General features: G+C 37.4%; 1 protein-coding gene and 1 long non-coding RNA gene across 2 annotated transcripts; both read left to right on the top strand.

Annotated features, from left to right (window-relative positions):
• The first annotated feature begins 37,132 nt into the window (after window positions 1-37,132).
• Window positions 37,133-48,502, top strand: LOC148765214 (uncharacterized). Its single transcript, XM_088812709.1, has 3 exons — window positions 37,133-38,566; window positions 38,673-39,693; window positions 48,498-48,502. The coding sequence occupies exons 1-3, from the start codon at window positions 37,133-37,135 to the stop codon at window positions 48,500-48,502; spliced, it is 2,460 nt and encodes an 819-aa protein (XP_088668835.1).
• Window positions 48,503-57,496: 8,994 nt separating this feature from the next.
• LOC148765213 (uncharacterized) lies at window positions 57,497-67,718 on the top strand. Its single transcript, XR_016029690.1, has 3 exons — window positions 57,497-58,246; window positions 60,786-64,971; window positions 67,511-67,718. It is a non-coding gene; the product is annotated as an uncharacterized LOC148765213 (long non-coding RNA).
• The last annotated feature ends 4,371 nt before the right edge of the window (window positions 67,719-72,089 follow it).

The raw sequence follows: 72,089 nt of genomic DNA, 5'->3' as shown, positions 1-72,089 counted from the left end.
CTTTTTGCGAATTCACTTTTGCGTGAGTACTTTTGTGCATGCTTTTGTACTTTTACTTATGTGCCTAACTCTTCTAGCGAGTGTTTTTGTGCACGTTTCTTGATGCGCATTCATGTCCTCGAACGGCAGTACGTATTTTCATGATCGCTTTTGGAATCCAATTTTGAGCATGTTCGAGTCCGAATTTGGAATTTTGCCATTAGACAGGAATTGTAGCCAGCTGAAATAGCTTTCCAATGCCGCCGAAACCAGTTGATTTGGAGTACGTATGAGAAAGTTATGCTCGACTTCGTGGACACTACCAAAGATGTTCGGGGATTCTCTCTTCTAATTTGATTTTATTTTCCTAATTGCAACTCTTTTCTTACTCTTTGATCATTTTTGCTTCATGTACACCTAATTTTCGACTTGTACCTATAAGATACCAAATCCACCAATTAATATAGAAATATAAATTAATCCGAAAAAAAATCCACCTAAACGTAAACGTAGAGTTTTATTTGTACACTCCACTGTATCTTTTTTATCTAGTGTTTTTGTTGTTGTTTGTTGATGCGTATTAAAGTCCGAGTATTGTAGTTTGTGTTTTTAAGAACGTTGTTGCGAATGCACTTTTGCGCATGTTTTTTTACATGTACGTTTGTGCATGTCCATTAGAGCGAGTGTGCTTATGCATGTTTGTTGATTTGTATTAATGTCCTAGGATTGTAGTTTGTGTTTACATGATCCTTTTTGCGAATCCACTTTTGCGTGAGTACTTTTGTGCATGCTTTTGTACTTTTACTTATGTGCTTAACTCTTCTAGCGAGTGTTTTTGTGCACGTTTCTTGATGCGCATTCATGTCCTCGAACGGTAGTACGTATTTTCATGATGGCTTTTGGAATCCAATTTTGAGCATGTTCGAGTCCGAATTTGGAATTTTGCCATTAGACAGGAATCGTAGCCAGCTGAAATAGCTTTCCAATGCCGCCGGAACCAGTTGATTTGGAGTACGTATGAGAAAGTTATGCTCGACTTCGTGGACACAGGCAAAGATGTTCGGGGATTCTCTCTTCTAATTTGATTTTATTTTCCTAATTGCAACTCTTTTCTTACTCTTTGATCATTTTATCTTCCTGGACACCTAATTTTCGACTTGTACCTATAAGATACCAAATCCACCAATTAATATAGAAATATAAATTACTCCGAAAAAAAATCCACCTAAACGTAAACGTAGAGTTTTATTTCTACACTCCACTGTATCTTTTTTATCTAGTGTTTTTGCTGTTGTTTGTTGATGTGTATTAAAGTCCGAGTCTTGTAGTTCGTGTTTTTAAGAACGCTGTTGCGAATGCACTTTTGCGCATGTTTTTTTACATGTACGTTTGTGCATGTCCATTTGAGCGAGTGTGCTTATGCATGTTTGTTGATTTGTATTAATGTCCTAGGATTGTAGTTTGTGTTTTCATGATCCTTTTTGCGAATCCACTTTTGCGTGAGTACTTTTGTGCATGCTTTTGTACTTTTACTTATGTGCGTAACTCTTCTAGCGAGTGTTTTTTTGCACGTTTCTTGATGCGCATTCATGTCCTCCAACGGCAGTACGTATTTTCATGATCGCTTTTTGAATCCAATTTTGAGCATGTTCGAGTTGAATTTGGAATTTTGCCATTAGACAGGAATTGTAGCTAGCTGAAATAGCTTTCCAATGCCGCCGGAACCAGGTGATTTGGAGTACGTATGAGAAAGTTATGCTCGACTTCATGGACACTACCAAAGATGTTTGGGGATTCTCTCTTCTAATTGATTTTATTTTCCTAATTGCAGCTCTTTTCTTACTCTTTGATCATTTTTGCTTCCTGGACACCTAATTTTCGACTTGTACCTATAAGATACCAAATCCACCAATTAATAAAGAAATATAAATTACTCCAAAAAAAATCCACCTAAACGTAAACGTAGAGTTTGAATTCTACACTCCACAGTATTTTTTTTATCTAGTGTTTTTGTTGTTGTTTGTTGATGCGTATTAAAGTCCGAGTATTGTAGTTCGTGTTTTTAAGAACGTTGTTGCGAATGAACTTTTGCGCATGTTTTATTACATGTACGTTTGTGCATGTCCATTTGAGCGAGTGTGCTTATGCATGTTTGTTGATTTGTATTAATGTCCTAGGATTGTAGTTTGTGTTTACATGATCCTTTTTGCGAATCCACTTTTACGTGAGTACTTTTGTGCATGCTTTTGTACTTTTACTTATGTGCTTAACTCTTCTAGCGTGTGTTTTTGTGCACATTTCTTGATGCGCATTCATGTCGTCGAACGGTAGTACGTATTTTCATGATGGCTTTTGGAATCCAATTTTGAGCCTGTTCGAGTCCGAATTTGGAACTTTGGCATTAGACAGGAATTGTAGCCAGCTGAAATAGCTTTCCAATGCCGCCGGAACCAGTTGATTTGGAGTACGTATGAGAAAGTTATGCTCGACTTCGTGGACACTAGCAAAGATGTTCGGGGATTCTCTCTTCTAATTTGATTTTATTTTCCTAATTGCAACTCTTTTCTTACTCTTTGATCATTTTATCTTCCTGGACACCTAATTTTCGACTTGTACCTATAAGATACCAAATCCACCAATTAATATAGAAATATAAATTACTCCGAAAAAAAATCCACCTAAACGTAAACGTAGAGTTTTATTTCTACACTCCACTGTATCTTTTTTATCTAGTGTTTTTGCTGTTGTTTGTTGATGCGTATTAAAGGCCGAGAATTGTAGTTCGTGTTTTTAAGAACGCTGTTGGGAATGCACTTTTGCGCATGTTTTTTTACATGTACGTTTGTGCATGTCATTTTGAGCGAGTGTGCTTATGCATGTTTGTTTATTTGTATTAATGTCCTAGGATTGTAGTTTGTGTTTTCATGATCCTATTTGCGAATCCACTTTTGCGTGAGTACTTTTGTGCATGCTTTTGTACTTTTACTTATGTGCATAACTCTTCTTGCGAGTGTTTTTTTTCACGTTTCTTAATGCGCATTCATGTCCTCCAACGGCAGTACGTATTTTCATGATCGCTTTTGGAATCCAATTTTGAGCATGTTCGAGTTGAATTTGGAATTTTGCCATTAGACAGGAATTGTAGCTAGCTGAAATAGCTTTCCAATGCCGCCGGAACCAGTTGATTTGGAGTACGTATGAGAAAGTTATGCTCGACTTCGTGGACACTACCAAAGATGTTCGGGGATTCTCTCTTCAAATTTGATTTTATTTTCCTAATTGCAACTCTTTTCTTACTCTTTGATCATTTTTGCTTCCTGGACACCTAATTTTCGACTTGTACCTATAAGATACCAAATCCACCAATTAATAAAGAAATATAAATTACTCCAAAAAAAATCCACCTAAACGTAAACGTAGAGTTTTAATTCTACACTCCACAGTATCTTTTTTATCTAGTGTTTTTGTTGTTGTTTGTTGATGCGTATTAAAGTCCGAGTATTGTAGTTCGTGTTTTTAAGAACGTTGTTGGGAATGAACTTTTGCGCATGTTTTATTACATGTACGTTTGTGCATGTCCATTTGAGCGAGTGTGCTTATGCATGTTTGTTGATTTGTATTAATGTCCTAGGATTGTAGTTTGTGTTTACATGATCCTTTTTGCGAATCCACTTTTACGTGAGTACTTTTGTGCATGCTTTTGTACTTTTACTTATGTGCTTAACTCTTCTAGCGAGTGTTTTTGTGCACGTTTCTTGATGCGCATTCATGTCGTCGAACGGTAGTACGTATTTTCTTGATGGCTTTTAGAATCCAATTTTGAGCATGTTCGAGTCCGAATTTGGAATTTTGGCATTAGACAGGAATTGTAGCCAGCTGAAATAGCTTTCCAATGCCGCCGGAACCAGTTGATTTGGAGTACGTATGAGAAAGTTATGCTCGACTTCGTGGACACTACCAAAGATGTTCGGGGATTCTCTCTTCTAATTTGATTTTATTTTCCTAATTGCAACTCTTTTCTTACTCTTTGATCATTTTATCTTCCTGGACACCTAATTTTCGACTTGTACCTTTAAGATACCAAATCCACCAATTAATATAGAAATATAAATTACTCCAAAAAAAAATCCACCTAAACGTAAACGTAGAGTTTTATTTCTACACTCCACTGTATCTTTTTTATATAGTGTTTTTGTTGTTGTTTGTTGATGCGTATTAAAGGCCGAGAATTGTAGTTCGTGTTTTTAAGAACGCTGTTGCGAATGCACTTTTGCGCATGTTTTTTTACATGTACGTTTGTGCATGTCATTTTGAGCGAGTGTGCTTATGCATGTTTGTTTATTTGTATTAATGTCCTAGGATTGTAGTTTGTGTTTTCATGATCCTATTTGCGAATCCACTTTTGCGTGAGTACTTTTGTGCATGCTTTTGTACTTTTACTTATGTGCGTAACTCTTCTAGCGAGTGTTTTTAATTTGCAAGTTTCTTGATGCGCATTCATGTCTTCGAAAGGCAGTACGTATTTTCATGATCGCTTTTGGAATCCAATTTTGAGCATGTTCGAGTCCGAATTTGAAATTTTGCCATTATACAGGAATTGTAGCCAGCTGAAATAGCTTTCCAATGCCGCCGGAACCAGTTAATTTGGAGTACGTATGAGAAAGTTATGCTCGACTTCGTGGACACTACCAAAGATGTTCGGGGATTCTCTCTTCTAATTTGATTTTATTTTCCTAATTGCAACTCTTTTCTTACTCTTTGATCATTTTATCTTCCTGGACACCTAATTTTCGACTTGTACCTTTAAGATACCAAATCCACCAATTAATATAGAAATATAAATTACTCCGAAAAAAAATCCACCTAAACGTAAACGTAGAGTTTTATTTCTACACTCCACTGTATCTTTTTTATATAGTGTTTTTGTTTTTGTTTGTTGATGCGTATTAAAGGCCGAGAATTGTAGTTCGTGTTTTTAAGAACGCTGTTGCGAATGCACTTTTGCGCATGTTTTTTTACATGTACGTTTGTGCATGTCATTTTGAGCGAGTGTGCTTATGCATGTTTGTTTATTTGTATTAATGTCCTAGGATTGTAGTTTGTGTTTTCATGATCCTATTTGCGAATCCACTTTTGCGTGAGTACTTTTGTGCATGCTTTTGTACTTTTACTTATGTGCGTAACTCTTCTAGCGAGTGTTTTTAATTTGCAAGTTTCTTGATGCGCATTCATGTCTTCGAAAGGCAGTACGTATTTTCATGATCGCTTTTGGAATCCAATTTTGAGCATGTTCGAGTCCGAATTTGAAATTTTGCCATTATACAGGAATTGTAGCCAGCTGAAATAGCTTTCCAATGCCGCCGGAACCAGTTAATTTGGAGTACGTATGAGAAAGTTATGCTCGACTTTGTGGACACTACCAAAGATGTTCGGGGATTCTCTCTTCTAATTTGATTTTATTTTCCTAATTGCAACTCTTTTCTTGCTCTTTGATCATTTTTGCTTCCTGGACACCTAATTTTCGACTTGTACCTATAAGATACCAAATCCACCAATTAATAAAGAAATATAAATTAATCCGAAAAAAAATCCACCCAAACGTAAACGTGGAGTTTTATTTCTACACTCCACTGTATCTTTTTTATCTAGTGTTTTTGTTGTTGTTTGTTGATGCGTATTAAAGTCCGAGTATTGTAGTTCGTGTTTTTAAGAACGTTGTTGCGAATGCACTTTTGCGCATGTTTTATTACATGTACGTTTGTGCATGTCCATTTGAGCGAGTGTGCTTATGCATGTTTGTTGATTTGTATTAATGTCCTAGGATTGTAGTTTGTGTTTTCATGATCCTTTTTGCGAATTCACTTTTGCGTGAGTACTTTTGTGTATGCTTTTGTACTTTTACTTATGTGCGTAACTCTTCTAGCGAGTGTTTTTGTGCACGTTTCTTGATGCGCATTCATGTCCTCGAACGGCAGTACGTATTTTCATGATCGCTTTTGGAATCCAATTTTAAGCATGTTCGAATCGAATTTGGAATTTGCCATTAGACAGGAATTGTAGCCAGCTGAAATAGCTTTCCAATGCCGCCAGAACCAGTTGATTTGGAGTATGTATGAGAAAGTTATGCTCGACTTCGTGGACACTACCAAAGATGTTCGAGGATTCTCTCTTCTAATTTGATTTTATTTTCCTAGTTGCAACTCTTTTCTTACTCTTTGATCATTTTTGCTTCTTGGACAGCTAATTTTCGACTTGTACCTATAAGATACCAAATCCACCAATTAATAAAGAAATATAAATTAATCCGAAAAAAAATCCACCTAAACGTAAACGTAGAGTTTTATTTCTACACTCCACTGTATCATATTTATCTAGTGTTTTTGTTGTTGTTTGTTGATGCGTATTAAAGTCCGAGTATTGTAGTTCGTGTTTTTAAGAACCTTGTTGCGAATGCACTTTTGCGCATGTTTTATTACATGTACGTTTGTGCATGTCCATTTGAGCGAGTGTGCTTATGCATGTTTGTTGATTTGTATTAATGTCCTAGGATTGTAGTTTGTGTTTTCATGATCCTTTTTGCGAATTCACTTTTGCGTGAGTACTTTTGTGCATGCTTTTGTACTTTTACTTATGTGCGTAACTCTTCTAGCGAGTGTTTTTGTGCACGTTTCTTGATGCGCATTCATGTCCTCGAACGGTAGTACGTATTTTCATGATCACTTTTGGAATCCAATTTTGAGCATGTTTGAGTCCGAATTTGGAATTTTGCCATTAGACAGGAATTGTAGCCAGCTGAAATAGCTTTCCAATGCCACCGGAACCAGTTCATTTGGAGTACGTATGAGAAAGTTATGCTTGACTTCGTGGACACTAGCAAAGATGTTCGGGGATTCTCTCTTCTAATTTGATTTTATTTTCCTAATTGCAACTCTTTTCTTACTCTTTGATTATTTTTGCTTCTTGGACACCTAATTTTCGACTTGTACCTATAAGATACCAAATCCACCAATTAATAAAGAAATATAAATTAATCCAAAAAAAAATCCACCTAAACGTAAACGTAGAGTTTTATTTCTACACTCCACTGAATCTTTTTTATCTAGTGTTTTTGCTGTTGTTTGTTGATGCGTATTAAAGTCCGAGTATTGTAGTTCGTGTTTTTAAGAACGTTGTTGCGAATGCACTTTAGCGCATGTTTTTTTACATGTACGTTTGTGCATGTCCATTTGAGCGAGTGTGCTTATGCATGTTTGTTGATTTGTATTAATGTCCTAGGATTGTAGTTTGTGTTTTCTGTTGGGGATCGTGCATGTATACGCAGCGGAATTAAAAAAAATTTATATCGAACTAGTTTTGATTACATGCATAAACTAATCACATAGTCAACGTACCTTAACGCTTCCGCCATACATATGGTAATTATCGATTTAATTGAAAAACACGTAAAACCGAAAATTACGAAACATGCTTGTTCATCATTCAATAAAATCGAAACACGTAATCACATATTACTCATAATCATAAATTATAATTCATACAAACATGCTCGAATTAATTTACGAAAGTTTCGATTTATTTACCTCTTGTAGCGTGAGATTTCGACGAATCGAAACCTAGAACCAATCACGTACAAGCTGCAAATTACCAATCCTCGGGGCTGCAATTCACGGCTGGAACAAGCTGATCCAGCAAGCGACGAACGGCGGTGAATGGCAGCAGCAGCGGCGGCGCGTGGCAGCAGCAGCGGCGGCGCGTGGGCGGCGTAGCGGCGCGTGCGGCGTTGCAGCGGCGGTGCGTGGATTCGTCAGGGCAGCAGCTCCTCTCCAATTAGGTTTCACCTCGTATTTTCGACCAACTCGAACTACAGCACTAGATGTAAACGAGTTAGATAACAACAAGAATAAAACGAAGGAAACAAGAGGAGAAAACCGGCGGTTTTCCGGCGGTGATCGGCGGTGGCGCGGCGGGGCAGCAACGGCCGAAGAGGGCTGAGCGGCTAGGGTTTTGGTGCTCAAAATCTGACCTCAAACTCTTGTTTGAGGTCTATTTATACCTAGGGTTTTCAACCCTAGTGGGTTTAAGTCATTGGGCTTGACCCACTGATGTATTAAGCCCATTCCCTCGTCGGCCTCGTTTCTAATAAACGATCGTCCACAAAATTATAACAAAATTATATTTGTGACGAGCTCAAAGTCCTCGTCGATACGAGTGCCTCTTCGAAATTTCCAATTTCCAAAATTGGAAACTTCCACTTCAGTGGACTTGCTAAGTCGGGAAACTTCCCAATTTAGAAAGTTCACTAAATTCCGCATGTCTCTATTTCTCTACGTTTATTCCGATTCGCAATCCGCAATTACGAATCTTGGATTCAATCATATCGACATCCAATCGTTCAAAGATTAACACATTAATCTATGCTTGTTGTTATCAATGATCTATATTACACGAGAAGTGTGACCCTCAATGGTTCAGGTGTATGCTAGCCGTGGGCTCACAACTCTTTGTGATTCGAACAACACATTGTTCTTATACAAACTCCTCCCAAGAGTCCCGATTAGAGTAAAACTCATTTTACCTAATCCCCGATCAAATCGGTGCCCAGCGAATCAAGATTGGCGTCTAGCAACTACGCATCATGATTCCCTAGATACAAGTGAAGTGCCTGCAAGAACCTTATGATATAGTTAGCGTACAGTACGATCCTTTCGCAGCACATGTCCCGATTGAACTAGAGGTATTGGTTCACCGAGACCTCTTATAAAGTTCAATGACCGTGCGAACGTTCTAGGTATTATAAATCCGTTCGTGTGCGACTTAGGGAAACACATTTCCCTAATCACCCCACTATCAACTCTGGCCAGAGATTCCTTGGATTATAAACCGTCAGAACACACAGGACATCCATGACTACTCAAGCGCTCGAATCCCCTACTACAATGCACAGACTTCACACTAGATTTCGGATTGCACGAACGTTGGCCCTTGGAGTGGTCCGCGGTGGGACTCAGAGCGAGACAGGTCACGATACAATCGGTCCTCTAGTGAAGTCACGGTGATGTTGGGGTCTTAAGGACTAATGGTGTACAACTATATCTTAGAAACCTATTACTCGATGAATGAGAACCACTTATAGATTTCTAGGGCGAGGGAGTTCAGTGAACTCATCTAGTATGAGCACCCACTCAAGTATGCCGATGTCACAACACCGAGGACTGATGAGACGCAGTACACATACACTAAGTGCTAGTCTCAAAAGGGAAAGGCCGGTATCCTCATTATTGGCGTAACCCATCGACTAGGAACAAGGTTTAACAGTTACATTTCATTGCTGAGTTATCTCACGATTCTACTAGACCAACTCACAGTAATAGAGTAACTCGTTAGGACTATATCTATGCTACTTGCATGGGATAACAGATATAGAATGCCAAATAAGATATTTTATTATTACGAACGAAAAACGATTGTTTTATTACAAGATAAAAGGAAAGACCGCAGCCACAAGTTGGCTTGTTGGTCACCTACTCCAACAATCTCCCACTTGACCTAAAGCCAACTACTCATAAATCTAAGTCCCATCGACTCTCGATGTTTCTCGTGGACTGATCCTGACAATGGCTTGGTGAAGGGATCTGCAATATTGTCCTCCGAGGTGACTCTGTCTAGCTTGACTTCACCTCTCTCTATGATCTCTCGGATCACATGGTATTTTCTCAACACGTGCTTCGACTTCTGATGAGCTCTTGGTTCCTTAGCTTGCGCTACGGCTCCGTTGTTATCGCAGTACAACCGTACTGGATCGCTAGCGTTCGGAAATACACCCAACTCTTGGATGAATTTCCTAATCCATGACCCTTCCTTTGAAGCATCTGATGCTGCAATATATTCAGCCTCGGTGGTGGAATCAGCCGTCGTGCTTTTTTTGGAACTCTTCCAACACACGGCACCCCCGTTGACTTTGAATATATACCCCGAGTTTCACTTCGAGTCATCCACGTCCGATTGAAAACTAGAATCCGTGAAGCCTTCTAATTTCAACTCGGTATCCCCATAGACCAAAAACAAATCTCGAGTTCTTCGCAAGTTCTTGAAAATGTCCTTCACAGCCTTCCAATGGGTTGGGCCGGGGTCAGACTGATATCTGCTTGTGACGCTCACAGCATATGCAATATCAGGTCGTGTACATAGCATGCCATACATTATGCTTCCTATAGCGGATGCATAAGGTGTCCTTTTCATCTCCTCGATTTCCATTTGCGTTTGAGGACGCATGGATTTCGAGAGACGAACCCCATGGGACATTGGCAAGAATCCCTTCTTGGATTCTTCCATGCTAAACCGTTTAAGAACGGTGTCTATGTACATGGATTGGGACAAGCCAAGCAATCTCCTCGATCTATCTCTATAGATCAGTATTCCCAATACGTAGGATGCTTCTCCCAAATCCTTCATCGAGAAACGCGTGGATAACCATACTTTAGTTGACTGCAACATCCCTACATCATTCCCAATGAGTAGTATGTCATCAACATAAAGTACAAGGAAAGTCACTGCACTCCCACTAACCTTCTTGTAGACACAAGGTTCCTCCGGGTTTTTCACAAATTCAAACTCTTTGATAGTTGTGTCGAACCTTTTGTTCCAACTTCGGGATGCTTGTTTCAATCCATAAATGGATCGCTGGAGTTTGCAAACCTTTTGCTCGTCTCCAGAAGATATGAAGCCTTCCGGCTGCGCCATGTAAATTTCTTCCTCAATGTCCCCATTAAGGAAAGCGGTCTTTACATCCATTTGCCATATCTCGTAGTCATACCACGCAGAGATGGCCAGCAAAATCCTAATGGACTTAAGCATAGCAACTGGAGAGAAGGTTTCCTCATAGTCAACTCCTTGCTTTTGAGTATAACCCTTCGCTACCAATCTAGCCTTGTAGGTCGATACCTTTCCATATACTCCAATTTTCTTCTTATAGATCCACTTGCAGCCTATGGGAACGATTCCCTCGGGTGGATCTACCAAGGTCCATACCTTGTTGGAGTACATATAGTCCATTTCGGATTTCATGGCATTTAGCCAATGTCCCTTGTCTGTATCCGATACAGCTTCGTTGAAAGTTCTAGGATCACATCCTTGGTCAACTTCATCAACGAGGAATAACCTATCAGGCGCTCTCCGAACTCTTTCGGATCTACGCAGCGACGGTTCAGGAGGTATATTAGTGGTTTGTTGAATTGGTTCATTATCTGATTGTTGTGCTTGAACTTCAGATTGTGGTTCTCGAACTTCTTCGAGATCAACTACATTGCCCTTTCTATCCGATAGAAATTCCTTCTCAAGGAACACGGCATTTCTCGAGACGAACACCTTTGCCTCGGAAACATAGTAGAATTCGTATCCCATGGAATCCTCGGGATACCCCACAAAATAGCATAGGTCGGATTTTCTATCCAACTTATCTCCCACTAGCCGCTTCACGTAAGCGGGACAACCCCATATCCTAATATGTTTAAACGTGGGTTTCTTGGAGTGCCAAAGTTCATAAGGAGTGGAGTTAACTGCTTTGGTATTAACCCTATTCAGCAAATACACGGCAGTTAGGAGTGCATGACCCCACAGGTATGCCGGTAACTCGGTGAACCCCATCATAGATCGAACCATGTCTAACAGTGTTCGATTCTGACGTTCGGAAACTCCATTAAGTTGAGGAGTTCCAGGAGGAGTCCATTGAGACAGAATCCCATTCTCTTTAAGATAGTCTATAAACTCAGTACTTAAGTATTCACCACCACGATCGGATCGTAGTTTCTTAATACGTCTACCGAGTTGGTTTTCTACTTGGTGTCTAAAATATTTGAACTTTTCAAAAGTTTCAGACTTATACTTCATTAAGTACACGAAACCATACCTAGAATAATCATCGGTAAAGGTAACGAAGTAGTTAAAACCACCCCTAGCACTAACGCTTAGTGGACCACACACGTCTGAATGGATCAAATCCAAAAGACCCTCGGCTCGTTCCATCCCTTTGAAGGGAGTCTTGGTCATTTTTCCTTTAAGGCAGGATACACAAGTTTGAAGTGATTTCACGTCCTCCATGGAGAACATTCCTTCACTTACAAACTTGTTCATCCTTCTCAAGGAAATGTGACCTAGTCGAGCGTGCCAAAGTTGTGCGGGGTTAAGACTTATATCTTTTCGTTTTGCTGATATAACGTTAATAGGTATTTCATTTGGATTCAGTTCATATAAGTTGTTTATAAGTTGTCCCTTACAAATCATATTTTGTTCCTTTTGTATAATGCAAATCGAATTTCCAAAAACAAAAGTAAAACCTTCATTATCCAAAACAGGAATAGAAATAAGGTTTCGAATAAGTGACGGAACAAATAAACAATTGTTCAAAACAATGGAAAAACTAGAATCCAAAACAGAAAGATAAATTGTCCCAATGGCTTCAGCAGCAACCCTTGCTCCGTTGCCCATTCTTAGGTAGGTCTCACCCACATTAAGCTTCCTACTTCTTGTCATGAGCTGCAAATCATTACAAAGATGTGAGCCACAACCAGTATCCAATACCCAAGCAGAAGATTTAACGGACAAATTAACTTCAACTAAATACGTACCCTTTTCAGAACGTTTCAGATCGAGGTAAGCCTTGCAGTTGCGTCGCCAATGGCCCTTCTTTCCACAATGATGGCAAGCGTCATCAATTTGCTTGGTGACCTTGTCATTCTTCACTCCGCTCGACTCGCCCTTCTCAAGTTTCTTGCTCGGGCCGAAACTCCTTTCTTTCCTTTTCTTCTGGAAAGAACCTTTCTTTGCAGAAGGAGCAACTAGGAGAACAGATTTCTCCTTCTTGATCTTGGACTCATAGCTGACCAACATGTTCAACAACTCATCCAGTGGTGGATCGAGCTTGTTCATGTTGAAGTTCACTATGAACGATTCATAGGAACTAGGAAGGGACAGTAGGATCAAATCCACCGAGAGCTCGGCCGGGAGGGTGACATCAAGGCTCACCAACTTCTCAAGGAGAGTGATCATCTTGAGACCGTGCTCGTGGACCGAAGCCCCTTCACGCAGCCTCATGGTGATCAACTCCTTGGTAGCTGAGTACCTCGATGCCCTAGTATTCTCACTGTACATGCTTTCAAGATGATGCTTGATATCATAAGCATGCACGTGAGACTCATACTTCCTCGCGAGCTCTGGCACCATGGATGCTAGCATGTAGCACCTCGCATGGAGGTCGTCCTTCTTCCATGCCTCAAAAGTGGCAGTCTCGTCAGCAGTAGCAGTCGCAGGGAGAGCAGCGGGGGGACGTTCATTGAGCACATAGAGACGCTCCTCGACTTGGAGCACAAGTTTCAGATTGCGAAGCCAATCCAAATAGTTTGGACCGGTGAGTTTGTTTTGGTCGAGGATAGAGGAAAGGGGATGTTTGGACATTGTTGCTGAGAAAATTTTAAGAAGACAATAATTAGAGTTTAGTTCGTAATAATCGTTACAATTAAAATTTTGGACTTTTATGTTTTAATTGTTCTCCCACTAATTTTATCGAATTCCACCACCCTCTAGCAGACAATCGAGAAAACTTATTTTTCTTTAATGGGCTTTAGGTCCAATAGCGCTATTGTAACCCGTAGTTAATCTATCCCGATTACATAAGCCTAAAGGTAGAGTACTATCAATCACATCACTATGTGACCCTAAAGATCGATTTACCTCACACTTGATAATGACCTAAGTTAATCTAGCGAATATCAAAATCTTCGTGTGTCAAGTCTAGCCTACCAATATGAGATGTCATAGATCCAACTATATCAATCTAATGCAATCCCTAGTTAATCTAGCCGACCACATTAATCCAATATAATTTTATCTATGACCGTATCTCCATCTAATGTCAATTAAATTACAGTTTATCCCACAACAGCACTCCCCGCTAACACGGCTTACTGCACTATTATGAGAGGCTACACATAATTTAATTGCTGGTAGAAGGAAAGAAAAATTCAACAATTTGGTTTTTCTTTATAACTTGATAATTATTCTTGATTAAGAATGAGGGATTTTATTTATTAAATCTTATTAGCTCATCGGAAGTTTTAGGTTATGATCGTTTGTGATTCCTACAACTATGTTCTCTAGGTATGTGGAAACGCATATTGATCCTAAGAGAGACATACGATCATCATCGTACTTAATCACAATTATTCATCTCATGAATTAATTAATTAATACGATTAATTGCAAATATAATTAACGGACTCCCTTCATTCATAAATCAATCAAATAAGAATGAAGTCCATTAATTATTTGCCATCTAATTTGTGTTCCATTAATTAAACTAATTTAACGATTAAATTAAATAATTAATCTAACACTATTTTTTGAATTCAAATTAAATTAATGGATCAATTATCTAATTGGGTTTAATTGATAAATAATTTCAAAAATTAAAAATCAATTAATTTTAATATTAATCTCAGAAAATCAAATAATTTTTTTTTTTTTTTTTGTTGTTGTGTGCTGACCGGACCGGTCAGACCGGTCCGACCGGACCGGTTCGGTCAGCTGAAAAACAGCAGAAAAAATCGAGTTCAAAAATTTTATATTTTCTGAAATATTCAAAATATTCAATTAATATTAAAACACCCAATTTGATAACACCAATAATTCAACAATTCAACAAATCGAAGCATGCTTTCGAAAGCGATAAACACGTTGACAAATAAACGATTAACCCGTGGCTCTGATACCACTGTTGGGGATCGTGCATGTATACGCAGCGGAATTTAAAAATTTTTATATCGAACTTGTTTCGATTACATGCATAAACTAATCACATAGTCAACGTACCTTAACGCTTCCGCCATACATATGGTAATTATCGATTTAATTGAAAAACACGTAAAACCGAAAATTACGAAACATGCTTGTTCATCATTCAATAAAATCGAAACACGTAATCACATATTACTCATAATCATAAATTATAATTCATACAAACATGCTCGAATTAATTTACGAAAGTTTCGATTTATTTACCTCTTGTAGCGTGAGATTTCGACGAATCGAAACCTAGAACCAATCACGTACAAGCTGCAAATTACCAATCCTCGGGGCTGCAATTCACGGCTGGAACAAGCTGATCCAGCAAGCGACGAACGGCGGTGAATGGCAGCAGCAGCGGCGGCGCGTGGCAGCAGCAGCGGCGGCGCGTGGCAGCAGCAGCGGCGGCGCGTGGGCGGCGTAGCGGCGCGTGCGGCGGTGCAGCGGCGGTGCGTGGATTCGTCGGGGCAGCAGCTCCTCTCCAATTAGGTTTCACCTCGTATTTTCGACCCACTCGAACTACAACACTAGATATAAACGAGTTAGATAACAACAAGAATAAAACAAAGGAAACAAGACGAGAAAACCGGCGGTGATCGGCGGTGGCGCGGCGGGGCAGCAACGGCCGAAGAGGGCTGAGCGGCTAGGGTTTTGGTGCTCAAAATCTGATCTCAAACTCTAGTCTGAGGTCTATTTATACCTAGGGTTTTCAACCCTAGTGGGTTTAAGTCATTGGGCTTGACCCACTGATGTATTAATCCCATTCCCTCGTCGGCCTCGTTTCTAATAAACGATCGTCCACAAAATTATAACAAAATTATATTTTTGACGAGCTCAAAGTCCTCGTCGATACGAGTGCCTCTTCGAAATTTCCAATTTCCAAAATTGGAAACTTCCACTTCAGTGGACTTGCTAAGTCGGGAAACTTCCCAATTTAGAAAGTTCACTAAATTCCGCATGTCTCTATTTCTCTACGTTTATTCCGATTCGCAATCCACAATTACGAATCTTGGATTCAATCATATCGACATCCAATCGTTCAAAGATTAACACATTAATCTATGCTTGTTGTTATCAAGGATCTATATTACACGAGAAGTGTGACCCTCAATGGTTCAGGTGTATGCTAGCCGTGGGCTCACAACTCTTTGTGATTCGAACAACACATTGTTCTTATACGAACTCCTCCCAAGAGTCCCGATTAGAGTAAAACTCATTTTACCTAATCCCTGATCAAATCGGTGCCCAACGAATCAAGATTGGCGTCTAGCAACTACGCATCATGATTCCCTAGATACAAGTGAAGTGCCTGCAAGAACCTTATGATATAGTTAGCGTACAGTACGATCCTTTCGCAGCACATGTCCCGATTGAACTAGAGGTATTGGTTCACCGAGACCTCTTATAAAGTTCAATGACCGTGCGAACGTTCTAGGTATTATAAATCCGTTCGTGTGCGACTTAGGGAAACACATTTCCCTAATCACCGCACTATCAACTCTGGCCAGAGATTCCTTGGATTATAAACCGTCAGAACACACAGGACATCCATGACTACTCAAGCGCTCGAATCCCCTACTACAATGCACAGACTTATCACAAAAGATTTCGGATTGCACGAACGTTGGCCCTTGGAGTGGTCCGCGGTGGGACTCAGAGACAGGTCACGATACAATCGGTCCTCTAGTGAAGTCACGGTGATGTCTGGGTCTTAAGGACTAAAGGTGTACAACTATATCTTAGAAACCTATTACTCGATGAATGATAACCACTTATAGATTTCTAGGGCAAGGGAGTTCAGTGAACTCATCTAGTATGAGCACCCACTCAAGTATGCCGATGTCACAACACCGAGGACTTATGAGACGCAGTACACATACACTAAGTGCTAGTCTCAAAAGGGAAAGGCCGGTATCCTCATTATTGGCGTAACCCATCGACTAGGAACAAGGTTTAACAGTTACATTACATTGCTGAGTTATCTCACGATTCTACTAGACCAACTCACAGTAATAGAGTAACTCGTTAGGACTATATCTATGCTACTTGCATGGGATAACAGATATAGAATGCCAAATAAGATATTTTATTATTACGAACGAAAAACGATTGTTTTATTACAAGATAAAAGGAAAGACCACAGCCACAAGTTGGCTTGTTGGTCACCTACTCCAACATTTTCATGATCCTTTTTGCGAATCCACATTTGCGTGAGTACTTTTGTGCATGCTTTTGTACTTTTACTTATGTGCGTAAATCTTCAAGCGAGTGTTTTTTTGCACGTTTCTTGATGCGCATTCATGTCCTCGAACGGCAGTACGTATTTTCATGATCGCTTTTGGAATCCAATTTTGAGCATGTTCGAGTTGAATTTGGAATTTTGCCATTAGACAGGAATTGTAGCCAGCTGAAATAGCTTTCCAATGCCGCCGGAACCAGTTGATTTGGAGTACGTATGAGAAAGTTATGCTCGACTTCGTGGACACTAGCAAAGATGTTCAGGAATTCTCTCTTCTAATTTGATTTTATTTGCCTAATTGCAACTCTTTTCTTACTCTTTGATCATTTTTGCTTCCTGGACACCTAATTTTCGACTTGTACCTATAAGATACCAAATCCACCAATTAATAAAGAAATATAAATTAATCCAAAAAAAAATCCACCTAAACGTAAACGTAGAGTTTTAATTCTACACTCCACAGTATCTTTTTTATCTAGTGTTTTTGCTGTTGTTTGTTGATGCGTATTAAAGTCCGAGTATTGTAGTTCGTGTTTTTAAGAACATTGTTGCGAATGAACTTTTGCGCATGTTTTATTACATGTACGTTTGTGCATGTCCATTTGAGCGAGTGTGCTTATGCATGTTTGTTGATTTGTATTAATGTCCTAGGATTGTAGTTTGTGTTTACATGATCCTTTTTGCGAATCCACTTTTAAGTGAGTACTTTTGTGCATGCTTTTGTACTTTTACTTATGTGCTTAACTCTTCTAGCGAGTGTTTTTGTGCACGTTTCTTGATGCGCATTCATGTCGTCGAACGGTAGTACGTATTTTCATAATGGCTTTTGGAATCCAATTTTGAGCATGTTCGAGTCCGAATTTGGAATTTTGCCATTAGACAGGAATTGTAGCCAGCTGAAATAGCTTTCCAATGCCGCCGGAACCTGTTGATTTGGGGTACGTATGAGAAAATTATGCTCGACTTCGTGGACACTAGCAAAGATGTTCGGGGATTCTCTCTTCTAATTTGATTTTATTTTCCTAATTGCAACTCTTTTCTTACTCTTTGATCATTTTATCTTCCTGGACACCTAATTTTCGACTTGTATCTATAAGATACCAAATCCACCAATTAATAAAGAAATATAAATTAATCCGAAAAAAAATCCACCTAAACGTAAACGTAGAGTTTTATTTCTACACTCCACTGTATCTTTTTTATCTAGTGTTTTTGTTGTTGTTTGTTGATGCGTATTATAGTCCGAGTTTTGTAGTTCGTGTTTTTAAGAACGCTGTTGCGAATGCACTTTTGCGCATGTTTTTTTACATGTACGTTTGTGCATGTCCATTTGAGCGAGTGTGCTTATGCATGTTTGTTGATTTGTATTAATGTCCTAGGATTGTAGTTTGTGTTTTCATGATCCTTTTTGCGAATCCACTTTTGCGTGAGTACTTTTGTGCATGCTTTTGTACTTTTACTTATGTGCGTAACTCTTCTAGCGAGTGTTTTTGTGCACGTTTCTTGATGCGCATTCATGTCCTCGAACGACAGTACGTATTTTCATGATCGCTTTTGGAATCCAATTTTGAGCATGTTCGAGTCCGAATTTGGAATTTTGCCATTAGACAGGAATTGTAGCCAGCTAAAATAGCTTTCCAAAGCCGCCGGAACCAGTTGATTTGGAGTACGTATGAGAAAGTTATGCTCGACTTCGTGGACACTAGCAAAGATGTTCGGGGATTCTCTCTTCTAATTTGATTTTATTTTCCTAATTGCAACTCTTTTCTTAATCTTTGATCATTTTTGCTTCCTGGACACCTAATTTTCGACTTGTACCTATAAGATACCAAATCCACCAATTAATAAAGAAATATAAATTAATCCGAAAAAAAATCCACCTAAACATAAACGTAGAGTTTTATTTCTACACTCCACTGTATCTTTTTTATCTAGTGTTTTTGCTGTTGTTTGTTGATGCGTATTAAAGTCCGAGTATTGTAGTTCGTGTTTTTAAGAACGTTGTTGCGAATGCACTTTTGCGCATGTTTTTTTACATGTACGTTTGTGCATGTCCATTTGAGCGAGTGTGCTTATGCATGTTTGTTGATTTGTATTAATGTCCTAGGATTGTAGTTTGTGTTTTCATGATCCTTTTTACGAATCCACTTTTGCGTGAGTACTTTTGTGCATGCTTTTGTGCTTTTACTTATGTGCGTAACTCTTCTAGCGAGGGTTTTTTTGCACGTTTCATGATGCGCATTCATGTCCTCGAACGGCAGTACGTATTTTCATGATCGCTTTTGGAATCCAATTTTGAGCATGTTCGAGTCGAATTTGGAATTTTGCCATTAGACAGGAATTGTAGCCAGCTGAAATAGCTTTCCAATGCCGCCGAAACCAGTTGATTTGGAGTACGTATGAGAAAGTTATGATCGACTTCGTGGACACTAGCAAAGATGTTCGGGGATTCTCTCTTCTAATTTGATTTTATTTTCCTAATGGCAACTCTTTTCTTACTCTTTGATCATTTTTGCTTCCTGGACACCTAATTTTCGACTTTTACCTATAAGAAACCAAATCCATCAATTAATAAAGAAATATAAATTAATCCGAAAAAAAATCCACCTAAACGTAAACGTAGAGTTTTATTTCAACACTCCACTGTATCTTTTTTATCTAGTGTTTTTGCTGTTGTTTGTTGATGCGTATTAAAGTCCGAGTCTTGTAGTTCGTGTTTTTAAGAACGCTGTTGCGAATGCACTTTTGCGCATGTTTTTTTACATGTACGTTTGTGCATGTCCATTTGAGCGAGTGTGCTTATGCATGTTTGTTGATTTGTATTAATGTCCTAGGATTGTAGTTTGTGTTTTCATGATCCTTTGCGAATCCACTTTTGCGTGAGTACTTTTGTGCATGCTTTTGTACTTTTACTTATGTGCGTAACTCTTCTAGCGATTGTTTTTTTGCACGTTTCTTGATGCGCATTCATATCCTCGAACGGCAGTACGTATTTTCATGATCGCTTTTGGAATCCAATTTTGAGCATGTTCGAGTCGAATTTGGAATTTTGCCATTGGACAGGAATTGTAGCCAGCTGAAATAGCTTTCCAATGCCGCCGGAACTAGTTGATTTGGAGTATGTATGAGAAAGTTATGCTCGACTTCGTGGACACTAGCAAAGATGTTCGGGGATTCTCTCTTCTTATTTGATTTTATTTTCCTAATTGCAACTCTTTTCTTACTCTTTGATCATTTTTGCTTCATGGACACCTAATTTTCGACTTGTACCTATAAGATACCAAATCCAACAATTAATAAAGAAATATAAATTAATCCGAAAAAAAATCCACCTAAACGTAAACGTAGAGTTTTATTTCTACACTCCACTGTATCTTTTTTATCTAGTGTTTTTGCTGTTGTTTGTTGATGCGTATTAAAGTCCGAGAATTGTAGTTCGTGTTTTTAAGAATGTTGTTGCGAATGCACTTTTGCGCATGTTTTTTTACATGTACGTTTGTGCATGTCCATTTGAGCGAGTGTGCTTATGCATGTTTGTTGATTTGTATTAATGTCCTAGGATTGTAGTTTGTGTTTTCATGATCCTTTTTGCGAATCCACTTTTGCGTGAGTACTTTTGTGCATGATTTTGTACTTTTAATTATGTGCGTAACTCTTCTAGCGAGTGTTTTTTTGCACGTTTCATGATGCGCATTCATGTCCTCGAACGGCAGTACGTATTTTCATGATCGCTTTTGGAATCCAATTTTGAGCATATTCGAGTCGAATTTGGAATTTTGCCATTAGACAGGAATGGAAGCCAGCTGAAATAGCTTTCCAATGCCGCCGGAACCAGTTGATTTGGAGTACGTATGAGAAAGTTATGCTTGACTTCGTGGACACTAGCAAAGATGTTCGGGGATTCTCTCTTCTAATTTGATTTTATTTTCCTAATTTTAACTCTTTTCTTACTCTTTGATCATTTTTGCTTCCTGGACACCTAATTTTCGACTTGTGCCTATAAGATACCAAATCCACCAATTAATAAAGAAATATAAATTACTCCGAAAAAAAATCCACCTAAACGTAAACGTAGAGTTTTCTTTCTACACTCCACTGTATCTTTTATATCTAGTGTTTTTGCTGTTGTTTGTTGATGCGTATGAAAGTCCGAGTATTGTAGTTCGTGTTTTTAAGAAAGTTGTTGCGAATGCACTTTTGCGCATGTTTTTTTACATGTACGTTTGTGCATGTCCATTTGAGCGAGTGTGCTTATGAATGTTTGTTGATTTGTATTAATGTCCTAGGATTGTAGTTTGTGTTTTCATGATCCTTTTTGCGAATCCACTTTTGCGTGAGTACTTTTGTGCATGCTTTTGTACTTTTCCTTATGTGCGTAACTCTTCTAGCGAGTGTTTTTTTGCACGTTTCTTGATGCGCATTCATGTCCTCGAACGGCAGTACGTATTTTCATGATCGCTTTTGGAATCCAATTTTGAGCATGTTCGAGTCGAATTTGGAATTTTGCCATTAGACAGGAATTGTAGCCAGCTGAAATAGCTTTCCAATGGCGCCGGAACCAGTTGATTTAAAGTACGTATGAGAAAGTTATGCTCAACTTCGTGGACACTAGCAAAGATGTTCGGGGATTCTCTCTTCTAATTTGATTTTATTTTCCTAATTGCAACTCTTTTCTTACTCTTTGATCATTTTTGCTTCCTGGACACCTAATTTTCGACTTGTACCAATAAGATACCAAATCCACCAATTAATAAAGAAATATAAATTAATCCGAAAAAAAATCCACCTAAACGTAAACGTAGAGTTTTATTTCTACACTCCACTGTATCTTTTTTATCTAGTGTTTTTGCTGTTGTTTGTTGATGCGTATTAAAGTCCGAGTATTGTAGTTCGTGTTTTTAAGAACATTGTTGCGAATGCACTTTTGCGCATGTTTTTTTACATGTACGTTTGTGCATGTCCATTTGAGCGAGTGTGCATATGAATGTTTGTTGATTTGTATTAATGTCCTAGGATTGTAGTTTGTGTTTTCAAGATCCTTTTTGCGAATCCACTTTTGCGTGAGTACTTTTGTGCATGCTTTTGTACTTTTCCTTATGTGCGTAACTCTTCTAGCGAGTGTTTTTTTGCACGTTTCTTGATGCGCATTCATGTTCTCGAACGGCAGTACGTATTTTCATGATCGCTTTTGGAATCCAATTTTGAGCATGTTCGAGTCGAATTTGGAATTTTGCCATTAGACAGGAATTGTAGCCAGCTGAAATAGCTTTCCAATGCCGCCGGAACCAGTTGATTTGGAGTACGTACGAGAAAGTTATGATCGACTTCGTGGACACTAGCAAAGATGTTCGGGGATTCTCTCTTCTAATTTGATTTTATTTTCCTAATTGCAACTCTTTTCTTACTCTTTGATCATTTTTGCTTCCTGGACACCTAATTTTCGACTTGTACCAATAAGATACCAAATCCACCAATTAATAAAGAAATATAAATTAATCCGAAAAAAAATCCACCTAAACGTAAACGTAGAGTTTTATTTCTACACTCCACTGTATCTTTTTTATCTAGTGTTTTTGCTGTTGTTTGTTGATGCGTATTAAAGTCCGAGTATTGTAGTTCGTGTTTTTAAGAACGTTGTTGCGAATGCACTTTTGCGCATGTTTTTTTACATGTACGTTTGTGCATGACCATTTGAGCGAGTGTGCTTATGAATGTTTGTTGATTTGTATTAATGTCCTAGGATTGTAGTTTGTGTTTTCATGATCCTTTTTGCGAATCCACTTTTGCGTGAGTACTTTTGTGCATGCTTTTGTACTTTTCCTTATGTGCGTAACTCTTCTAGCGAGTGTTTTTTTGCACGTTTCTTGATGCGCATTCATGTCCTCGAACGGCAGTACGTATTTTCATGATTGCTTTTGGAATCCAATTTTGAGCAGGTTCGAGTCGAATTTGGAATTTTGCCATTCGACAGGAATTGTAGCCAGCTGAAATAGCTTTCCAATGCCGCCAGAACTAGTTGATTTGGAGTATGTATGAGAAAGTTATGCTCGACTTCGTGGACACTAGCAAAGATGTTCAGGGATTCTCTCTTCTTTTTTGATTTTATTTTCCTAATTGCAACTCTTTTCTTACTCTTTGATCATTTTTGCTTCCTGGACACCTAATTTTCGACTTGTACCTATAAGATACCAAATCCACCAATTATTAAAGAAATATAATTTAATCCGAAAAAAAATCCACCTAAACGTAAACGTAGAGTTTTATTTCTACACTCCACTGTATCTTTTTTATCTAGTGTTTTTGCTGTTGTTTGTTGATACGTATTAAAGTCCGAGTATTGTAGTTCGTGTTTTTAAGAACGTTGTTGCGAATGAACTTTTGCGCATGTTTTTTTACATGTACGTTTGTGCATGTCCATTTGAGCGAGTGTGCTTATGCATGTTTGTTGATTTGTATTAATGTCCTAGGATTGTAGTTTGTGTTTTCATGATCCTTTTTGCGAATCCACTTTTGCGTGAGTACTTTTATGCATGCTTTTGTACTTTTACTTATGTGCGTAACTCTTCTAGCGAGTGTTTTTTTGCACGTTTCTTGATGCGTATTCATGTCCTCGAACGGCAGTACGTATTTTCATGATCGCTTTTCGAATCCAATTTTGAGCATGTTCGAGTCGAATTTGGAATTTTGCCATTAGACAAGAATTGTAGCCAGCTGAAATAGCTTTCCAATGCCACCAGAACCAGTTGATTTGGAGTACGTATGAGAAAGTTATGCTCGACTTCGTGGACACTAGCAAAGATGTTCGAGGATTCTTTCTTCTAATTTGATTTTATTTTCCTAATTGTAACTCTTTTCTTACTCTTTGATCATTTTTGCTTCCTGGACACCTAATTTTCGACTTGTACCTATAAGATACCAAATCCACCAATTAATAAAGAAATATAAATTAATCTGAAAAAAAATCCACTTAAACGTAAACGTAGAGTTTTATTTCTACACTCCACTGTATCTTTTTTATCTAGTGTTTTTACTGTTGTTTGTTGATGCGTATTAAAGTCCGAGTATTGTAGTTCCTGTTTTTAAGAACGTTGTTGCGAATGCACTTTTGCGCATGTTTTTTTACATGTACGTTTGTGCATGTCCATTTGAGCGAGTGTGCTTATGCATGTTTGTTGATTTGTATTAATGTCCTAGGATTGTAGTTTGTGTTTTCATGATCCTTTTTGCGAATCCACTTTTGCGTGAGTACTTTTGTGCATGCTTTTGTACTTTTAATTATGTGCGTAACTCTTCTAGCGAGTGTTTTTTTGCACGTTTCTTGATGCGCATTCATGTCCTCGAACGGCAGTACGTATTTTCATGATCGCTTTTGGAATCCAATTTTGAGCATGTTCGAGTCGAATTTGGAATTTTGCCATTAGTTTGGAATTGTAGCCAGCTGAAATAGCTTTCCAATGCCGCCGGAACCAGTTGATTTGGAGTACGTATGAGAAAGTTATGCTCGACTTCGTGGACACTAGCAAAGATGTTCGGGGATTCTCTCTTCTAATTTGATTTTATTTTCCTAATTGCAACTCTTTTCTTACTCTTTGATCATTTTTGCTTCCTGGACACCTAATTTTCGACTTGTACCTATAAGATACCAAATCCACCAATTAATAAAGAAATATAAATTAATCCGAAAAAAAATCATCCTTAACGTAAACGTAGAGTTTTATTTCTACACTCCACTGTATCTTTTTTATCTAGTGTTTTTGCTGTTGTTTGTTGATGCGTATTAAAGTCCGAGTATTGTAGTTCGTGTTTTTAAGAACGTTGTTGCGAATGCACTTTTGCGCATGTTTTTTTACATGTACGTTTGTGCATGTCCATTTGAGCGAGTGTGCTTATGCATTTTGTTGATTTGTATTAATGTCCTAGGATTGTAGTTTGTGTTTTCATGATCCTTTTTGCGAATCCACTTTTGCGTGAGTACTTTTGTGCATGCTTTTGTACTTTTACTTATGTGCGTAACTCCTTTAGCGAGTGTTTTTTTGCACGTTTCTTGATGCGCATTCATGTCCTCGAACGGCAGTACGTATTTTCATGATCGCTTTTGGAATCCAATTTTGAGCATGTTCGAGTCGAATTTGGAATTTTTCGATTCGACAGAAATTGTAGCCAGCTGAAATAGATTTCCAATGCCGCCAGAACTAGTTGATTTAGAGTACGTATGAGAAAGTTATGCTCGACTTCGTGGACACTAGCAAAGATGTACGGGGATTCTCTCTTCTAATTTGATTTTGTTTTCCTAATTGCAACTCTTTTCTTATTCTTTGATCGTTTTTGCTTCATGGACACCTAATTTTCGACTTGTACCTATAAGATACCAAATCCAACAATTAATAAAGAAATATCAATTAATCCGAAAAAAAATCCACCTAAACGTAAACGTAGAGTTTTATTTCTACACTCCATTGTATCTTTTTTATCTAGTGTTTTTGCTGTTGTTTGTTGATGCGTATTAAAGTCCGAGTATTGTAGTTCGAGTTTTTAAGAACGTTGTTGCGAATGCACTTTTGCGCATGTTTTTTTACATGTACGTTTGTGCATGTCCATTTGAGCGAGTGTGCTTATGCATGTTTGTTGATTTGTATTAATGTCCTAGGATTGTAGTTTGTGTTTTCATGATCCTTTTTGCGAATCCACTTTTGCGTGAGTACTTTTGTGCATGCGTTTGTACTTTTACTTATGTGCGTAACTCTTCTAGCGAGTGTTTTTTTGCACGTTTCTTGATGCGCATTCATGTCCTCGAACGGCAGTACGTATTTTCATGATCGCTTTTGGAATTCAATTTTGAGCATGTTCGAGTCGAATTTGGAATTTTGCCATTAGACAGGAATTGTAGCCAGCTGAAATAGCTTTCCAATGCCGCCGGAACCAGTTGATTTAGAGTACGTATGAGAAAGTTATGCTCGACTTCGTGGACACTAGCAAAGATGTACGGGGATTCTCTCTTCTAATTTGATTTTATTTTCCTAATTGCAACTCTTTTCTTATTCTTTGATCATTTTTGCTTCATGGACACCTAATTTTCGACTTGTACCTATATGATACCAAATCCAACAATTAATAAAGAAATATCAATTAATCCGAAAAAAAATCCACCTAAACGTAAACGTAGAGTTTTATTTGTACACTCCACTGTATCTTTTTTATCTAGTGTTTTTGCTGTTGTTTGTTGATGCGTATTAAAGTCCGAGTATTGTAGTTCGTGTTTTTAAGAACGTTGTTGCGAATGCACTTTTGCGCATGTTTTTTTACATGTACGTTTGTGCATGACCATTTGAGCGAGTGTGCTTATGAATGTTTGTTGATTTGTATTAATGTCCTAGGATTGTAGTTTGTGTTTTCATGATCCTTGTTGCGAATCCACTTTTGCGTGAGTACTTTTGTGCATGCTTTTGTACTTTTCCTTATGTGCGTAACTCTTCTAGCGAGTGTTTTTTTGCACGTTTCTTGATGCGCATTCATGTCCTCGAACGGCAGTACGTATTTTCATGATTGCTTTTGGAATCCAGTTTTGAGCATGTTCGAGTCGAATTTGGAATTTTGCCATTGGCCAGGAATTGTAGCCAGCTGAAATAGCTTTCCAATGCCGCCGGAACTAGTTGATTTGGAGTATGTATGAGAAAGTTATGCTCGACTTCGTGGACACTAGCAAAGATGTTCAGGGATTCTCTCTTCTTTTTTGATTTTATTTTCCTAATTGCAACTCTTTTCTTACTCTTTGATCATTTTTGCTTCCTGGACACCTAATTTTCGACTTGTACCTATAAGATACCAAATCCACCAATTATTAAAGAAATATAATTTAATCCAAAAAAAAATCCACCTAAACGTAAACGTAGAGTTTTATTTGTACACTCCACTGTATCTTTTTTATCTAGTGTTTTTGCTGTTGTTTGTTGATGCGTATTAAAGTCCGAGTATTGTAGTTCGTGTTTTTAAGAACGTTGTTGCGAATGCACTTTTGCGCATGTTTTTTTACATGTACGTGCATGTCCATTTGAGCGAGTGTGCTTACGCATGTTTGTTGATTTGTATTAATGTCCTAGGATTGTAGTTTGTGTTTTCATGATCCTTTTTGCGAATCCACTTTTGCGTGAGTACTTTTATGCATGCTTTTGTACTTTTACTTATGTGCGTAACTCTTCTAGCGAGTGTTTTTTTGCACGTTTCTTGATGCGTATTCATGTCCTCGAACGGCAGTACGTATTTTCATGATCGCTTTTCGAATCCAATTTTGAGCATGTTCGAGTCGAATTTGGAATTTTGCCATTAGACAAGAATTGTAGCCAGCTGAAATAGCTTTCCAATGCCACCAGAACCAGTTGATTTGGAGTACGTATGAGAAAGTTATGCTCGACTTCGTGGACACTAGCAAAGATGTTCGAGGATTCTTTCTTCTAATTTGATTTTATTTTCCTAATTGTAACTCTTTTCTTACTCTTTGATCATTTTTGCTTCCTGGACACCTAATTTTCGACTTGTACCTATAAGATACCAAATCCACCAATTAATAAAGAAATATAAATTAATCTGAAAAAAAATCCACCTAAACGTAAACGTAGAGTTTTATTTCTACACTCCACTGTATCTTTTTTATCTAGTGTTTTTACTGTTGTTTGTTGATGCGTATTAAAGTCCGAGTATTGTAGTTCCTGTTTTTAAGAACGTTGTTGCGAATGCACTTTTGCGCATGTTTTTTTACATGTACGTTTGTGCATGTCCATTTGAGCGAGTGTGCTTATGCATGTTTGTTGATTTGTATTAATGTCCTAGGATTGTAGTTTGTGTTTTCATGATCCTTTTTGCGAATCCACTTTTGCGTGAGTACTTTTGTGCATGCTTTTGTACTTTTAATTATGTGCGTAACTCTTCTAGCGAGTGTTTTTTTGCACGTTTCTTGATGCGCATTCATGTCCTCGAACGGCAGTACGTATTTTCATGATCGCTTTTGGAATCCAATTTTGAGCATGTTCGAGTCGAATTTGGAATTTTGCCATTAGACTGGAATTGTAGCCAGCTGAAATAGCTTTCCAATGCCGCCGGAACCAGTTGATTTGGAGTACGTATGAGAAAGTTATGCTCGACTTCGTGGACACTAGCAAAGATGTTCGGGGATTCTCTCTTCTAATTTGATTTTATTTTCCTAATTGCAACTCTTTTCTTACTCTTTGATCATTTTTGCTTCCTGGACACCTAATTTTCGACTTGTACCTATAAGATACCAAATCCACCAATTAATAAAGAAATATAAATTAATCCGAAAAAAAATCATCCTTAACGTAAACGTAGAGTTTTATTTCTACACTCCACTATATCTTTTTTATCTAGTGTTTTTGCTGTTGTTTGTTGATGCGTATTAAAGTCCGAGTATTGTAGTTCGTGTTTTTAAGAACGTTGTTGCGAATGCACTTTTGCGCATGTTTTTTTACATGTACGTTTGTGCATGTCCATTTGAGCGAGTGTGCTTATGCATTTTGTTGATTTGTATTAATGTCCTAGGATTGTAGTTTGTGTTTTCATGATCCTTTTTGCGAATCCACTTTTGCGTGAGTACTTTTGTGCATGCTTTTGTACTTTTACTTATGTGCGTAACTCCTTTAGCGAGTGTTTTTTTGCACGTTTCTTGATGCGCATTCATGTCCTCGAACGGCAGTACGTATTTTCATGATCGCTTTTGGAATCCAATTTTGAGCATGTTCGAGTCGAATTTGGAATTTTTCGATTCGACAGAAATTGTAGCCAGCTGAAATAGATTTCCAATGCCGCCAGAACCAGTTGATTTAGAGTACGTATGAGAAAGTTATGCTCGACTTCGTGGACACTAGCAAAGATGTACGGGGATTCTCTCTTCTAATTTGATTTTGTTTTCCTAATTGCAACTCTTTTCTTATTCTTTGATCGTTTTTGCTTCATGGACACCTAATTTTCGACTTGTACCTATAAGATACCAAATCCAACAATTAATAAAGAAATATCAATTAATCCGAAAAAAAATCCACCTAAACGTAAACGTAGAGTTTTATTTCTACACTCCACTGTATCTTTTTTATCTAGTGTTTTTGCTGTTGTTTGTTGATGCGTATTAAAGTCCGAGTATTGTAGTTCGAGTTTTTAAGAACGTTGTTGCGAATGCACTTTTGCGCATGTTTTTTTACATGTACGTTTGTGCATGTCCATTTGAGCGAGTGTGCTTATGCATGTTTGTTGATTTGTATTAATGTCCTAGGATTGTAGTTTGTGTTTTCATGATCCTTTTTGCGAATCCACTTTTGCGTGAGTACTTTTGTGCATGCGTTTGTACTTTTACTTATGTGCGTAACTCTTCTAGCGAGTGTTTTTTTGCACGTTTCTTGATGCGCATTCATGTCCTCGAACGGCAGTACGTATTTTCATGATCGCTTTTGGAATTCAATTTTGAGCATGTTCGAGTCGAATTTGGAATTTTGCCATTAGACAGGAATTGTAGCCAGCTGAAATTGCTTTCCAATGCCGCCGGAACCAGTTGATTTAGAGTACGTATGAGAAAGTTATGCTCGACTTCGTGGTCACTAGCAAAGATGTACGGGGATTCTCTCTTCTAATTTGATTTTATTTTCCTAATTGCAACTCTTTTCTTATTCTTTGATCATTTTTGCTTCATGGACACCTAATTTTCGACTTGTACCTATATGATACCAAATCCAACAATTAATAAAGAAATATCAATTAATCCGAAAAAAAATCCACCTAAACGTAAACGTAGAGTTTTATTTGTACACTCCACTGTATCTTTTTTATCTAGTGTTTTTGCTGTTGTTTGTTGATGCGTATTAAAGTCCGAGTATTGTAGTTCGTGTTTTTAAGAACGTTGTTGCGAATGCACTTTTGCGCATGTTTTTTTACATGTACGTTTGTGCATGTCCATTTGAGCGAGTGTGCTTATGCATGTTTGTTGATTTGTATTAATGTCCTAGGATTGTAGTTTGTGTTTTCATGATCCTTTTTGCGAATCCACTTTTGCGTGAGTACTTTTGTGCATGCTTTTGTACTTTTACTTATGTGCGTAACTCTTCTAGCGAGTGTTCTTTTGCACGTTTCTTGATGCGCATTCATGTCCTCGAACGGCAGTACGTATTTTCATGATCGCCTTTGGAATCCAATTTTGAGCATGTTCGAGTCAAATTTGGAATTTTTGCATTCGACAGAAATTGTAGCCAGCTGAAATAGATTTCCAATGCCGCCAGAACCAGTTGATTTTGAGTACGTATGAGAAAGTTATGCTCGACTTCGTGGACACTAGCAAAGATGTTCGGGGATTCTCTCTTCTAATATGATTTTATTTTCCTAATTGCAACTCTTTTCTTACTGTTTGATCATTTTTGCTTCCTGGACACCTAATTTTCGACTTGTGCCTATAAGATACCAAATCCACCAATTAATAAAGAAATATAAATTAATCCGAAAAAAAATCCACCTAAACGTAAACATAGAGTTTTATTTCTACACTCCACTGTATCTTTTCTATCTAGTGTTTTTGCTGTTGTTTGTTGATGCATATTAAAGTCCGAGTATTGTAGTTCGTGTTTTTAAGAACGTTGTTGCGAATGCACTTTTGCGCATGTTTTTTTACATGTACGTTTGTGCATGTCCATTTGAGCGAGTGTGCTTATGAATGTTTGTTGATTTGTATTAATGTCCTAGGATTGTAGTTTGTGTTTTCATGATCCTTTTTGCGAATCCACTTTTGCGTGAGTACTTTTGTGCATGCTTTTGTACTTTTCCTTATGTGCGTAACTCTTCTAGCGAGTGTTTTTTTGCACGTTTCTTGATGCGCATTCATGTCCTCGAACGGCAGTACGTATTTTCATGATCGCTTTTGGAATTCAATTTTGATCATGTCCGAGTCGAATTTGGAATTTTGCCATGCGACAAGAATTGTAGCCAGCTGAAATAGCTTTCCAATGCCGCCGGAACCAGTTGATTTGGAGTACGTATGAGAAAGTTATGCTCGACTTCGTGGACACTAGCAAAGATGTTCGGGGATTCTCTCTTCTTATTTGATTTTATTTTCCTAATTGCAACACTTTTGTTACTCTTTGATCATTTTTGCTTCCTGGACACCTAATTTTCGACTTGTACCTATAAGATACCAAATCCACCAATTAATAAAGAAATATAAATTAATCCGAAAAAAAATCCACCTAAACGTAAACGTAGAGTTTTATTTCTACACTCCACTGTATCTTTTTTATCTAGTGTTTTTGCTGTTGTTTGTTGATGCGTATTAAAGTCCGAGTATTGTAGTTCGTGTTTTTAAGAACGTTGTTGCGAATGCACTTTTGCGCATGTTTTTTTACATGTACGTTTGTGCATATCCATTTGAGCGAGTGTGCTTATGCATGTTTGTTGATTTGTATTAATGTCCTAGGATTGTAGTTTGTGTTTTCATGATCCTTTTTGCAAATCCACTTTTGCGTGAGTACTTTTGTGCATGCTTTTGTACTTTTACTTATGTGCGTAACTCTTCTAGCGAGTGTTTTTTTGCACGTTTCTTGATGCGCATTCATGTCCTCGAACGGCAGTACGTATTTTCATGATCGCTTTTGGAATCCAATTTTGAGCATGTTCGAGTCGAATTTGGAATTTTTCCATTCGACAGAAATTGTAGCCAGCTGAAATAGCTTTCCAATGCCGCCAGAACCAGTTGATTTAGAGTACGTATGAGAAAGTTATGCTCGACTTCGTGGACACTAGCAAAGATGTACGGGGATTCTCTCTTCTAATTTGATTTTATTTTCCTAATTGCAACTCTTTTCTTATTCTTTGATCATTTTTGCTTCATGGACACCTAATTTTCGACTTGTACCTATAAGATACCAAATCCAACAATTAATAAAGAAATATCAATTAATCGGAAAAAAAATCCACCTAAACGTAAACGTAGAGTTTTATTTCTACACTCCACTGTATCTTTTTTATCTAGTGTTTTTGCTGTTGTTTGTTGATGCGTATTAAAGTCCGAGTATTGTAGTTCGTGTTTTTAAGAACGTTGTTGCGAATGCACTTTTGCGCATGTTTTTTTACATGTACGTTTGTGCATGTCCATTTGAGCGAGTGTGCTTATGCATGTTTGTTGATTTGTATTAATTTCCTAGGATTGTAGTTTGTGTTTTCATGATCCTTTTTGCGAATCCACTTTTGCGTGAGTACTTTTGTGCATGCGTTTGTACTTTTACTTATGTGCGTAACTCTTCTAGCGAGTGTTTTTGCACGTTTCTTGATGCGCATTCATGTCCTCGAACGACAGTACGTATTTTCATGATCGCTTTTGGAATTCAATTTTGAGCATGTTCGAGTCGAATTTGGAATTTTGCCATTAGACAGGAATTGTAGCCAGCTGAAATAGCTTTCCAATGCCGCCGGAACCAGTTGATTTAGAGTACGTATGAGAAAGTTATGCTCGACTTCGTGGACACTAGCAAAGATGTACGGGGATTCTCTCTTCTAATTTGATTTTATTTTCCTAATTGCAACTCTTTTCTTATTCTTTGATCATTTTTGCTTCATGGACACCTAATTTTCGACTTGTACCTATATGATACCAAATCCAACAATTAATAAAGAAATATCAATTAATCAGAAAAAAAATCCACATAAACGTAAACGTAGAGTTTTATTTGTACACTCCACTGTATCTTTTTTATCTAGTGTTTTTGCTGTTGTTGTTGATGCGTATTAAAGTCCGAGTATTGTAGTTCGTGTTTTTAAGAACGTTGTTGCGAATGCACTTTTGCGCATGTTTTTTTACATGTACGTTTGTGCATGTCCATTTGAGCGAGTGTGCTTATGCATGTTTGTTGATTTGTATTAATGTCCTAGGATTGTAGTTTGTGTTTTCATGATCCTTTTTGCGAATCCACTTTTGCGTGAGTACTTTTGTGCATGCTTTTGTACTTTTACTTATGTGCGTAACTCTTCTAGCGAGTGTCTTTTTGCACGTTTCTTGATGCGCATTCATGTCCTCGAACGGCAGTACGTATTTTCATGATCGCTTTTGGAATCCAATTTTGAGCATGTTCGAGTCGAATTTGGAATTTTGCCATTAGACAGGAATTGTAGCCAGCTGAAATAGCTTTCCAATGCCGCCGGAACCAGTTGATTTGGAGTACGTATGAGAAAGTTATGCTCAACTTCGTGGACACTAGCAAAGATGTTCAGGGATGCTCTCTTCTAATTTGATTTTATTTTCCTAATTGCAACTCTTTTCTTACTCTTTGATCATTTTTGCTTCCTGGACACCTAATTTTCGACTTGTACCAATAAGATACCAAATCCACCAATTAATAAAGAAATATAAATTAATCCAAAAAAAAATCCACCTAAACGTAAACGTAGAGTTTTATTTCTACACTCCACTGTATCTTTTTTTATCTAGTGTTTTTGCTTTTGTTTGTTGATGCGTATTAAAGTCTGAGTATTGTAGTTCGTGTTTTTAAGAACATTGTTGCGAATGCACTTTTGCGCATGTTTTTTTACATGTACGTTTGTGCATGTCCATTTGAGCGAGTGTGCTTACGCATGTTTGTTGATTGTATTAATGTCCTAGGATTGTAGTTTGTGTTTTCATGATCCTTTTTGCGAATCCACTTTTGCGTGAGTACTTTTGTGCATGCTTTTGTACTTTTACTTATGTGCGTAACTCTTCTAGCGAGTGTTTTTTTGCACGTTTCTTGATGCGTATTCATGTCCTTGAACGGCAGTACGTATTTTCATGATCGCTTTTGGAATCCAATTTTGAGCATGTTCGAGTCGAATTTGGAATTTTGCCATTAGACAAGAATTGTAGCCAGCTGAAATAGCTTTCCAATGCCACCGGAACCAGTTGATTTGGAGTACGTATGAGAAAGTTATGCTTGACTTCGTGGGAAGAGGTCAGAAATCGAGCTTGAAGTGAGGACACGTGCACAGCCAAATGTCTACTCGAGTTATGAAGAATGTTCGTGTCGTCGACTTGATATTTGGAGTTTAGATTTTATGATATTACGTTTTTATATTAGGTTTATAATATTTATATTATTTTAGAGTTAGTTATGGCTAGGATTTTCTTATTTATTAGTTTCCTTATTATAGATTAGGTAAGAGTCCTTTTCCTTGTGAAACTAATAAATAAGAAAATCCTAGCCATAACTAACTCTAAAATAATATAAATATATTAAACCTAATATAAAAAAAACGTAATTTAATAAAATCTAAACTCAAAATATCAAGTCGACGATACGAACATTCTTCATAACTCGAGTAGACACTTGGCTGTGCACTTGTCTTGACTTCAAGCTCGATTTCATACCTCTTCCACTCCGAATCTCTCTCGGACCAAAACATCAAAGTCTTAGATTTTTAAGTTGGCTTTCCGTAGCAATTTGAATCACCTTAATTGGACTTCAGATGAGAAAGTTAGAAGCCAAATAGTGTACTCTGCCAGAATTATACGAGACTTTCGGGATGCATGATTTTTGACTTGTCCAACGAATTTCCCTCTTCCTTGTCTTCCAATTCTTCGTCTTGGATGTAGTTAGGATCATATCAGGGGAGTTCTTCTTTTTTGGTTTTAGCTGCATCGCCACCAATCCCAATTGATGCATAATTCTCCGAATAATCGATAAAGGATTTATAATTTCTTCGTCAAACCGAGCGCTACACCGAGCTTTCCATATCCCATGCATAATTAATACGCACGTCGACAATTTAATTGCCGCAAACGAGTTATAGTCCTTCGTTTGGTAAGACCATAACAGCAAGCTGAGCACAATAGAGTTCTTGTTCCAAGGAGTGTGAAAAATATGCGAGAAGTGACTCCACACCTTAGTGGCACAATCTGAGGAAAGTAACAAATGCTGTATGGATTCCGAACGAGGCACTAGACAACAGTTACATTTCGAAGCAATGGGGATTCCTTTTTGAATTATGCGGTCATCCACTGGGAGAGCGTGGTGGGATCCTTTCCATAAGAAGGCCGACGAATTAAAAGGGATATATGGCTGCCACAACCTCTCTGCCCACTGGTGACGCCCTCCTGTAACTGCAAGAAGTTCCCAATAATCTTTCGCATAAAACTCCCCAGAACTGGAAAGAGTAAAAATCAACTCGTCATCCTTGTCTGGGCGAAGAACCACATGTTGTACACCTATTTGAAGGCTCGGAGGAATGTACTGTAAGAGTTCCTCTAGCCGATCTAAGCCTTCTCGGACCGTTATCTCGTGGTTTAAAAATGTTGGACAGTTGAGCCGTTCCCCAAGCCAATTCTCCCGCCAGAATTTGATATTTCCTTTCCCTATAATCCACCGAGAAATATTCTCAATCAATGGGCCGTGAAGACTTATAGTTTTCCAAATCGCCGATGTAAAATATTTATGAACCAGCTCGCCATTTTGAAAATATTTTTGCTTTGCAAACTTCGACCAGAGAGTGCCCCCCTTATAAACCATCCACATGAGTTTCCCGTGCATGCACCTCTGTACTTGGGCCAAATTTCGAATTCCCAATCCACCTTCTTCAACTGGTTTGCATATCTTGCCCCACTTGACCCAATGAAATCGCGCAGCTCCACGAGAGCTCCATAAGAACATGGCCATGAGCTGTTCAATACGGTTAAGAACGGATTTTGGAACGTAAGAGCATGCGAGTGTGTATACTGGAACACTAGCTAAGACGGATTTAATCAATGTAATTTTACCGCCAAAAGAGAGTAATCGTGCTTTCCAACCCTCAAGTTTCATACGGATCTTACTAACTAAAAATTCATAATCAACCGCCTTGTTACGTCCCACCGAAACTGGAACTCCCAAATAGATGATCGGAAAATCCTTGGTTTTGATTCCCAAAATGCCTTCCACTTGAACTTTAAAAGCATTCGCCCCTTTGCCCAGATAGAGTCCACTTTTTGTCGTATTTGTCTTCTGTCCTGATGACCGCTCATATTTATTGATAATCTCCTTAAGAGAGGTAACCGATTGTGGGTGCCCATTTGTAAAAATAAGCACATCGTCGGCATAAAAAAGATGCGAAATCCCAAGCTCATTCCTCCCCATCTTGTATGGACGAATCTGACCTCCCATGATTCCTTTCTTTAAGTTGGCAGTTAATATTTTTTGCCCCATAATAAAAAGCATGGGAGATAAAGGGTCCCCTTGCCGAACCCCTCGCGACGAGCGATAATGCCCCACAATCTCTCCATTGATTCGAAAACCATATCCTATATTGCAAATATTACGATATATAAGATCACAAGCTTGGTGGGTAAATCCAAATGTCGTCATGGCTCGAAGTAAAAATCTCCATTCTAAGCGATCGTAAGCTTTGGCCATATCCAATTTAATCACCATATTACCTCCGTTCGAGGATCTATTTAAGTTACCCATTAGCTCTTGGGCAAGCACTGTATGAGTAGTTATGCTCCGGCCTTTAACAAAGCCAGCTTGCTCCTCCTCAATTATACCAGGAAGAATTCCAGCCATTCTATTAGCCATAATTTTAGATATAATTTTTCCGGAAAAATTTCCAAGGCTGATAGGTCGATATTCGCCAATCTCTGCAGCAGATGGAGTTTTTGGAATAAGCACTAATAGAGTTTTAGTGAACCCCGATGGAAGATAACCTCCGCTGTAGAAGTCTTTGATCACCGCCATTAGATCACCTTTGATAATGCTCCAACACGATCGATAAAAATAGCCCGTAAATCCATCCTCACCCGGAGAGCTATTCGGATTAAGTCCTTCCATTGCCTCTTTAACCTCCAACTCCGTAGGTAAAACACAAAATCCAGCATTCATCTCCCTAGTCACAGTCGGAATAATATGAGCAAATAACTCCTCGTCAATACAATATGCAGAAACCCGGAAAAGCTCTGAATAAAATTCCGCTGCCACCTCCGCCACTTCCTTGCCAGATCAAACGGTGTTAAGGTCAAATGTATGAAAACTAGGCTTTTCACTTTTCACAAAACCCTAACCCTAACCCTAATATCGTTAGTCTCACCGCCGGTCAATTGGCATGCCGCCGGACGGTTTTCCGGCAAAGGGAGATCCGCCCTTGCCGGATTCGCAATCCTTACCAAACTCACAGCCGCAGAAGCAGTCATTTGCAGCATTGGTGTCCAAACAAGCGGAGCCTATTAAACCTAGGTTGCAAACGGTCCCTTTGGCGAATCGTCAAGCTTTGGTTATTGATGAGGCGCCAGCAGTTTTGTTCTCCTCGGTGGAGATGGAGCAGTTAAATAAGCAATGCGAAAATACACTTATTATGAAATTTTCGGCGGGCCGCCCAAGTTTGTTTGACATACGTTCCCACATAGAGACGGAATGGAGACTGGAATACCCTCCGGCAGTGGGATTGCTTGACCCTCGTCACGTTACTATTCACCTCATGTCTGTGGAAGATACTAATAGGGCTTTATCTCGCAGTTCAAATATGATCAAGGCTAGCCTTTTCCGGCTCTTTCGCTGGACCCCAAATTTTGAAATCGGAAAAGATTGTGCGCTAATGGCGGTATGGTTTAGGATGCCGCAATTACCTCTTCCATTATTTAATAAATCGGCACTACATCGGCTGGGATCTTCCTTCGGTACGATGCTTCGAATTGATGATAGAACGCTCACACTCACTCATCCGATGTTTGCTCGGATTTGTGTGGAAGTTGATGTCTCTAAACCGCTGCCTTCTCGCATTTGGATAGGGGCGTCTAAAGAGAAGGGATGGTGGCAGACATTGCAGGCAGAAGGGAATCATGCGTATTGCTCTCATTGTGGTCTACTTGGGCATATGGTTGGTTTATGTAGAAAGAAAAGAGAAAACCAGTTACAAGGTACGAAGGAAAAACACCCGGAGAAAATCCCAACTATTCTCAAACGAACTGGGGAGGAGAGAAATAAAACAAAGGAGGATCGGCAAAGGTTTCAACAAATGGGTTTAGTCAAGAATAACAATAACAAGGAACAGCAGCCACCGTCAATCGATAAAACCGATGGCTTTAATTTCGATGGCAACAACACAAAGGAAGTGGAAGCTACTGGTGGTGAATCAGGTGTAACTTCAAATCTGCCTGTGGAAATTGTATCGGAGGACGCCTTATCTCAGGAGGCGGGCGTCACTGGTCGGAGGGTTCTCCCGTATATTAACACACATCAGAATATAGCATGCACGTCGGAAATTCTGCTTGACCAGATTATGTCGACAAAAAAGGGAGGAGGCGTACTAGAAAACAAGGTAACTAATTTGGAGACCACAGAGATTTTACACACTAGTAATACATTCCAACTGCTTGCCGTAGATGAGCGAGTTGATATAGACAATGCATCGGAAAACGAAGGCATACAGTCTGATGGGCACTATGAAGACAGAGAAGAGTTATCGTTATCACCTAAATCGGACCCTGGAGGTATGGCTTTGGTCGCAGCAAAATCCAAGCGAAAGTATAATAAAAAAGTGGTAGCCCCGAGTGATCGTTTAACTCGATCTCTGGCCAGAATAACGGACTTCCCTCATAAAGGTTGATATGTCTTGCATTATATGGAACGTTCGTGGGGTTTGTCAGAAACCTACGGTTGATCATCTTAAACTTATGGTTAGAAATAATAATGCCCAGGTGCTTGTTTTGCTGGAACCAAAGGTTAGTCACAATAAGCTTCAACGATTGGCATGGCAACTTGGTTTTCAATCGTCTTTGCATGGTGGGGAAGACAATAGATACATTTGGATAATGTGGAAAATAGGATGTACAGTTACTCTGTGTGAGACTAAAAGCCAATACATCTCGGTGGAAATGAGGCTTGCCACTGGGCAACTGTGTTACGCTGCTTTTATATACGCTAGTTGCTCGTATATCACCAGAAAAGAGTTGTGGAATTCGATGTCCGATTCGATTGGCAGCGGGACTGCTCCTTGGCTGATTGGAGGTGATTTTAACACAATTGCTCATGTTGAGGAAAAACGAGGTGGTCGTGTGGTGGATCCTAATGTGTTGTTTGACTTTCAAAATTTTATGCTTAACAATGGGCTCATGGATGTGGGATTTGTGGGGTCGAAATTCACCTGGTGCAATAATAGAGTGGGTGCAGCTCGGGTGTGGAAACGTCTGGATAGAGTTTTGATCAATAATTCGTTGCAAAGTATATTTCCTAATATGGCAGTTCGACACCTAGATAGGGTGTGTTCAGATCATGCGCCTCTATGTATTCAATTTGAGGGAGTGAAATGTAAGGCTAAAAGTCAATTTCACTTTCAGAGAATGTGGAGTGATCACCATGACTTCCATAATGTTATCCAATCTTCATGGGATACACCGGCAGAAGGATCACCAGGACAAATATTTTGCGAAAAACTGCGGCGGCTTCAACGTGTGCTTAAAGATTGGAATTGGTCGGTTTTTGGAGATCTTCAACTCAAGATTAAGGCTCTGCAAGATCAAGTTCAAAGTTTGGAAAATCAGCTGCAAGGAGCATGGGATGAGCAGACATTTCAGAATTCCCTGGCGGCCAAAAGAGAGCTCCTCAAACTAGAAGAATGGGAAGCGGAACTTCTTTGCCAGAAAGCGAGGATTGCTTGGTCTAAAGATGGTGATAGAAACACGAAATTCTATCATGCAACTATAAAATATCGACGCCGGAAACAAAATATTACATTAACGAAGCGTGACTTCGTGGACACTAGCAAAGATGTTCGGGGATTCTCTCTTCTAATTTGATTTTATTTTCCTAATTGCAACTCTTTTCTTACTCTTTGATCATTTTTGCTTCCTGGACACCTAATTTTCGACTTGTACCTATAAGATACCAAATCCACCAATTAATAAAGAAATATAAATTAATCCGAAAAAAAATCCACCTAAACGTAAACGTAGAGTTTTATTTCTACACTCCACCGTATCTTTTTTATCTAGTGTTTTTGCTGTTGTTTGTTGATGCGTACTAAAGTCCGAGTATTGTAGTTCGTGTTTTTAAGAACGTTGTTGCGAATGCACTTTTGCGCATGGTTTTTTACATGTACGTTTGTGCATGTCCATTTGAGCGAGTGTGCTTATGCATTTTGTTGATTTGTATTAATGTCCTAGGATTGTAGTTTGTGTTTTCATGATCCTTTTTGCGAATCCACTTTTGCGTGAGTACTTTTGTGCATGCTTTTTTACTTTTAATTATGTGCGTAACTCTTCTAGCGAGTGTTTTTTCGCACGTTTCTTGATGCGCATTCATGTCCTCGAACGGCAGTACGTATTTTCATGATCGCTTTTGGAATCCAATTTTGAGCATGTTCGAGTCGAATTTGGAATTTTGCCATTAGACTGGAATTGTAGCCAGCTGAAATAGCTTTCCAATGCCGCCGGAACCATTTGATTTGGAGTACGTATGAGAAAGTTATGATCGACTTCGTGGACACTAGCAAAGATGTTCGGGGATTCTCTCTTCTAATTTGATTTTATTTTCCTAATTGCAACTCTTTTCTTACTCTTTGATCATTTTTGCTTCCTGGACACCTAATTTTCGACTTTTACCTATAAGAAACCAAATCCACCAATTAATAAAGAAATATAAATTAATCCGAAAAAAAATCCATCTAAACGTAAACGTAGAGTTTTATTTCTACACTCCACTGTATCTTTTTTATCTAGTGTTTTTGCTGTTGTTTGTTGATGCGTATTACAGTCCGAGTATTGTAGTTCGTGTTTTTAAGAACGTTGTTGCGAATGCACTTTTGCGCATGTTTTTTTACATGTACGTTTGTGCATGTCCATTTGAGCGAGTGTGCTTATGCATGCTTGTTGATTTGTATTAATGTCCTAGGATTGTAGTTTGTGTTTTCATGATCCTTTTTACGAATCCACTTTTGCGTGAGTACTTTTGTGCATGCGTTTGTACTTTTACTTATGTGCGTAACTCTTCTAGCGAGTGGTTTTTTGCACGTTTCTTGATGCGCATTCATGTCCTCGAACGGCAGTACGTATTTTCATGATCGCTTTTGGAATCCAATTTTGAGCATGTTCGAGTCGAATTTGGAATTTTGCCCTTAGACAGGAATTGTAGCCAACTGAAATAGCTTTCCAATGCCGCCGGAACCAGTTGATTTGGAGTACGTATGAGAAAGATAAGCTCGACTTCGTGGACACTAGCAAAGATGTTCGGGGATTCTCTCTTCTAATTTGATTTTATTTTCCTAATTGCAACTCTTTTCTTACTCTTTGATCATTTTTGCTTCCTGGACACCTAATTTTCGACTTGTACCTATAAGATACCAAATCCACCAATTAATAAAGAAATATAAACTAATCCGAAAAAAAATCCACCTAAACGTAAACGTAGAGTTTTATTTCTACACTCCACTGTATCTTCTTAATCTAGTGTTTTTGCTGTTGTTTGTTGATGCGTATTGAAGTCCGAGTATTGTAGTTCGTGTTTTTAAGAACGTTGTTGCAAATGAACTTTTGCGCATGTTTTTTTACATGTACGTTTGTGCATGTCCATTTGAGCGAGTGTGCTTATGCATGTTTGTTGATTTGTATTAATGTCCTAGGATTGTAGTTTGTGTTTTCATGATCCTTTTTACGAATCCAGTTTTGCGTGAGTACTTTTGTGCATGCTTTTGTACTTTTACTTATGTGCATAACTCTTCTAGCGAGTGTTTTTTTGCACGTTTCTTGATGCGCATTCATGTCCTCGAACGGCAGTACGGATTTTCATGATCGCTTTTGGAATACAATTTTGAGCATGTTCGAGTCGAATTTGGAATTTTGCCATTAGACAGGAATTGTAGCCAGCTGAAATAGCTCTCCAATGTCGCCGGAACCAGTTGATTTGGACTACATATGAGAAAGTTATGCTCGACTTCGTGGACACTAGCAAAGATGTTCGGGGATTCTCTCTTCTAATTTGATTTTATTTTCCTCATTGCAACTCTTTTCTTACTCTTTCATCATTTTTGCTTCCTGGACACCTAATTTTCGACTTGTACCTATAAGATACCAAATCCACCAATTAATAAAGAAATATAAATTAATCCGAAAAAAAATCCACCTAAACGTAAACGTAGAGTTTTATTTCTACACTCCACTTTATCTTTTTTATCTAGTGTTTTTGCTGTTGTTTGTTGATGCGTATTAAAGTCCGAGTATTGTAGTTCGTGTTTTTAAGAACGTTGTTGCGAATGCACTTTTGCGCATGTTTTTTTACATGTACGTTTGTGCATGTCCATTTGATTGAGTGTGCTTATGCATGTTTGTTGATTTGTATTAATGTCCTAGGATTTTAGTTTGTGTTTTCATGATTCTTTTTGCGAATCCACTTTTGCGTGAGTACTTTTGTGCATGCTTTTGTACTTTTACTTATGTGCGTAACTCTTCTAGCTAGTGTTTTTTTGCACGTTTCTTGATGCGCATTCAAGTCCCCGAACGGCAGTACGTATTTTCATGATCGCTTTTGGAATCCAATTTTGAGCATGTTCGAGTCAAATTTGGAATTTTGCCATTAGACAGGAATTGTAGCCAGCTGAAATAGCTCTGCAATGCCGCCAGAACCAGTTGATTTGGAGTACGTATGAGAAAGTTATGCTCGACTTCGTGGACACTAGCAAAGATGTTCGGGGATTCCCTCTTCTAATTTGATTTTATTTTCCTAATTGCAACTCTTTTCTTACTCTTTGATCATTTTTGCTTCCTGGATACCTAATTTTCGACTTGTACCTATAAGATACCAAATCCACCAATTAATAAAGAAATATAAATTAATCCGAAAAAAAATCCACCTAAACGTAAACGTAGAGTTTTATTTCTACACTCCACTGTATCTTTTTAATCTAGTGTTTTTGCTGTTGTTTGTTGATGCGTATTAAAGTCCGAGTATTGTAGTTCGTGTTTTTAAGAACGTTGTTGCGAATGCACTTTTGCGCATGTTTTTTTACATGTACGTTTGTGCATGTCCATTTGAGCGAGTGTGCTTATGCATGTTTGTTGATTTGTATTAATGTCCTAGGATTGTAGTTTGTGTTTTCATGATTCTTTTTGCGAATCCACTTTTGCGTGAGTACTTTTGTGCATGCTTTTGTACTTTTACTTATGTGCGTAACTCTTCTAGCGAGTGTTTTTTTGCACGTTTCTTGATGCGCATTCAAGTCCTCGAACGGCAGTACGTATTTTCATGATCGCTTTGGGAATCCAATTTTGAGCATGTTCGAGTCGAATTTGGAATTTTGCCATTAGACAGGAATTGTAGCCAGCTGAAATAGCTTTGCAATGCCGTCAGAACCAGTTGATTTGGAGTACGTATGAGAAAGTTATGCTCGACTTCGTGGACACTAGCAAAGATGTTCGGGGATTCCCTCTTCTAATTTGATTTTATTTTCCTAATTGCAACTCTTTTCTTACTCTTTGATCATTTTTGCTTCCTGGACACCTAATTTTCGACTTGTACCTATAAGATACCAAATCCACCAATTAATAAAGAAATATAAATTAATCCGAAAAAAAATCCACCTAAACGTAAACGTAGAGTTTTATTTCTACACTCCACTGTATCTTTTTAATCTAGTGTTTTTGCTGTTGTTTGTTGATGCGTATTAAAGTCCGAGTATTGTAGTTCGTTTTTTTAAGAACATTGTTGTGAATGAACTTTTACGCATGTTTTTTTACATGTACGTTTGTGCATGTCCATTTGAGCGAGTGTGCTTATGCATGTTTGTTGATTTGTATTAATGTCCTAGGATTGTAGTTTGTGTTTTCATGATCCTTTTTCCGAATCCACTTTTGCGTGAGTACTTTTGTGCATGCTTTTAAAGTTTTACTTATGTGCGTAACTCTTCTAGCGAGTGTTTTTTTGCACGTTTCTTGATGCGCATTCAAGTCCTCGAACGGTAGTACATATTTTCATGATCGCTTTTGGAATCCAATTTTGAGCATGTTCGAGTCCGAATTTGGAATTTTGCCATTAGCCAGGAATTGTAGCCAGCTGAAATAGCTTTCCAATGCCGCCGGAACCAGTTGATTTGGAGTACGTATGAGAAAGTTATGCTCGAGTTCGTGGACACAACCAAAGATGTTCGGGGATTCTCTCTTCTAATTTGGTTTTATTTTCCTAATTGTAACTATTTTCTTACTCTTTGATCATTTTTGCTTCCTGGACACCTAATTTTCGACTTGTACCTATAAAATACCAAATCCACCAATTAATAAAGAAATATAAATTAATCCGAAAAAAAATCCACCTAAACGTAAACGTAGAGTTTTATTTCTACACTCCACTTTATCTTTTTTATCTAGTGTTTTTGCTGTTGTTTGTTGATGCGTATTAAAGTACGAGTATTGTAGTTCGTGTTTTTAAGAACGTTGTTGCGAATGCACTTTTGCGCATGTTTTTTTACATGTACGTTTGTGCATGTCCATTTGAGCGAGTGTGCTTATGCATGTTTGTTGATTTGTATTAATGTCCTAGGATTGTAGTTTGTGTTTTCATGATCCTTTTTGCGAATCCACTTTTGCGTGAGTACTTTTGTGCATGCTTTTGTAGTTTTACTTATGTGCGTAACTCTTCTAGCGAGTGTTTTTTTGCACGTTTCTTGATGCGCATTCAAGTCCTCGAACGGTAGTACATATTTTCATGATCGCTTTTGGAATCCAATTTTGAGCATGTTCGAGTCGAATTTGGAATTTTGCCATTAGACAGGAATTGTAGCCAGCTGAAATAGCTTTCCAATGCCGCCGGAACCAGTTGATTTGGAGTACGTATGAGAAAGTTATGCTCGACTTCGTGGACACTAGCAAAGATGTTCGGGGATTCTCTCTTCTAATTTGATTTTATTTTCCTAATTGCAACTCTTTTCTTACTCTTTGATCATTTTTGCTTCCTGGACACCTAATTTTCGACTTGTACCTATAAGATACCAAATCCACCAATTAATAAAGAAATATAAATTAATCCGAAAAAAAATCCACCTAAACGTAAACGTAGAGTTTTATTTCTACACTCCACTGTATCTTTTTAATCTAGTGTTTTTGCTATTGTTTGTTGATGCGTATTAAAGTCCGAGTATTGTAGTTCGTTTTTTTAAGAACATTGTTGTGAATGAACTTTTACGCATGTTTTTTTACATGTACGTTTGTGCATGTCCATTTGAGCGAGTGTGCTTATGCATGTTTGTTGATTTGTATTAATGTCCTAGGATTGTAGTTTGTGTTTTCATGATCCTTTTTCCGAATCCACTTTTGCGTGAGTACTTTTGTGCATGCTTTTGTAGTTTTACTTATGTGCGTAACTCTTCTAGCGAGTGTTTTTTTGCACGTTTCTTGATGCGCATTCAAGTCCTCGAACGGTAGTACATATTTTCATGATCGCTTTTGGAATCCAATTTTGAGCATGTTCGAGTCCGAATTTGGAATTTTGCCATTAGCCAGGAATTGTAGCCAGCTGAAATAGCTTTCCAATGCCGCCGGAACCAGTTGATTTGGAGTACGTATGAGAAAGTTATGCTCGAGTTCGTGGACACTACCAAAGATGTTCGGGGATTCTCTCTTCTAATTTGGTTTTATTTTCCTAATTGTAACTATTTTCTTACTCTTTGATCATTTTTGCTTCCTGGACACCTAATTTTCGACTTGTACCTATAAAATACCAAATCCACCAATTAATAAAGAAATATAAATTAATCCGAAAAAAAATCCACCTAAACGTAAACGTAGAGTTTTATTTCTACACTCCACTGTATCTTCTTTATCTAGTGTTTTTGCTGTTGTTTGTTGATCCGTATTGAAGTCCGAGTATTGTAGTTCGTGTTTTTAAGAACGTTGTTGCGAATGAACTTTTGCGCATGTTTTTTTACATGTACGTTTGTGCATGTCCATTTGAGCGAGTGTGCTTATGCATGTTTGTTGATTTGTATTAATGTCCTAGGATTGTAGTTTGTGTTTTCATGATCCTTTTTACGAATCCAGTTTTGCGTGAGTACTTTTGTGCATGCTTTTGTACTTTTACTTATGTGCGTAACTCTTCTAGCGAGTGTTTTTTTGCACGTTTCTTCATGCGCATTCAAGTCCTCGAACGGTAGTACATATTTTCATGATCGCTTTTGGAATCCAATTTTGAGCATGTTCGAGTCGAATTTGGAATTTTGCCATTAGACAGGAATCGTAGCCAGCTGAAATAGCTTTCCAATGCCGCTGGAACCAGTTGATTTGGAGTACGTATGAGAAAGTCATGCTCGACTTCGTTGACACTAGCAAAGATGTTCGGGGATTCTCTCTTCTAATTTGATTTTATTTTCCTAATTGCAACTCTTTTCTTACTCTTTGATCATTTTTGCTTCCTGGACACCTAATTTTCGACTTGTACCTATAAGATACCAAATCCACCAATTAATAAAGAAATATAAATTAATCCGAAAAAAAATCCACCTAAACGTAAACGTAGAGTTTTATTTCCACACTCCAATGTATCTTTTTTATCTAGTGTTTTTGCTGTTGTTTGTTGATGCGTATTAAAGTCCGAGTATTGTACTTAGTGTTTTTAAGAACGTTGTTGCGAATGCACTTTTGCGCATGTTTTTTTACATGTACGTTTGTGCATGTCCATTTGAGCGAGTGTGCTTATGCATGTTTGTTGATTTGTATTAATGTCCTAGGATTGTAGTTTGTGTTTTCATGATTCTTTTTGCGAATCCACTTTTGCGTGAGTACTTTTGTGCATGCTTTTGTACTTTTACTTATGTGCGTAACTCTTCTAGCGAGTGTTTTTTTGCACGTTTCTTGATGCGCATTCAAGTCCTCGAACGGCAGTACGTATTTTCATGATCGCTTTTGGAATCCAATTTTGAGCATGTTCGAGTCGAATTTGGAATTTTACCATTAGACAGGAATTGTAGCCAGCTGAAATAGCTTTCCAATGCCGCTGGAACCAGTTGATTTGGAGTACGTATGAGAAAGTTATGCTCGACTTCGTGGACACTAGCAAAGATGTTCGGGGATTCCCTCTTCTAATTTGATTTTATTTTCCTAATTGCAACTCTTTTCTTACTCTTTGATCATTTTTGCTTCCTAGACACCTAATTTTCGACTTGTACCTATAAGATACCAAATCCACCAATTAATAAAGAAATATAAATTAATCCGAAAAAAAATCCACCTAAACGTAAACGTAGAGTTTTATTTCTACACTCCACTGTATCTTTTTAATCTAGTGTTTTTGCTGTTGTTTGTTAATGCGTATTAAAGTCCGAGTATTGTAGTTCGTGTTTTTAAGAACGTTGTTGCGAATGCACTTTTACGCATGTTTTTTTACATGTACGTTTGTGCATGTCCATTTGAGCGAGTGTGCTTATGCATGTTTGTTGATTTGTATTAATGTCCTAGGATTGTAGTTTGTGTTTTCATGATCCTTTTTGCGAATCCACTTTTGCGTGAGTACTTTTGTGCATGCTTTTGTAGTTTTACTTATGTGCGTAACTCTTCCAGCGAGTGTTTTTTTGCACGTTTCTTGATGCGCATTCAAGTCCTCGAACGGTAGTACATATTTTCATGATCGCTTTTGGAATCCAATTTTGAGCATGTTCGAGTCGAATTTGGAATTTTGCCATTAGACATGAATTGTAGCCAGCTGAAATAGCTTTCCAATGCCGCCGGAACCAGTTGATTTGGAGTACGTATGAGAAAGTTATGCTCGACTTCGTGGACACTAGCAAAGATGTTCGGGGATTCTCTCTTCTAATTTGATTTTATTTTCCTAATTGCAACTCTTTTCTTACTCTTTGATCATTTTTGCTTCCTGGACACCTAATTTTCGACTTGTACCTATAAGATACCAAATCCACCAATTAATAAAGAAATATAAATTAATCCGAAAAAAAATCCACCTAAACGTAAACGTAGAGTTTTATTTCGACACTCCACTGTATCTTTTTTATCTAGTGTTTTTGCTGTTGTTTGTTGATGCGTATTAAAGTCCGAGTATTGTACTTCGTGTTTTTAAGAACGTTATTGCGAATGCACTTTTGCGCAGGTTTTTTTACATGTACGTTTTTTTTTTTTTTTTTTTAAGAGAACGACACCCGATGAGGGTGGGGGGTTAGGCTTGACCCCCTACCTGTTTATAAAACAATATTTAAGAAGTACATAATGAGTTTTGCTCAAATTGCTACTGCCCAACATATGGCTAATAATAGCAGTTGACAAACAAAAGACAATAGCTAACTAACAAAACGTTAAGAATACGGGCAAACACAGGTGGCCCAAATAATAAAAGGGACGGGTAGGGAATGATCATAGAAGGTCGTGGAAGACCAAGGTAGACCGTTCGCCTCACCACAACAGCCGAGGCCACTTACACTTTCGCCAAAAATGGGCGAAACTGGTATAACGGCTGCGAAATGTGTGGCACCATTCGGCAAACAGTCTAGTCTCGATAGACCCAAACAATCCATAATAACCCCAACCCTTCCTAACATGTAAAGTTTACGAAAATTCCTAAATTGCCAATAATATAAAAAAGTGGAATGCATGGCACCTATGTGCGAGAATGTCGTCGAAAGGATGGATATCCAAGCTGGTCCATCCGAATCATCTGCTGAATAGGTCGGGGAAGCTCCGCTGTTGTGAAGGTACGAGCCAACTCGGTCTGACACCCCAAGTTAGCTAATGCATCAGCTACTGTATTGCCCTCCCGGTAGATATGTGTAATCCTGTACTCCAAAGTAGAAAGAGAGTTCCGGATCGCCGTGAGAGAACTCAGAAGACTCCAATGACCTTGGTCCGTGTGCGAAAGAAGTCGAACAGCGACTTCTGCGTCAAGCTCGATCCAAACTCTAGTGAATTGCCTCTGAATAACAAATCGCAGCCCCGAGGCAAGGGCAGCAAGCTCGGCTGCAATACTGCTCGGGGCAGAGATCCTCTCGTGAAATGCAAGTATGGCCTCAGCGTCCGAACCTCTGATAATCCCGCCAATAGCTGCAATCTGGGTGGATGCTCTACGGGCTCCGTCTGTGTTTAGCTTCACCCAACCCGGATCCGGTGGAAGCCAAACAACTCGATGAGGTGTGAGAGTTGGTGTTCTGACTCGGTAATATAGGCCAAGAGACTCAGCCACGTGGGGAATGCCAGTCCAGCTGTCCGCCGAAAGTAATTTGGTTTGGTGAAGAATCCTGATGTGCTGGATGACCCTGTAAATGATGGAAGAAGCGCGAACCGTGATATCCTTGTGCTTGCTATCATTTCTTGCAATCCATAAGTACCACAAGATCAAGCAAGGCACAATGGTTGTGATGTGTGTGTGGTGTGTGAGTGTGTGCGAAGTGAAGTGCTGCCAATAAAGTAAAATCTGGGGTATGTGCGTAGTGTGTGCAGGTGTATAGCCAAAAAGATAGAAAAAATGATGCCATACCCTCTTAGCCGTCGGGCTCTCCACGAAGATATGATCAATCGACTCAATAGAAGGAGACTCGACAGACAGAGATACAAGACTCGACACAGGGATAGATGGATCTGGACAACAATAGCACCTCGAGGCAAGAGAGGTGCCTCGAGACTGAAGTTTGGTATCCACTGGAAGACGCTGAAGAAGAAGACGCCAAAGAAAGATAGAAATTGTAGGAGTAAGACAAGATCCCCAAAATATACGAAGAAGAGGGGTAGGGGTATGGTGTTGTCGTATCAAGGCCCAAGCCGAGGTCAAGGAAAACTTGCCATCCGAAGAAGCTCTCCAAATGGGCAAATCACCCGAAGCACCAGAGATTGGGACCGAGCAAATCCTATCGATCCACTCAAAAGGAATATCCTCAGCTAGCTTGTTTCGATCCCACTGACCGTTGACCAAATAATACTCCACACGAACTGATGTTAGCCGACCACCATCAATAATGCCCGAAAGGGGACCATCGCCAAACCAGTGGTCGTGCCAGAAATAAACATGACCTGGACCAATCCGCCAAAATATTTGAGCTTGAACACGCTCTCGGACACGGCACATGCGCTTCCACACCGTGCTATAGAGTGAAGACACAACGGATGAACCTGGGAACCGATTCCGACAATACTTGTTTCGGAGAAAACGGGCCCAAAGAGAATCCTGAGCACGGAATCGAAACCAGAGCTTGTAAGTGAAGGCGTCAATCACATCCGTCAAACGCCTCAACCCCAAGCCACCCTCACTAATTGGCCGACAAATCGTCTCCCAAGCAACCCAATGAGGCCGGCGCTGATTACCATAAGATCCCCAGAGAAATCGGGCCATGCACTGCTCAATCTACTGAATAATGTACTGCGGAGGTTGAATTACATGTACGTTTGTGCATGTCCATTTGAGCGAGTGTGCTTATGCATGTTTGTTGATTTGTATTAATGTCCTAGGATTGTAGTTTGTGTTTTCATGATCCTTTTTCCGAATCCACTTTTGCGTGAGTACTTTTGTGCATGCTTTTGTACTTTTACTTACGTGCGTAACTCTTCTAGCGAGTGTTTTTTTGCACGTTTCTTGATGCGCATTCATGTCCTCGAACGGCAGTACGTATTTTCATGATCGCTTTTGGAATCCAATATTGAACATGTTCGAGTCGAATTTGGAATTTTGCCATTAGACTGGAATTGTAGCCAGCTGAAATAGCTTTCCAATGACGCTGGAACCAGTTGATTTGGAGTACGTATGAGAAAGTTATGCTCGACTTCGTGGACACTAGCAAAGATGTTCGGGGATTCTCTCTTCTAATTTGATTTTATTTTCCTAATTGCAACTCTTTTCTTACTCTTTGATCATTTTTGCTTCCTGGACACCTAATTTTCGACTTGTACCTATAAGATACCAAATCCACCAATTAATAAAGAAATATAAATTAATCCGAAAAAAAAAATCCACCTAAACGTAAACGTAGAGTTTTATTTCCACACTCCAATGTATTTTTTTTATCTAGTGTTTTTGCTGTTGTTTGTTGATGCGTATTAAAGTCCGAGTATTGTACTTCGTGTTTTTAAGAACGTTGTTGCGAATGCACTTTTGCGCATGTTTGTTTACATGTACGTTTGTGCATGTCCATTTGAGCGAGTGTGCTTATGCATGTTTGTTGATTTGTATTAATGTCCTAGGATTGTAGTTTGTGTTTTCATGATTCTTTTTGCGAATCCACTTTTGCGTGAGTACTTTTGTGCATGCTTTTGTACTTTTACTTATGTGCGTAACTCTTCTAGCGAGTGTTTTTTTTGCACGTTTCTTGATGCGCATTCAAGTCCTCGAACGGCAGTACGTATTTTCATGATCGCTTTTGGAATCCAATTTTGAACATGTTCGAGTCGAATTTGGAATTTTGCCATTTGACAGGAATTGTAGCCAGCTGAAATAGCTTTCCAATGCCGCCAGAACCAGTTGATTTGGAGTACGTATGAAAAAGTTATGCTCGACTTCGTGGACACTAGCAAAGATGTTCGGGGATTCCCTCTTCTAATTTGATTTTATTTTCCTAATTGCAACTCTTTTCTTACTCTTTGATCATTTTTGCTTCCTGGACACCTAATTTTCGACTTGTACTTTTAAGATACCAAATCCACCAATTAATAAAGAAATATAAATTAATCCGAAAAAAAATCCACCTAAACGTAAACGTAGAGTTTTATTTCTACACTCCACTGTATCTTTTTAATCTAGTGTTTTTGCTGTTGTTTGTTGATGCGTATTAAAGTCCGAGTATTGTAGTTCGTGTTTTTAAGAACGTTGTTGCGAATGCACTTTTACGCATGTTTTTTTACATGTACGTTTGTGCATGTCCATTTGAGCGAGTGTGCTTATGCATGTTTGTTGATTTGTATTAATGTCCTAGGATTGTAGTTTGTGTTTTCATGATGCTTTTAGCGAATCCACTTTTGCGTGAGTACTTTTGTTCATGCTTTTGTAGTTTTACTTATGTGCGTAACTCTTCTAGCGAGTGTTTTTTTGCACGTTTCTTGATGCGCATTCAAGTCCTCGAACGGTAGTACATATTTTCATGATCGCTTTTGGAATCCAATTTGAGCATGTTCGAGTCGAATTTGGAATTTTGCCATGAGACAGGAATTGTAGCCAGCTGAAATAGCTTTCCAATGCCGCCGGAACCAGTTGATTTGGAGTACGTATGAGAAAGTTATGCTCGACTTCGTGGACACTAGCAAAGATGTTCGGGGATTCTCTCTTCTAATTTGATTTTATTTTCCTAATTGCAACTCTTTTCTTACTCTTTGATCATTTTTGCTTCCTGGACACCTAATTTTCGACTTGTACCTATAAGATACCAGATCCACCAATTAATAAAGAAATATAAATTAATCCGAAAAAAAATCCACCTAAACGTAAACGTAGAGTTTTATTTCCACACTCCACTGTATCTTTTTTATCTAGTGTTTTTGCTGTTGTTTGTTGATGCGTATTAAAGTCCGAGAATTGTAGTTCGTGTTTTTAAGAACGTTGTTGCGACTGCACTTTTGCGCATGTTTTTTTACATGTACGTTTGTGCATGTCCATTGGAGCGAGTGTGCTTATGCATGTTTGTTGATTTGTATTAATGTCCTAGGATTGTAGTTTGTGTTTTCATGATCCTTTTTGCGAATCCACTTTTGCGTCAGTACTTTTGTGCATGCTTTTGTACTTTTACTTATGCGCGTAACTCTTCTAGCGAGTGTTTTTTTGCACGTTTCTTGATGCGCATTCATGTCCTCGAACGGCAGTACGTATTTTCATGATCGCTTTTGGAATCCAATTTTGAGCATGTTCGAGTCGAATTTGGAATTTTGCCATTAGACAGGAATTGTAGCCAGCTGAAATAGCTTTCCAATGCCGCCGGAACCAGTAGATTTGGAGTACGTATGAGAAAGTTATGCTCGACTTTGTGGACACTAGCAAAGATGTTCGGGGATTCTCTCTTCTAGTTTGATTTTATTTTCCTAATTGCAACTCTTTTCTTACTCTTTGATCATTTTTGCTTCCTGGACACCTAATTTTGGACTTGTACCTATAAGATACCAAATCCACCAACTAATAAAGAAATATAAATTACTCCGAAAAAAAATCCACCTAAACGTAAACGTAGAGTTTTAATTCTACACTCCACTGTATCTTTTTTATCTAGTGTTTTTGCTGTTGTTTGTTGATGCGTATTAAAGTCCGAGTATTGTAGTTCGTGTTTTTAAGAACGTTGTTGCGAATGCACTTTTGCGCATGTTTTTTTACATGTACGTTTGTGCATGTCCATTTGAACGAGTGTGCTTATGCATGTTTGTTGATTTGTATTAATGTCCTAGGATTGAAGTTTGTGTTTACATGATCCTTTTTGCGAATCCACTTTTGCGTGAGTACTTTTGTGCATGCTTTTGTACTTTTACTTATGTGCTTATCTCTTCTAGCGAGTGTTTTTGTGCACGTTTCTTGATGCGCATTCATGTCCCCGAACGGCAGTACGTATTTTCATGATCGCTTTTGGAATCCAATTTTGAGCATGTTCGAGTCCGAATTTGGAATTTTGCCATTAGCTAGGAATTGTAGCCAGCTGAAATAGCTTTCCAATGACGCTGGAACCAGTTGATTTGGAGTACGTATGAGAAAGTTATGCTCGACTTCGTGGACACTAGCAAAGATGTTCGGGGATTCTCTCTTCTAATTTGATTTTATTTTCCTAATTGCAACTCTTTTCTTACTCTTTGATCATTTTTGCTTCCTGGACACCTAATTTTCGACTTGTACCTATAAGATACCAAATCCACCAATTAATAAAGAAATATAAATTAATCCGAAAAAAAAAATCCACCTAAACGTAAACGTAGAGTTTTATTTCCACACTCCAATGTATTTTTTTTATCTAGTGTTTTTGCTGTTGTTTGTTGATGCGTATTAAAGTCCGAGTATTGTACTTCGTGTTTTTAAGAACGTTGTTGCGAATGCACTTTTGCGCATGTTTGTTTACATGTACGTTTGTGCATGTCCATTTGAGCGAGTGTGCTTATGCATGTTTGTTGATTTGTATTAATGTCCTAGGATTGTAGTTTGTGTTTTCATGATTCTTTTTGCGAATCCTTTTTTGCGTGAGTACTTTTGTGCATGCTTTTGTACTTTTACTTATGTGCGTAACTCTTCTAGCGAGTGTTTTTTTTGCACGTTTCTTGATGCGCATTCAAGTCCTCGAACGGCAGTACGTATTTTCATGATCGCTTTTGGAATCCAATTTTGAACATGTTCGAGTCGAATTTGGAATTTTGCCATTTGACAGGAATTGTAGCCAGCTGAAATAGCTTTCCAATGCCGCCAGAACCAGTTGATTTGGAGTACGTATGAAAAAGTTATGCTCGACTTAGCAAAGATGTTCGGGGATTCCCTCTTCTAATTTGATTTTATTTTCCTAATTGCAACTCTTTTCTTACTCTTTGATCATTTTTGCTTCCTGGACACCTAATTTTCGACTTGTACTTTTAAGATACCAAATCCACCAATTAATAAAGAAATATAAATTAATCCGAAAAAAAATCCACCTAAACGTAAACGTAGAGTTTTATTTCTACACTCCACTGTATCTTTTTAATCTAGTGTTTTTGCTGTTGTTTGTTGATGCGTATTAAAGTCCGAGTATTGTAGTTCGTGTTTTTAAGAACGTTGTTGCGAATGCACTTTTACGCATGTTTTTTTACATGTACGTTTGTGCATGTCCATTTGAGCGAGTGTGCTTATGCATGTTTGTTGATTTGTATTAATGTCCTAGGATTGTAGTTTGTGTTTTCATGATGCTTTTAGCGAATCCACTTTTGCGTGAGTACTTTTGTTCATGCTTTTGTAGTTTGACTTATGTGCGTAACTCTTCTAGCGAGTGTTTTTTTGCACGTTTCTTGATGCGCATTCAAGTCCTCGAACGGTAGTACATATTTTCATGATCGCTTTTGGAATCCAATTTGAGCATGTTCGAGTCGAATTTGGAATTTTGCCATGAGACAGGAATTGTAGCCAGCTGAAATAGCTTTCCAATGCCGCCGGAACCAGTTGATTTGGAGTACGTATGAGAAAGTTATGCTCGACTTCGTGGACACTAGCAAAGATGTTCGGGGATTCTCTCTTCTAATTTGATTGTATTTTCCTAATTGCAACTCTTTTCTTACTCTTTGATCATTTTTGCTTCCTGGACACCTAATTTTCGACTTGTACCTATAAGATACCAGATCCACCAATTAATAAAGAAATATAAATTAATCCGAAAAAAAATCCACCTAAACGTAAACGTAGAGTTTTATTTCTACACTCCACTGTATCTTTTTTATCTAGTGTTTTTGCTGTTGTTTGTTGATGCGTATTAAAGTCCGAGTATTGTAGTTCGTGTTTTTAAGAACGTTGTTGCGACTGCACTTTTGCGCATGTTTTTTTACATGTACGTTTGTGCATGTCCATTGGAGCGAGTGTGCTTATGCATGTTTGTTGATTTGTATTAATGTCCTAGGATTGTAGTTTGTGTTTTCATGATCCTTTTTGCGAATCCACTTTTGCGTCAGTACTTTTGTGCATGCTTTTGTACTTTTACTTATGCGCGTAACTCTTCTAGCGAGTGTTTTTTTGCACGTTTCTTGATGCGCATTCATGTCCTCGAACGGCAGTACGTATTTTCATGATCGCTTTTGGAATCCAATTTTGAGCATGTTCGAGTCGAATTTGGAATTTTGCCATTAGACAGGAATTGTAGCCAGCTGAAATAGCTTTCCAATGCCGCCGGAACCAGTAGATTTGGAGTACGTATGAGAAAGTTATGCTCGACTTCGTGGACACTAGCAAAGATGTTCGGGGATTCTCTCTTCTAGTTTGATTTTATTTTCCTAATTGCAACTCTTTTCTTACTCTTTGATCATTTTTGCTTCCTGGACACCTAATTTTGGACTTGTACCTATAAGATACCAAATCCACCAACTAATAAAGAAATATAAATTACTCCGAAAAAAAATCCACCTAAACGTAAACGTAGAGTTTTAATTCTACACTCCACTGTATCTTTTTTATCTAGTGTTTTTGCTGTTGTTTGTTGATGCGTATTAAAGTCCGAGTATTGTAGTTCGTGTTTTTAAGAACGTTGTTGCGAATGCACTTTTGCGCATGTTTTTTTACATGTACGTTTGTGCATGTCCATTTGAACGAGTGTGCTTATGCATGTTTGTTGATTTGTATTAATGTCCTAGGATTGTAGTTTATGTTTTCATGATCCTTTTTCCGAATCCACTTTTGCGTGAGTACTTTTGTGCATGCTTTTGTACTTTTACTTATGTGCGTAACTCTTCTAGCGAGTGTTTTTTTGCACGTTTCTTGATGCGCATTCATGTCATCGAACGGCAGTACGTATTTACATGATCGCTTTTGGAATCAAATTTTGAGCATGTTCGAGTCGAATTTGGAATTTTGCCATTAGACAGGAATCGTAGCCAGCTGAAATAGCTTTCCAATGCCGCCGGAACCAGTTGATTTGGAGTACGTATGAGAAAGTTATGCTCGAGTTCGTGGACACTACCAAAGATGTTTGGGGATTCTCTCTTCTAATTTGATTTTATTTTCCTAATTGCAACTCTTTTCTTACTCTTTGATCATTTTTGCTTCCTGGACACCTAATTTTCGACTTGTACCTATAAGATACCAAATCCACCAATTAATAAAGAACTATAAATTAATCCGAAAAAAAATCCACCTAAACGTAAACGTAGAGTTTTATTTCTACACTCCACTGTATCTTTTTTATCTAGTGTTTTTGCTGTTGTTTGTTGATGCGTATTAAAGTCCGAGTATTGTAGTTCGTGTTTTTAAGAACGTTGTTGCGAATGCACTTTTGCGCATGTTTTTTTACATGTACGTTTGTGCATGTCCATTTGAGCGAGTGTGCTTATGCATGTTTGTTGATTTGTATTAATGTCCTAGGATTGTAGTTTGTGTTTTCATGATCCTTTTTGCGAATCCACTTTTGCGTGAGTACTTTTGTGCATGCTTTTGTACTTTTACTTATGTGCGTAACTCTTCTAGCGAGTGTTTTTTTGCACGTTTCTTGATGCGCATTCATGTCCTCGAACGGCAGTACGTATTTTCATGATCGCTTTTGGAATCAAATTTTGAGCATGTTCGAGTTGAATTTGTAATTTTGCCATTAGACAGGAATTGTAGCCAGCTGAAATAGCTTTCCAATGCCGTCGGAACCAGTTGATTTGGAGTACATATGAGAAAGTTATGCTCGACTTCGTGGACACTACCAAAGATGTTCGGGGATTCTCTCTTCTAATTTGATTTTATTTTTCTAATTGCAACTCTTTTCTTACTCTTTGAACATTTTTGCTTCCTGGACACCTAATTTTCGACTTGTACCTATAAGATATGTAACAGCCCGCATTTTCATAAGCATTTATATATGATAGTAAATACGAATATACGTGCATTTCATGAATCGAGTAGCAATTTATACGTTCTCTATGTGTTTATGTGATTTATATACATTATAGTATTTTTAGAAGTAGACATTATTATTAATTGAGTAGTTGATTCTAATTATGTGATTTAATGAATTATGTGCTTTAGTCCATGGATTTTAATGATGTGCTTTAATTGATAATTAATCTAGGATTGAGATGTGTGAAATTAGTTTTCGTTATAGTTTAATTGGTATCTTATGAAATTTATATGAATTATATGTTTTAGTGTGTGTATTGGCCGTGTGTTGTGGGAAGGTGAATTACTCCCTAAGTTTAATAATTACAAAGGACTTCCCTCTTCTCTTCTATATTGCTAAGATGCCCCAAGGTATGTTCTCCCAAATTTCCAATAAAACCTCAATGTCTTTTATATTGCAAATAAGGGCCTCATCTCCCCTATAAATAAACCCCTCCTCTTCACATTCTCTTCACACCAAAAACATCAGCCAAAAGGCCCTCTCCTCTCCCTCTCCTCTCCCTCTTCTTCGATCAAAAACAGCCCCTCCATCACCCCATCAAAGACCCTCTCTCCCTCCTCTCTTCAATTCCTCTCCAAGAGAAACTCCCTCCTCTTCAATTCTGCTAAAAATCTTCAAGAACAGCCCCTTCACATCCTTCAAACTCAGCCCCAAAGCCATCCAAGAACATCCAAGCCAAACCCGCCGAAAATCCACCGAGCCTTTGGTTTTCTTACTCCATCTTCGATTTCTTGCTCTTGGGTAAGGACCTTGGTCTTTACTGAAATAATAACCTAATTAATATAAATTATATGGGTTTTAATGAATTATATGTTAGTGGTATTAATTTTGGGCTTTAGAAGTTAAAGTTCTTGATGAACACTACTTGAATTTCAGTTTCGTAGCTTCTGATTGTATTGCATGTCTCATCGGGTAATCTCTAAGATAAAATTATGAAATTTTATGGTAGTATAGATATTTCGGTTAGCTTCATGTGGATATAAATTATGAATAAAGTGGATTAGTACTGAGTGAGTTATGAATCGTTTTCTGAATCTGCACAGTTTCGGAGTCATCCACGAATTATGTGTTAAATAGCTTTTTATACTACTCTTATTGAAGTGATTTCACTCGAATATGATTATGTACTTATGAAACTAATATTCTACGAAATTTGGTAATTTTTGGATTAAGTGATGAATTATTTGGTATTTATAAATTTAGTGGATCTGTTCTGAATTTCTGCTTATGTTACTGCACTAAATTGATTATATCTCTTACATAGATGAGTTTCTTCATAAACTGTTTTAACCCTATAAACTAGACTTAGATATGAACATGTGTTCCAAATTTCATCAGCTTTGGATCTACGGTTTAGGAGATATGAATTTCTGAAGTTATAGTGCCTAAACTGCCAGATCTGGTTTGATCAAAGATGTAGATATAGATCACTAATGAATTTTCAGGTTTTCAGCCTCGGAGTTTACTGCATGTTTCACAGATGCCCTGTTTTCTTAAAAGCACGAAATTTCATGGGTAACTAGATCTTTTTGTACTATTTAATTTGATATATTTTAATCATCAATCGGATTTCAGATGATTAAGATATGAATTATTTACTAAACCTGCACAGCTTTTGAGTCAGCTGAGAATTTGCTTTTAAAATCGAAGTTTTCCTGGTTTGATTTCCTTGATTCCACTTGGAATATAATTATACCTTATAAAACCAGTCGTCTGCAAAGTGTTACAGTGTTTTAACAAAAGGGTGATTTATTGGGTATTTTTAAAGTGGTTGGTTCTGTTTCTGAAAGTGTGACCACACTACTGCACTGTTTTACTCATTTCTCGTAGTCTACTGATTATTTTGGAAAAATGTTTTACAGGAGTCTTTCCCAATGATGTAGGAGTATTGTTTTAAAGTTTCAGAAATTTTGAAGTTATGGTCTAAGAGAAATGTATTTTTGAAGTTAAAGTGTCAAAACTGTCCGATTTTCCTATGAGTAAACTACTTGAATCAAAAGGTCCTTTGTGAGCATGGTTTAAACTCTTGAGGCATAACTTAACATAATAGTTGAACATAGATGAAGTTTCCCATGAGTATTGAGCTACATCTAAGAAATATTCTTAGACTAATCTATGATTAGAATAATAAGTTGTTCTTTGAACTTACTATGTGCTAGTACTTATAATGAATTAGATTTCCCGATGATTCTTTAAATAAGAAGCGTTGAATTTCGTTATGTGTATTTGAATTATGTGATTTACTCTTGTGAGGTACAAGTATGTATATGTATATGTATATTTATATGTATATCGATAGTTTAGACCTATGATGTTATAGGCGTACTCCCTTCGGGTTGAGGAAACTTATAATCCATAGTTATAAATTAGAGTATATACGTATAGTTATAAGTATATATATACGTATAAGTACCTATATATGTGTATATACGTGTACAAGTATATGTGTCTTTATTACTAATGTTTGATCTATATGTGCTTACTATATCCTTGGAAATTACTTCCGAATTATGTGATTTAATTCCTTCGAATTATGTGAATGATATAATTGGAATTATTATCGTGTTGCTATTAAGATCTTTGACTTGCGTGCATTCATCGAGTCATTAATTGGTATTGCATGGTCTACTATAGAAAGGTCAAAATTGTAACGTTGCTACGGTTGAATAAACACGGGATACGGGGGGCCGGTATCCCAACAACAGTTACTATAGAACAACAGGGTGGTTAGCTCCCACCGAATGACCGGGCTCAGCATATAAACGTCTATTGCCGAGGCTTACGTTAGGGATCCCAACATGTGCATACTTGCATACGAAATATTTTGAAAGAAAAAATGGTTTTATAAAGAGTTTTGAAAAGGGGCTTTCGTTCTAAAAAGGGGAATTTCGTGGGAAGGGATATTTTGTACAAGACAAGTTCCAAAATGAACTAAGAAATGATTTCTAAAGGAAAATGAATCCCCACATGATTTTCAAAGTGAATTTCAAATGGCTTTCAAAGCAAAACCAGACTTTTTATTATGAGCTCATATGTGGAGTTATATGTTTAATTATTGGCGATGTGATTATATGTCGTGATTAACGTCGATGAAATAATATAGCATAATATAATTATGACGTAAAATAACATAGACAGAAAAGAACATAGACGAATACTTTAGGACTCCCATAGGTCGTGAGAGATGCGATGAGAGAGGCGTGAGTTCGTCAGACTAAGACTAATGTCCTTACTGAGCCAGTGTTTGGGCTCATGCTTTTATGCAAATTATCTTTTTCAGGTTCTCCAAACTATTTAGGAGGCCGGCGGAGTGGAGTTCGAGGAATCGGTAGCCTTGATGCCTTGACTGTTTAACCCGGATTTTTACCACGTCAACGATTTCTAAAATATCTAGCCAAGATATCAATTCTTAATTTTTGTACTCTGACTTGGGAACCCAGTCTATTAAACGGGGGTATCTTAAATAAAGTTTATTTCCTTCCGCTGTCTTACCAGTGTTTTCTAAACCCCGGTAATGTTTTATGTGGATTATTCCGCCACCTCGAGATTTCTTTCAAAATCCCTTTCATGTCATGGTACACTCTCTATGAAAAATCTTATTTTCCGATTGTGGGTTAGATTTGAAGTAAAGGGAAATGGTTCTAAAATTTTAAAGTGGTTTTTCTCAAAGTTCAAATTTGTTCCAAAAGATTTTAATAAAGTCTGTGTTTTCTAAAATTTCTTTTAAATCATTGAGGGTGCTACAACATGGTATCAGAGCAGTGTTTAATACACTGGGTTCCTCGTTATGGCTCAAGGCACATGTGATTCCTCCTCCGATTCCCGGCCTAAGTCATGAGGTATGATTCATATTTAGTTTTGACTAATTCGAATTGGAGAACTTACAATTCTATGTGATCTTGTCACTATACTCATTGTTAGTATCTCGAGTTGATCCTATTAAGATTCGTAATTTCCTAATTGCGCCTATGTAATGATAAAGAGAAGATAGTTTATGCGGTTTTGATACCGGATTTTGTGATGATTATTTTGGTATAAGTACCTCAATATTTTGATATTTTATGTCACCGATCTAGAACTGGTTTTAGGGGATTATGAGTGGTTAAGTGTTTTAACCTTCTTGAATACCTAACACATGTTGTGCTATTATTATTTGAGATTTGTGTGTTAAAACCTTCGGTGTGTCTGGAAATCTTCGTTTGCATATAAATTTTTTGAATTTTTGCTATTATATGACGCATCATATTAAAGAATATCATAAAATTGTTAAGAATGTCGGAAGTGTTTGATTGGTTAATTTTAATTTAGGTTCTCCTTTTGTGTTGATCGATTATACATGTGTGTTGATGCATCACTTATGTGTACCTTATATGTTAGATGATTAATCTTGAATATGTTACCACATTTTACTTATATGTCCAATTGATGAATTCTAATGTTGAGGTAGCCAATTCTTGGTTGCTTGAACAATGTGATTGTGATATTAAGGTATGACGAAGTTTAAATGTTATGTGAAATTACTTTACAATTCGAAAATTATGTGAGTAGGTTACCAGAGAATAATGTGATGTTCTGAAGTTTTCTCGGTAGATTCTAATCATATACTCAACTCCCTAAGTAATCTATGTGCTCGATTCTTACATGTTCGATTTCCTGGAATAATTGACTAAGTGTGCTATTAATATTATGTGACATGTATGGTAGTTTATGTGACAAAGTATGATCGACTTTTGTTAACAAATTAAGTACATGTGCAATTTAAATTCATATATATGAATTACATGGTTTTTCTACGTGTGTGGATTAATTAATCTCATACCTTTGTATGCATATGTGTATGCTATTTGCATTTTACGACGTTCAGATTTCTTGATAATTGCATATTTGTGACTAAATTATTTTCGAAGATTCCTATCGATGCATGTAATTGACAATTTGGACCAAACTAGGTGTCTATAGAATCTAATTGAGCTAGTTGCCTTTAGACTTTGATATTTGTTATTTTGACCATGTGAAATTATGTGAAATATGTGCATAGTCAAGTTTTCTTAGTAAATTATTATACTTTGATACTTCATAATTTTGAGTTTATAAGTATATACTTCTTTAAAAGTGTTTTCTCGAAAATAGTTGAGACCGGTTTCTAATTTTAAGATCTCGAAGTTCTTTTTAATAAAACCTTTCAACTTTATTTGTGATTAAAAAAAATGCACGTTTTAAAATATTGACGAAGTTGATAAAAGATTTTTGTTTCAAAATAGACGCAACTTTCTGACAACTTATCTTGAATTTTCTTAAAACTCATGGACCCGTATTTCTATGGTCCCAACTATGTGCGATACTTGGGTTTTCGAAATTTAACAATTCGAAGTTAATGGTAGGATTATATGATTACCTGACTTTATCTCGGAGTTGTGAATTGAAATTAGATTTTATGAATAATGTGTTCTTTGGTAGTGAGTTCCATGCATTTTATGATATATTTGAGTCACATGCCACATCCCTAAGTGATTTATGTGCATCATAATGAAATTATTCACTTGCATGTTAAGCACTTTGGTTGACTCTTTTGGAAGGGTCAATTATAGAAATTATTTTTCAAATAATGATTTTGGAAAGTTTGATTTTTCTAAAACAGGTGAATGCTTAATAATATTTAGATGTAGAAAGATTCTGAATTATGATGTTTCGTTTAAGCGAAGGGTTTGAAAGAGTTTTTGTTTCTATAAGATACGCATGGGTAGAAATTTAGAATATAATTGATCTTTTTGATAACCGTGTTAGTTTTCGGTTAAAAGTTTGAAGGTTAAATTCTTACTATATGAATCATGTGAGTGCATTTTAGATTATAGTTTGCATCTAGCATTTGTGGTAGAATCTATGTGGATATATGCGATGCCCTGTATTGAATTTGATATGTATCTTGTGTGAAACTTATGTGGCGCATTCACAAAATACATGCAAAGCATATTAATTTTTCTTGCATATTTTAAAAAATGCATGCAAACTTTTGGTGTATAGGAAATACGTTTTCTAGAAATGTATAACTTTGAAGTTGGCAGTGAATTTATTTTCTGATTTATGTATGTGCAAATCTATCTATCTACAAATTTACAACTAACTGGTTTAGAACTTGTTTTAGTTCGTGGTATAAATGGATTTACTCACTTAAACTATATCATGTCTTGCATGTTAGGTGTTTATGGGTTTATGATACTATAGGTTCATGTCAACCTTATCTGCATATAAGGATTAGATAAAATCTGTTGCATATCATACGATGCATTCATACCATACGGCCCAGAGGGGTTCAAAACATTTCAAAAGAAGGTAAGAGAATTTTTTTAAAATATTTCAAATTTAGGTTTTGTTTTTATGAATATTAGAATTTTCAACTCGACTCGGTTACTATTTTGCCTAAAAGCTATCATAGTCGTGCTAAAACTCTTACCGGAATTTTTACAAGAAGCATGTTCGTATTTACTTACAAAATATTTTGGAATCAAGGCGAACTTTTGAAAAGGTAGGAAGACGTTTTCCAAATTATTGTTAACCCCCTATTCAAGAAACGTTATTTTGTAACTTGGTCTCATCGTCTTTTACGGGGAACTTTTCAAATTTTGAGGACAAAATTTATTTAAGGGGGGAAGATTGTAACAGCCCGCATTTTAATAAGCATTTATATATGATAGTAAATACGAATATACGTGCATTTCATGAATCGACTAGCAATTTATACGTTCTCTATGTGTTTATGTGATTTAGATACATTATAGTATTTTTAGAAGTAGACATTATTATTAATTGAGTAGTTGATTCTAATTATGTGATTTAATGAATTATGTGCTTTAGTCCATGGATTTTAATGATGTGCTTTAATTGATAATTAATCTAGGATTGAGATGTGTGAAATTAGTTTTCGTTATAGTTTAATTGGTATCTTATGAAATTTATATGAATTATATGTTTTAGTGTGTGTATTGGCCGTGTGTTGTGGGAAGGTGAATTACTCCCTAAGTTTAATAATTACAAAGGACTTCCCTCTTCTCTTCTATATTGCTAAGATGCCCCAAGGTATGTTCTCCCAAATTTCCAATAAAACCTCAATGTCTTTTATATTGCAAATAAGGGCCTCATCTCCCCTATAAATAAACCCCTCCTCTTCACATTCTCTTCACACCAAAAACATCAGCCAAAAGGCCCTCTCCTCTCCCTCTCCTCTCCCTCTTCTTCGATCAAAAACAGCCCCTCCATCACCCCATCAAAGACCCTCTCTCCCTCCTCTCTTCAATTCCTCTCCAAGAGAAACTCCCTCCTCTTCAATTCTGCTAAAAATCTTCAAGAAACAGCCCCTTCACATCCTTCAAACTCAGCCCCAAAGCCATCCAAGAACATCCAAGCCAAACCCGCCGAAAATCCACCGAGCCTTTGGTTTTCTTACTCCATCTTCGATTTCTTGCTCTTGGGTAAGGACCTTGGTCTTTACTGAAATAATAACCTAATTAATATAAATTATATGGGTTTTAATGAATTATATGTTAGTGGTATTAATTTTGGGCTTTAGAAGTTAAAGTTCTTGATGAACACTACTTGAATTTCAGTTTCGTAGCTTCTGATTGTATTGCATGTCTCATCGGGTAATCTCTAAGATAAAATTATGAAATTTTATGGTAGTATAGATATTTCGGTTAGCTTCATGTGGATATAAATTATGAATAAATTGGATTAGTACTGAGTGAGTTATGAATCGTTTTCTGAATCTGCACAGTTTCGGAGTCATCCACGAATTATGTGTTAAATAGCTTTTTATACTACTCTTATTGAAGTGATTTCACTCGAATATGATTATGTACTTATGAAACTAATATTCTACGAAATTTGGTAATTTTTGGATTAAGTGATGAATTATTTGGTATTTATAAATTTAGTGGATCTGTTCTGAATTTCTGCTTATGTTACTGCACTAAATTGATTATATCTCTTACATAGATGAGTTTCTTCATAAACTGTTTTAACCCTATAAACTAGACTTAGATATGAACATGTGTTCCAAATTTCATCAGCTTTGGATCTACGGTTTAGGAGATATGAATTTCTGAAGTTATAGTGCCTAAACTGCCAGATCTGGTTTGATCAAAGATGTAGATATAGATCACTAATGAATTTTCAGGTTTTCAGCCTCGGAGTTTACTGCATGTTTCACAGATGCCCTGTTTTCTTAAAAGCACGAAATTTCATGGGTAACTAGATCTTTTTGTACTCTTTAATTTGATATATTTTAATCATCAATCGGATTTCAGATGATTAAGATATGAATTATTTACTAAACCTGCACAGCTTTTGAGTCAGCTGAGAATTTGCTTTTAAAATCGAAGTTTTCCTGGTTTGATTTCCTTGATTCCACTTGGAATATAATTATACCTTATAAAACCAGTCGTCTGCAAAGTGTTACAGTGTTTTAACAAAAGGGTGATTTATTGGGTATTTTTAAAGTGGTTGGTTCTGTTTCTGAAAGTGTGACCACACTACTGCACTGTTTTACTCATTTCTCTTAGTCTACTGATTATTTTGGAAAAATGTTTTACAGGAGTCTTTCCCAATGATGTAGGAGTATTGTTTTAAAGTTTCAGAAATTTTGAAGTTATGGTCTAAGAGAAATGTATTTTTGAAGTTAAAGTGTCAAAACTGTCCGATTTTCCTATGAGTAAACTACTTGAATCAAAAGGTCCTTTGTGAGCATGGTTTAAACTCTTGAGGCATAACTTAACATAATAGTTGAACATAGATGAAGTTTCCCATGAGTATTGAGCTACATCTAAGAAATATTCTTAGACTAATCTATGATTAGAATAATAAGTTGTTCTTTGAACTTACTATGTGCTAGTACTTATAATGAATTAGATTTCCCGATGATTCTTTAAATAAGAAGCGTTGAATTTCGTTATGTGTATTTGAATTATGTGATTTACTATTGTGAGGTACAAGTATGTATATGTATATGTATATTTATATGTATATCGATAGTTTAGACCTATGATGTTATAGGCGTACTCCCTTCGGGTTGAGGAAACTTATAATCCATAGTTATAAATTAGAGTATATACGTATAGTTATAAGTATATATATACGTATAAGTACCTATATATGTGTATATACGTGTACAAGTATATGTGTCTTTATTACTAATGTTTGATCTATATGTGCTTACTATATCCTCGGAAATTACTTCCGAATTATGTGATTTAATTCCTTCGAATTATGTGAATGATATAATTGGAATTATTATCGTGTTGCTATTAAGATCTTTGACTTGCGTGCATTCATCGAGTCATTAATTGGTATTGCATGGTCTACTATAGAAAGGTCAAAATTGTAACGTTGCTACGGTTGAATAAACACGGGATACGGGGGGCCGGTATCCCAACAACAGTTACTATAGAACAACAGGGTGGTTAGCTCCCACCGAATGACCGGGCTCAGCATATAAACGTCTATTGCCGAGGCTTACGTTAGGGATCCCAACATGTGCATACTTGCATACGAAATATTTTGAAAGAAAAAATGGTTTTATAAAGAGTTTTGAAAAGGGGCTTTCGTTCTAAAAAGGGGAATTTCGTGGGAAGGGATATTTTGTACAAGACAAGTTCCAAAATGAACTAAGAAATGATTTCTAAAGGAAAATGAATCCCCACATGATTTTCAAAGTGAATTTCAAATGGCTTTCAAAGCAAAACCAGACTTTTTATTATGTGCTCATATGTGGAGTTATATGTTTAATTATTGGCGATGTGATTATATGTCGTGATTAACGTCGATGAAATAATATAGCATAATATAATTATGACGTAAAATAACATAGACAGAAAAGAACATAGACGAATACTTTAGGACTCCCATAGGTCGTGAGAGATGCGATGAGAGAGGCGTGAGTTCGTCAGACTAAGACTAATGTCCTTACTGAGCCAGTGTTTGGGCTCATGCTTTTATGCAAATTATCTTTTTCAGGTTCTCCAAACTATTTAGGAGGCCGGCGGAGTGGAGTTCGAGGAATCGGTAGCCTTGATGCCTTGACTGTTTAACCCGGATTTTTACCACGTCAACGATTTCTAAAATATCTAGCCAAGATATCAATTCTTAATTTTTGTACTCTGACTTGGGAACCCAGTCTATTAAACGGGGGTATCTTAAATAAAGTTTATTTCCTTCCGCTGTCTTACCAGTGTTTTCTAAACCCCGGTAATGTTTTATGTGGATTATTCCGCCACCTCGAGGTTTCTTTCAAAATCCCTTTCATGTCATGGTACACTCTCTATGAAAAATCTTATTTTCCGATTGTGGGTTAGATTTGAAGTAAAGGGAAATGGTTCTAAAATTTTAAAGTGGTTTTTCTCAAAGTTCAAATTTGTTCCAAAAGATTTTAATAAAATATGTGTTTTCTAAAATTTCTTTTAAATCATTGAGGGTGCTACAAGATACCAAATCCACCAATTAATAAAGAAATATAAATTAATCCGAAAAAAAATCCACCTAAACGTAAACGTAGAATTTTATTTCTACACTCCACTGTATCTTTTTTATCTACTGTTTTTGTTGTTGTTTGTTGATGCGTATTAAAGTCCGAGTATTGTAGTTTGTGTTTTTAAGAACGTTGTTGCGAATGCACTTTTGGGCATGTTTTTTTACATGTACGTTTGTGCATGTCCATTTGAGCGAGTGTGCTTATGCATGTTTGTTGATTTGTATTAATGTCCTAGGATTGTAGTTTGTGTTTTCATGATCCTTTTTGCGAATCCACTTTTGCGGGAGTACTTTTGTGCACGCTTTTGTACTTTTACTTATGTGCGTAACTCTTCTAGCGAGTGTTTTTTTGCACGTTTCTTGATGCGCATTCATGTCCTCGAACGGCAGTACGTATTTTCATGATCGCTTTTGGAATCCAATTTTGAGCATGTTCGAGTCCGGATTTGGAATTTTGCCATTAGACAGGAATTGTAACCAGCTGAAATAGCTCTCCAATGCCGCCGGAACCAGTTTATTTGGAGTACGTATGAGAAAGTTATGCTCGACTTCGTGGACACTAGCAAAGATGTTCGGGGATTCTCTCTTCTAATTTGATTTTATTTTCCTAATTGCAACTCTTTTCTTACTCTTTGATCATTTTTGCTTCCTGGACACCTAATTTTCGACTTGTACCTATAAGATACCAAATCCACCAACTAATAAAGAAATATAAATTACTCCGAAAAAAAATCCACCTAAAAACGTAGAGTTTTATTTCTACACTCCATTGTATCTTTTTTATCTAGTGTTTTTGCTGTTGTTCGTTGATGCGTATTAAATTCCGAGTATTGTAGTTCGTGTTTTTAAGAACGTTGTTGCAAATGCACTTTTGCGCATGTTTTTTTACATGTACGTTTGTGCATGTCCATTGGAGCGAGTGTGCTTATGCATGTTTGTTGATTTGTATTAATGTCCTAGGATTGAAGTTTGTGTTTACATGATCCTTTTTGCGAATCCACTTTTGCGTGAGTACTTTTGTGCATGCTTTCGTACTTTTACTTATGTGCTTAACTCTTCTAGCGAGTGTTTTTGTGCACGTTTCTTGATGCGCATTCATGTCCCCGAACGGCAGTGCGTATTTTCATGATCGCTTTTGGAATCCAATTTTGAGCATGTTCGAGTCCGAATTTGGAATTTTGCTATTAGCCAGGAATTGTAGCCAGCTGAAATAGCTCTCCAATGCTGCCGGAACCAGTTGATTTGGAGTACGTATGAGAAAGTTATGCTCAACTTCGTGGACACTACCAAAGATGTTCGGGGATTCTCTCTTCTAATTTGATTTTATTTTCCTAATTGCAACTCTTTTCTTACTCTTTGATCATTTTTGCTTCCTGTACACCTAATTTTCGACTTGTACCTATAAGATAACAAATCCACCAATTAATATAGAAATATAAATTAATCCGAAAAAATCCACCTAAACGTAAACGTAGAGTTTTAATTCTACACTCCACTGTATCTTTTTTATCTAGTGTTTTTGCTGTTGTTTGTTGATGCGCATTAAAGTCCGAGTATTGTAGTTCGTGTTTTTAAGAACGTTGTTGCGAATGCACTTTTGCGCATGTTTTTTTACATGTACGTTTGTGCATGTCCATTTGAGCGAGTGTGCTTATGCATGTTTGTTGATTTGTATTAATGTCCTAGGATTGTAGTTTGTGTTTTCATGATCCTTTTTGCGAATCCACTTTTGCGTGAGTACTTTTGTGCATGCTTTTGTACTTTTACATATGTGCATAACTCTTCTAGCGAGTGTTTTTGTGCACGTTTCTTGATGCGCATTCATGTCCTCGAACGGTAGTACGTATTTTCATGATCGCTTTTGGAATCCAATTTTGACCATGTTCGAGTCCGAATTTGGAATTTCGCCATAAGACAGGAATTGTAGCCAGCTGAAATAGCTTTCCAATGCAGCCGGAACCAGTTGATTTGGAGTACGTATGAGAAAGTTATGCTCGACTTCGTGGACATTACCAAAGATGTTCGGGGATTCTCTCTTCTAATTTGATTTTATTTTCCTAATTGCAACTCTTTTCTTACTCTTTGATCATTTTTGCTTCCTGGACACCTAATTTTCAACTTGTACCTATAGGATACCAAATCCACCAATTAATAAAGAAATATAAATTAATCCGAAAACAAATCCACCTAAACGTAAACGTAGAGTTTTAATTCTACACTCCACTGTATCTTTTTTATCTAGTGTTTTTGTTGTTGTTTGTTGATGCGCATTAAAGTCCGAGTATTGTAGTTCGTGTTTTTAAGAACGTTGTTGCGAATGCACTTTTGCGCATGGTTTTTTACATGTACGTTTGTGCATGTCCATTTGAGCGAGTGTGCTTATGCATGTTTGTTTATTTGTATTAATGTCCTAGGATTGTAGTTTGTGTTTTCATGATCCTTTTTGCGAATCCACTTTTGCGTGAGTACTTTTGTGCATGCTTTTGTACTTTTACTTATGTGCATAACTCTTCTAGCGAGTGTTTTTGTGCACGTTTCTTGATGCGCATTCATGTCCTCGAACGGTAGTACGTATTTTCATGATCGCTTTTGGAATCCAATTTTGACCATGTTCGAGTCCGAATTTGGAATTTTGCCATAAGACAGGAATTGTAGCCAGCTGAAATAGCTTTCCAATGCAGCCGGAACCAGTTGATTTGGAGTACGTATGAGAAAGTTATGCTCGACTTCGTGGACATTACCAAAGATGTTCGGGGATTCTCTCTTCTAATTTGATTTTATTTTCCTAATTGCAACTCTTTTCTTACTCTTTGATCATTTTTGCTTCCTGGACACCTAATTTTCGACTTGTACCTATAGGATACCAAATCCACCAATTAATAAAGAAATATAAATTAATCCGAAAACAAATCCACCTAAACGTAAACGTAGAGTTTTAATTCTACACTCCACTGTATCTTTTTTATCTAGTGTTTTTGTTGTTGTTTGTTGATGCGTATTAAAGTCCGAGTATTGTAGTTCGTGTTTTTAAGAACGTTGTTGCGAATGCACTTTTGCGCGTGTTTTTTTACATGTACGTTTGTGCATCTCCATTTGAGCGAGTGTGCTTATGCATGTTTGTTGATTTGTATTAATGTCCTAGGATTGTAGTTTGTGTTTTCATGATCCTTTTTGCGAATCCACTTTTGCGTGAGTACTTTTGTGCATGCTTTTGTACTTTTACTTTTGTGCGTAAATCTTCTAGCGAGTGTTTTTGTGCACGTTTCTTGATGCGCATTCATGTCCTCGAACGGTAGTACGTATTTTCATGGTCGCTTTTGGAATCCAATTTTGAGCATGTTCGAGTCCGAATTTGGAATTTTGCCATTGGACAGGAATTGTAGCCAGCTGAAATAGCTTTCCAATGCCGCCGGAACCAGTTGATTTGGAGTACGTATGAGAAAGTTATGCTCGACTTCGTGGTCACTACCAAAGATGTTCGGGGATTCTCTCTTCTAATTTGATTTTATTTTCCTAATTGCAACTCTTTTCTTACTCTTTGATCATTTTTGCTTCCTGTACACCTAATTTTCGACTTGTACCTATAAAATACCAAATCCACCAATTAATATAGAAATATAAATTAATCCGAAAAAATCCACCTAAACTTAAAAGTAGAGTTTTAAATCTACACACCACTATATCTCTTTTATCTAGTGTTTTTGCTGTTGTTTGTTGATGCGCATTAAAGTCCGAGTATTGTAGTTCGTGTTTTTAAGAACGTTGTTGCGAATGCACTTTTGCGCATGTCTTTTTACATGTACGTTTGTGCATGTCCATTTGAGCGAGTGTGCTTATGCATGTTTGTTGATTTGTATTAATGTCCTAGGATTGTAGTTTGTGTTTTCATGATCCTTTTTGCGAATCCACTTTTGCGTGAGTACTTTTGTGCATGCTTTTGTACTTTTACTTATGTGCGTAATTCTTCTAGCGAGTGTTTTTGTGCACGTTTCTTGATGCGCATTCATGTCCTCGAACGGTAGTACGTATTTTCATGATCGCTTTTGGAATCCAATTTTGAGCATGT

This window comes from Erythranthe guttata, chromosome 14 (assembly GCF_056151865.1).
Source record: "Erythranthe guttata isolate IM_541 chromosome 14, IM_541, whole genome shotgun sequence".
In the NCBI taxonomy this organism is placed as follows: Eukaryota; Viridiplantae; Streptophyta; class Magnoliopsida; order Lamiales; family Phrymaceae; genus Erythranthe; species Erythranthe guttata.
This window is presented reverse-complemented; position numbering and strand designations above follow the sequence as displayed.

What these genes read in the sequence shown, in the direction of transcription:
- LOC148765214 (XM_088812709.1), top strand. Translation starts at nt 37,133, where the DNA reads ATGCCGCCGGACGGTTTTCCGGCAAAGGGAGATCCGCCCTTGCCGGAT. An exon ending in GAAAGTATAATAAAAAAGTG is followed by an intron (nt 38,567 to 38,672) that starts GTAGCCCCGAGT and finishes GGGGTTTGTCAG; the next exon opens with AAACCTACGGTTGATCATCT.